Here is a 71,394-nt window from a genome sequence, read left to right on the forward strand (position 1 = left end):
TGTGTTTGTGTATAGCATGTACATGTTCATGATGGGAAGGTGTGGGGTATGGAGGCCAGAGGTCAATGTTGGGTGCTCTTCTCCACCTTATGTTTTTTTTTTTGTTTTGTTTTGTTTTGTTTTTGTTTTTTGTTTTATTATTTTTTTTTTTTTTGGTTTTTCGAGACAGGGTTTCTCTGTGTAGCTTTGAGCTTTTCCTGGATCTCGCACTGTAGACCAGGCTGGCCTCGAACTCACAGAGATCCGCCTGCCTCTGCCTCCCGAGTGCTGGGATTAAAGGCGTGCGCCACCACTGCTCGGCCCACCTTATGTTTTTAAGATTGATTTATTTTATTAGTTTATAAGTGTTTTGCCTGTATGTATGTCTGTGTGCCACCTGTGTATCTGATGCCTTCAAAGGTCAGAATAGGGACCTTTCACATCACCTGGGACTCAAGTTACAGATGGTTGTGAGCCTCCATGGCGCTGTTGGGAACTGAACCTGGGTCCCCTGAAAGAACAGAGTTCTCTTAACCACAGATCCAACTCTCCAGCCCCCACTTTTTGAGTCACAGTTTCTTCTTTTTTTTTTAATTAAGAAAATTTTTCCACTCATTTTACACACCAATCAAAGATCCCCTTCTTCCCTCCTCCAGCCCCCCTAGCCTTCCCTCCCAACGCATCCCCCACTCTCCCCCACAAGAAGGCAAGGCCTCCCATGGGGAGGTACATCCAGTGTCTTAGTGAACCTGGAGTTAGCCAGCTGCCTATACTGGCAGTGTCTTGTCCCAGACCTCCCTCCATCTCCCCTCCCTCCCTCCCTCCCTCCCTCCCTCCCTCCCTCCTTCCCTCTCTCCCCGTCAATGCTGGGAACACCGACACCTATGGCTCCTAGCTGTGTGTGTGGAATCCACATTCAGGTTCTCATGACTGTAAGTGACAGGAGCCATCTCCCCAGCCCCCACCTACAAACACACAATTTTTGGAATGAATTTACATAGATTTTTTTTTAAATTAAAATGCTACTGGCAGGTGACTGGGGGTCTATGTCAGATTTACAGTGTGTGCTTAGCACACAGACTTCAAAGTCCTCAGTTCTAGCCCCAGAATGAGAACAAAAAAAATCATTAAAAAATTAAAAGTAAATCAAATGATATTAACACCCATTTAATCCGTTTATCTCAGCACTGTGTCTTAGGACCTGGCCAGACTCTAAGCATAAATGTGGAATACACCGAAGTAATGGATTAAAATGGCGGGCAGCGATAATCAGAAGCAGTTTTGAAAATTGTGAGTCTTCAGCCACAGCCATTGCAGCACTGAGAACGTGCCTTCCCAGGCTTGAATGTGCCAGGTATTGCTCTGTTACCATGGTGACAACTTTTGAACCAATCAATTTAGCATAGACATGCACTTAGCAACAAGATAATTAAGTTTATAAAAAGAGCTAGGCAGTGTGAAGTAAAATGCAGAAGTAAATAACAAAACACTCAAAAGCCGTTTCCTGTTGTTCACATTTAAGCACGTCGGGGCTGGAGCTCAGCGATCGAGCGCATATGTGGGAGGCCTTGGGTTCTTCACACAGCACAGAAAAAAAAATCTAACTTAAGGGCAGGCGTGAACTTCACTGATAACACTGGCTGCACGCCTCTGCATTGTAGGAGAGGCGTTTTCCCTCCACGCATGTCAGTGTCTGGCCCAGAGGTTACGGGAAAAGCAGACAGAAGCACACCTGACGTGCCGTGCAGTGCCCAGAGGTACTGTCGGGAGCGACTAACGGAGAAGTCGAGCCTTCACATCCTAGGAAAGTGATGGCACGTTGGACAAAAGCTCCGTCGCAGGGCGGGAAACATGGGCAGCCGCACACACGAGATCTAGTGGTGGGAGGGGCTGGCGAGTACAGTTTGACCCCTCAGTACCTCCCAGGCTGCATAGGTGGCTACTGGCTTTCCTTTTGCCTGGCATGGAGAGAAGTAGATCCCTTTGTAAATGCACATCCTTGCAGGCAGGCAGGCAGACAGGCAGGCAGAAGGCAGAGAGCGTTTTAAAAATACATACCTGCTTCTACTGAATTGCCTTTAGCTCAAAATAGCCCTTATGCCAAAGTGGGTCTTGTGGGGGGTGGCATTTGAGGGGATCAGAAGGTGTGGCATACTCCGGTTACCACATCTTTGAACAGGTAGTAAGAACGTAATAAAAAAGCCCTCTTCTTGTTCTGCTGCACACTGCCCCCTGGTGGTGATGGGTATGAACTGGTCTAGGGAAGGCCCACTTGTCTTTCATTCCACATTTCCCTTATTCAGCTTTTACTTCTGTGGCTGAAAGGTTCTCCACTAAGTTCATGTGTTAAAAGTGAACCCCAAGGTCCTTCAGGAGGAGGCTAGGAAGAGAGAGACTCGGGAGGGGCCCCGTGATGGCATTAGTGTCTTTGTGAGAAATAAGGCCTGGGCTAGCACACTGGCTAGTACACTGCCTGTCAGCGCCTCACGGGAAGCCACACCTTGACAACCTCTTGCCAATCTCCCGAAACCCTGTTCTTTGTAAATTACTCAGTTACAGCCACAGAAGACAAAGTCGGATAACTACATCCCATAATATTGGAAGAGAGAAAGATACCATGGCAAGAGCAGGGGTCCAGATTAGTTCATCTTGGCTGTGTGTGATGGGTAAACCACTTATGTCTCCTAGGTTCCAGATCTTCTCTAGGGCATGAAGCTAGTAAGAAAACAAAAACATGCAATCTGCTCACAGCATCACGAGATTTTCAAATGAAATGGAGCTGTATGCTCAAACAATGAATAATTTTTAATAGTTTATTGTCTCTGTTTCAGACATTGAATGCTATTTACCAATAACAAAACACACATCTCTATGCATACACATATATATGCTGGACTCTGTTCCCAAATGGGAAACAGAGGCACAGAGGCTAGGTAACTTGCTATAGTCAATACAACTCGACAGCGTGTTGAAACGCATTCAACGTGGCCACAAAGCCCACGCTAAACTTTAACCACTATCCACAACCTAGCAGCAAATCTTTGTGCAGATAATGAACTGAGCAATTTCAGTACACTCTGATGAATATTCTAACAGAGGAAGAGTGGAGGCCACCTCTTTCCCCAGCAGGCTGCATCACCTACACAATCTGTAAACATTTATGGAGGCTCACAGGCCACAGAGAACATGGTTCTCTACCTGCCTGATCCTCCCCAGACCTTTCTACTGAGAAAGTGCTAGTACTCCTGTGTTCAGACTGAAAGACGATCTTGCTTTCAGACACATTCTTGGTAGTAAAGAAACAACATATTCTGGTCTGAGAGAATTCAAGTGGAAGCTGAGAAGGCACTTTCCCCTGCTTGATCCCGATTGTTCTTATAGTTACATATGGCTTTTTCAATATGTTGAGTTGTTTTAAAGACAAGTCTTATGTATTCCAGATTGGCCTCAGATCTGTATGTAACCGAAGATAAGATTGATCTCCAATTCTCCTAATCTCCACCAGATGACAGGACGGCACCACAAAGCTTAGCCTTACACTGGCTAGTTTTAGTTGTTAACTTGACTGGGCCATGGGCATCCAGTCTGTGAGGCCATTTAAATTTTGGTAGCCTAAGTAGAGCATAGTGCTTTCTCTAATTGGGTGACACTTTCTCACCTTAAAATTTGTTTTCTTACATTTGAGGGAAGATTTTATTTTTATTTTTATTTTATGTGTATGGACATTTTGCCTGCATGTATGTATGTATATCACATGTGTGCAGTACCTGTGGTGGCCAGAAGAGGGCATTGGACCCTCTGGAACTGGTAGTCAGTTGCCATGTGGGTTCTGAAAATCGAACACAGATCCTCTGGGAAAGCAGATAGTACTCTTAACACCAAGCCATCTTTCCAGTCCTTATTTTAATTTTTTTTTGGGGGGGGGTTGAGACAGGGTTTCTCTGTGTAGTTTGGGTGCCTGTCCTGGATCTCGCTCTGTAGACCAGGCTGGCCTCGAACTCACAGAGATCCGCCTGGCTCTGCCTCCTGAGTGCTGGGATTAAAGGCGTGCGCCACCACTGCCCGGCTTAATTTTAATTTTTTTAAAGATTTATTTTTGTCTCTCTCTCTGTGTGTATATCAGTCAGTGGGTGTGAGCATACTTTTAGGCACCCAAGTAGGCCAGAGGTATCAGATCCTTTGAAACTGGAGTTAGAGGCATTTATGAGCTGCCCAGTGTGGGTGCTGGGAGCCAAACTTGGGTCCTCTGCAAGAGTAGTACTCACTCTTAATTGTTGAGCTGTCTCTCCAACCTCTAATTTTTTTTAAAGGACTTATTCTCGCCCATAAGAGGGTCTTTCCTGCTTCTGGCCTTTACACTGGGGTATGGGGCGGGGGGGGCGGGGAGAGGGGTGCTCCAGGCTCAGATTCAAACACCTTCCCAGGGTGCTGAGCCCACTGGCTCAGTGACAGTTTTCCTAGGTCTCCAGCTTCCAACTCACCCTGCAGACCCCAGCACTTGTGCAGGGGTGTGTGTGTGTGTGTACATACACGGGCATCTTGCTACTCCCCTATACAGAGTAACCTGCCTTTGGGTCCTGACTCTGCACTCTGGCTAGTTCCTTCTGTCTGGAGTGCCCTTTCTTCCTCACTCACCGGCAGCCGCCCAGCACAACAGCTGTTCAGCATCACCTCCTCGGGGAAGCCATCTGGCTTTGGCAGCTCAGCCTGCCAAAACAAAATACCACAGACCTGTGTGTACAACAACAGAAACTGATCTTAGTATTCTGGAGGAAGTTCAAGATGGTCCGTCAGCCTCTTCAGTTCCTGCTAAAAAGCCCTTTTTGTGGATTTCGGTGTTGGGAGAGTTCGGGACATTGGCCCACTGATTATGACCTCACCCAACCTTTACAAGTCTGTGCAGGTCCCATCTTCAAATGTAATCACACTGGATACAGGTTACTTATGGTTTCAGAGTCTTGAGGCCCCCTAGTCTCCTGCCCTCTAGCTGCACTTTCTCCTGTCCTCCCCACAAGGGCTCACTCCAAGGCGTCACACTGCTGTAAAGGTTGTTATCGGAGTTCCAGGACTGATGGCTGCCGGGCTGTGGGAAACAGCCACTCCAAGCCACTTAATTTAGAGTGTAGAACGAAGAAGGCACTCGGTTTAAAAGTGCTGATTAAACGCATTTCGAACCTTCCTGAGTATCCAAACCTAGACATCAGATGATGCTTCAAGTCCTTTGTTCTCCAAACTAGCACGTCATTATCTGCTTCGGACCAGCTCCTCCCTGAGTCCTCCTTCCTTCTGCCAACCACACCGATGTTGCTTTCACTACTCACGGGCCACACAGACAGGGTTCTTCCTTGCCCAGAGCACTCTCCTCTTCATCTTTCCTTAGCTTGAAGTTTGTACACTCCAGGGACACCTCTTAGTTTGTCCAGATCTATTAACCCCATTTTTTTTTTCATGTGCCCAAATTGTAATCAGATGCCAGCATGGAAGTACTCTGTGAAAAGGATCTGTATCAGCTCAGGACCCCAGGAACAAGTCTCAACACAAAGATTTAGTTATCCCAGAGGGACAGAGGACAGAGGTAAGGGGCAAAGACAGGAGATAGATGACAGGGAAGCTGGGAAGGGAAAGAGGGCAGGGTATTTGTCCCAGAGGGACAAAGGAGTGCCTCTGGATAGACAGGAGACAGGCCCATAGGAAGATGGTAGTTTAAAACGTAAAAGGAAAAACCTGGTGTTAGGATGAGGCGTTTCATTTTAATTGGGCATGTTAATTAGGTGAACCAAAGGGAGTTTTGATTTCTGGACTTCAATACTTTGATAGCTGCACGTTAGTAGTAAACCTCAGGAGGAGGAAATGGCCAAGTAAGGGTACAGACCTTGGTGGCTAACTTTAGGAATGTAATCTAACGGTTTTTAGCAAGGCAGAGGAACGCGAAAGAAGGGCACAGCCTGCCAGAACCATGCTCGCCATGCTCAAGCCGGTCAGAGTCCCTTCATTTTGCCCCCTCTTACCCATGTCCTTCTAACCTCTAACTGTTTTCCTTAAGGCCAGTTTTTAAAACTAACCTCTCAATGATTCCTTCCTCGGAAGATGCAGGAAAACAAAACAAAACAACTCTCTCCCATAAACTGAAAAGCTACATTGGAGGGGTTTAACTTTATACTTATGTAACTCTGCATTCATAATGCACAGGCCACCTGCATGGTTGGGAATGAATCCAAATTATTACCGACCGGTGCCCAATCTCTGTGAACTTCCAAGCCAACGCTGTTCAAGCTTCCCATCCACACCGAAGCATGGCCGATTGCTCTTCCAAAAGAACTCACCAGAGCCAAAGGTACCAGAGACAGCACACCCTGCCGCCCGGCAAAACGGACTTATGAGCGTGTGCACGCTCACAGAGACAAAACGCAGAACCCCTACACGCTGTTCACTCTTAGGTGAAGCGTCCCAGGCAGGCCCCGCCCCGCAGTTTGCCCCGCCCACCAGGAGTCTCCGCCCCGCCCCGAGGCTCGCCTCGGTCCTCCCATCCAGAGCCCTTGCTCCACCACCGCCCTCGAAGTTAGAAGTTTGGGCCAGTAGGGTTAGCCTCAGTGGACTCTTTCCTCTCGCCGGAACAGGGAAATTAAGTACAATTTAATGACGCTTCTAATAAAAGTCCGTTACTATGCCACAGGGGGCGTCGCCAAAATCAGGCCCCGCCCCGCGCCCGTGGTGCCGCCCATAGACGGCCCCTGGAGCCGGAGGCCCCGCCTTCAATAGGCCCCGCCCCTGGCGTCATGAAACCCGGAGGCCTCGCCCCCTACCTCACGATGCCTGGAGGCTCCGCCCACTAGGTCTTGCCCCCCGCGGCGTGAGGGGCGGGGTTGCGACTGCGCGCGCGCGCGCGCGCCCTGCGGCTTCCGCGCCCGCCGTTGGCCGTTCGCGCGGCTTGGGTGGTTGTCTTGGAGAACCAAGATGGCGGCGGCGACGGCGGCGGCCTCGGCGGCCTCGGCGGCCTCGGCGGTGGTGGCCGAGGAGGACACGGAGCTGCGGGACCTGCTGGTGCAGACGCTGGAGAACAGCGGCGTCCTGAACCGTATCAAGGTGCGGCGCGAGGGCCGGGCTTCGGCCAGGCCGGGGAGGCTTGCCCGGGGCCTCGCGGCTTCCCCGGGCGCGGGGGGCTACCGCGGGGCGGGGCGCCGGGGGCGGCTTGGGCGGGCCGCGCGGCCGTGGGGCCTGGGCCCGGGCCCGGGATCGTGGGCCTGGTGTGGGGCCGAGCGCCCGCCGAGCGGCCCGTGACCGCCCCACGCTGCACCTGCGGGCGGGCGGGCGGGCGGCGGGCAGCCTCGTGCCGGCCCCTGTCATTCAGACGGCAGGTCCGTGCGGAACTGACCTGAAGTAATTGTGTGTGTGTGTGTGTGTGTGTGTGTGTGTGTGTGTGGTGTTGTTGTTGTTGTTGTTGTGTGTGTGTGTTTCTTTTGCAGGCTGAACTCAGAGCGGCTGTGTTTTTAGCGCTCGAAGAACAGGAAAAGGTAGAGGTAAGAGATTCCCCCCCTACCCCGCCCCAGACCTTGATAGGACCGTCCTTCTTAACGCCTAATTTCTAATAGATTTCAAGCCCTTTCGAAATCGTTGGATGACAAACTGGGATTCTGAACGGCTACGGGTTGTATCTCTGTACCATGGCTCGTTTTCTATATCATTTTTGCACGTTGGAGAGCGGCCTTAAAGTACCACCGTAATTCTGACAGACTCCCAGACGTAGCCAGATCTCAGTCGCAGGGGTTGCCTGAAACAGTTACAGTGAGTTAGTTACCTGCAGGGTTACTCCGAACTTTCTGTAAGCCAGTACGCTCTGAATGTCTTGGTGGTAAGGAATGTAGAATACACCCTTTCCTCCAGATTCTGACTGGTGGGTTAAAAATCTGATCAATTATTTAAAAGCATCTCTGAACTTATTCTCCAAAAAAAAAAAAAAAAATATCCAGGAAACCCCGTGTGTTTAAATGGTAACTTGGCTTTTGTGTTTACCCCAAGACCCAGCAACCGTCCTGAGTCCCTCCCATCCTTTCACGTTTGTGGACCTGCGAATCTACTCTTTAACTTCCTCAGCCTCCTGCTTCTTTATCTTGGTCTCTGCATCATCTTTTCTGTGTGTCCTCAGCTAGGCTAGATCCCATTGTCCACACCTCAGAAACCCTATTTCTTTGCTCTCTAGTTAACGGTGGTGATCATTTGATCCCAGCAAACTATCTCCTTCTACCATTTCTGCCTAAGCATTGCCAAAGAAAAGTCACTTAACCCCGTGACCCCCAAAGCCACAGAGTGGTGGATACTAACTTGAGCGGGGACGTGGTGCGCCCATCTGGTCACCTTCACTTAGCTTTCTTATCTGTCCTTCCTCTGGGAAGAATAGAAGTGACTAGGTCCTAACTGTCCTTGGCTGCTATCCCCAACCTGTCAGTTTAGGGAAAGGTGACCCGTGTCTGTACATGAACCCGTCTGTCCTGCTCTAGGAGAAAAGGCTCTGTCTTGCCAAATATATTGTCTGATTTAGTCCTCCATGTATTCTCATCTCCTTAGTTAATCACTGGGTCTTTGACTTCTTTTGTCCTGGCTCTTTTGAGTATAAAAATGTTTAATTGCTCTTAAAATAGTTCTCTTTTACTTGTTTTTTTTTCCTACTTCTTTTAACATATTCTTTGGAAGAATATGTCTCATGTTGTTTTTTATCGCCAGGTATCCCTTACTCCATTAAAAATGTAAGTATACTACTGCTGTACCCAAGGAGTTTCTCTTGCTGTAGTCCAGAAGGCTCCTCCAGTTGAGTGTACGTTAGTTCTCACCCTTACTTGATCATTGCAGCATCTGACATTGATTTCTCTTTCCTTTTTGGAAATCTTTGGCATTTGGGAGCCTTTTCCGAGTCTGTCTTTCTTTTGTCCACTCAGTTTCTTTGGTGAGACCTCATTCCTGCTCATCCTCCTTCAGGGTTGGTGTGCTGTCTCTGTACAGTACTTACTCTGCAGCCTCCCCACAGTAGCCCTGACTCCACTGGTAACTTCGTCCTGGTTTCCTTGCATAGCTCCCTTCCCTCCTGAGCGTCAGACGAGTGTGCCTAGGAGACTGACATTCCCAGTTCTCCGGACCTGCCCCATCCTCACCCATTGTCTCCTGGCCGTGGGAGGGTCCTCTGCTGAGGGTCCTCTGCTGCCTGCCTTACTTGGGCTTGCTTACGGCTTTCCAGGGTGGCACTTACACTCTTCACTCTTTGTTCGTGCCCCTCATCATTTCAAGTCTCTCTTCACTGTTCCTGGGTTGCCCATTGGTAGTACATACCTGATTTTGTTCTTCCATTTTCTTTGACTAGTCCAGTTAATAAGTGTCATAAATTCTCTAGACCATGTACTTCTGTGGTTTTTCTCCCTCTTTCATTTTAACAGGTGTAATTGTTTCTGTAAACTCCACTTTAAGATGTCAGGTTTGATAAACTTAGCATTTGCAGGATGTGAACTGCACAGCCAAGAAGAGACTATACCTAAGTCCTTCCAATTTTCCTTATTTCTGTGTGAGCTGCCTTCCTCAACATCATAATCATTTTCAAAACCACGTAATGGAAACGTAGAACACACATGGGATCTGAGAGCTTTTATTCAGCATAATACAGTAGTGTGTGTTATACTCCTGTATTTAATCCTGGTTTCAGGAATTCTGGGTCATTCCACTAGTCACTGAGTGGATATTCATAATTTGCTTAATCATCTACCCTTTGATGCCATCTTTGGGTTGTTCCTGCTTTTCACTTGTAGATGAGGCTGCTGTGAATGGTCATGTCCAGATCTTCACTGGGATCTGGGGTTTATCTTGAGAAAATACTTGAGAACAGAACGACTAGCTCACATGCTGAGGACAATGTTAACCTTAAAACAAACAGCCTCAAACTCTTTTCCCAAGTGTTTGTACTGCCATCAGCAAGATGTGAGTCATGTGTTACCTACATTAGCCTCACTCTGAATAGTCACCTCAGGCTCGATTTGTAAAAAGTGTTTTTTACTACGTTTGTTCAGATCTGTAATCCAAAAAAGAAGTTGGCCTATGGCCACACAAAGTCATGTCATATACTACTGATTAATTTGGAATTACAAATGTATATGTTGCAAATGGTAGATAGCTAAGATGATAAATTTCAAATTGCATGTACTTGAAATATAGAGTTAAAGTAATGCCACACAAATATTTGTAGATAAACAATTTCAACAGCACTTAAATTATAAAATGTTGAAGGGCTGGTGGTCTAGCCAAGTGTAGAGTGCTTGCCTGTCATGTGCAAGGTCTTGAGTCCAATCCCCAGCAGTGTAAAAAAATGGTTTAAAAAGTTGAAGATAAATGTCTCCAAGTATAGTTTGGTTTCAGTAACTTGAAAAGTTATTAAATAGCACAAAGCAAGTCCTATGCTAAGTAAACAGTTGTGAAATGGAGTTCATAAAACCATGATTTTTATGAATGGCAATGTATATATTCTTTATAGCTTTGCCAAAATAAATAAATGTAGCTGCTGCACTCGGCTTGGCCTGTCTGCTCTCCACTCTGAATGGCGTACTTTCCACTTTTAATTTGCTCACTCGCTAATAATCAACTCTGGCTATGGGAACAAGAGAGCTTTAATGTGTGCTTTTTAGTTGTTTTAGGATAAACATTTAACACGTAAAATATTTCTTCTATTTTTTTAACAGAACAAAACTCCTTTGGTCAATGAGAGCTTGAAAAAATTTTTAAATACAAAAGATGGTAAGATGTTATTCTTGTGTTTATCTGCCTCTGAATTTTAAAATCCTGTCAATATTTGGGAGAGTAGTCTCCCTCTGTGGCCCATGCTGGCCTCTGACCCTCAGTGATCTTCCTGCCTAAGGCTGACTTTACATAGGAGTATACCACCATGTCTGGCCTAGTCTAGAAAGTGAAACACTGAAATCTGTTTTTGAAATACTATGTTGTCTTACACTTGCAGATTGATGATTCTAAAGGAAAAAAAAAAAGTGGGAAGATTGGGATTTTTGTACTTAAGTGATTTATTCAGAGAAGAAATATGTGATTTTAAAGAACTTAGAAACTTCATTCTTCCCCTAGAATGCTTCAGGTCACTAGGAAAATTAAGGTTCTTCAGGCTTTGCTCACAAGTCTTTTTCTTGGTCTTTACAGGTCGTTTAGTGGCTAGTCTCGTGGCAGAATTTCTTCAGTTTTTTAACCTTGATTTCACCTTGGCTGTTTTCCATCCTGAAACTAGCACAGTAAGAAACATGGTTTTACATCTATCTGTGAAGTCTCTGAAAATTAATGACATCTCACAGTTTCCGGTTGCTCACACTTAGTTGTTTTTTTGTTTTTGGCAACACAGAGCCATCTGAGTTGCTTGTGTAACTTGAAGCTGCTAAGAGGGAATGCTACTGTAGAGTTGATCCTGCTAAGAGGGAGTGCTACTGTAGAGTTGATCCTGCTAAGATGCTGCCCTGCATCTGTCAGGAGAGGCCGTACACATAGATGTTCTTTATAAAACAGCCAGAAGTCATTCACTACACAGTTAGCCTCTGAATGTAGAGATGCTTTAAGGTCCTCGAATACTCCCTTTCGTGTCTGACTGCTGCTATATTTTCTGCACCTAAATCTTACTTCTTTTCTAGTTTCAAGGTCTTGAAGGTCGGGAGAACTTAGCCCGAGATTTAGGTATCATTGAAGCAGAAGGTACTGTGGGTGGACCCTTATTATTAGAAGTGATTAGACGCTGTCAACAGAAAGAAAAAGGACCTCCCAGTGGGGAGGTGAGTATCTTGTGCTACCCTTCTCTAGCTTGTGTAGTAATTGGCTGCTTAGTCAAGTCGTGGAGATTAGTACATGCGTAATGAATTGAGGTTTGCATAGAAAGAAGCTGCTCCTTAAATGAACTGAACTGAGATGGCGTGTCAGTATTTCAGTGAGAATTACAGTGTGCAGGTATACTTGTGCACCTGTGTTGCTGTTGGTCCTCAGAATGTTCCGTTCAGGACAGACTGGAACAAATGATCACGTCTCACTGACCGGCTGTTGACGGTGTTGCTTCACCTCTCCACTGCCTCGTTTATGAAATGAGGCAGTGGGAAGGTAGGAACGGCGCTGAGCGTGGGCAGCACCACACGGCTAGTTGTTGTTACTGTGAACTCGGTGTGGAAGGCTGGTCTGCACGTGGGTCAGAGGACTCCTCACCGTCCCGGGGTTGCTTCTCATGAGTAATTGGACTTTTTTGGTTTGACATAAAATAAAACAGGGAGGCAAACCCAAGAAGGGAAGGAGAAATCAACCTTTGAGAATCACAGAGTCATTAATGTGAATTGAGAGAGGAGGGGAGATGGGTCTCCAGGAGTCATGATGGAAAGATGGACTGGGCCCCACACTGCAGATTGGGTGGCCAGTTCAAGGTGGCTACGGGAAATAATTTGCAGGTAACTTGAATCTGGGTGGGATATGTGTATTCAAATTAAAGGAAAATCTAGTACAGGTGTTTGTGAAGAAATGTCAACATAGTATTCTTAAATGCTAAAATAATTTTGAAGCATCATTGGCATAATCATGTTTTAGTTTCAGTTTAAACTGTAATTTTTAGGGTGCTTTGGATCTATCAGATGGACATCCTCCGTCAAAGTCCCCTGAAGGAAAAGCAAGTGGGAACTCCACCCCAAGTAAGGTGAGTCTGCGCTGGACAGAGAAGCAGGCGCTGTGGCAGACACTTGGGGCCCTGTTCTTTGTTCTTACCTGTTACCTGTGAATGTTCTTTTGTGACAAGTCATTTCAAAGTTTCTTAAAGGTCATTACCCTCTTGATTAAGTAGGTGATTTTTTTTTTAAAAAGTTGCTTCTTTTGTGTCATTGGTAATGTCTTGAATTTTGTATCTCAGAGGACATTGATACTTGGAATATTTTTATGTTGCATTAATAAGAAGGCTTTCCTTACTTTGCATAAGCTCTGAGCTGGAGAGCATGGGCTCTCAGAATATAAAAGGTTATAGTTGAGTTTTGTAGACTTTTGGGTGACCAGATTTGGATTCATGGTGGTATTTAAATATTAGTGAACTGTTTTGACAAGATTTATAGGAAAGTGTACTATGGGGTGTGTGTGTGTGTGTGTGTGTGTGTGTGTGTGTGTGTGTGTGTGTGTTAAAGATAAGACCTGATTTCAGGAATACTATATGAAGAAGAAAAATGTGGAGTTGAACACTTGAATATTTTTCATAATAGAAGATTTAATGAAAAAGTGATGGTCTCCGTGGCTGGATAGAGTACATCCTGATTGGTTCTAGTTGGCCCTGTGAAATAATGGTTTGGGGTCCTATCGTAGTCCACCCAGGTTGCTGTCATAGAGTACCACAGACTGTATGGCTTATGAACAGCAGATACTGATTTCTCACAGATTGAGGCACTGGCAGGCCTGGTGTGTGGTGTGGGCCCAGGTCCTGGTACCTTCTCCATATCCTTATGTAGTGGGATGGGGAAGGGGAGCTCAATAAACTATACACAGGTGTTCCACTCTCTTGATTAATTACTCCCCAAAGGCCCCACTTAATACTATCATTACCTTAGGAGTTGGGATTTAAACATAACCAGTTTTTTAGGAGGGTGGGTAGGCGTAGCTCTGTAGGTCATCAAAGGTCAGCATTGCACTCTGTGACTCTTCCACAGGGACAGGAAGATGGTGTGGAGTCCATCCAAGCACAGGGTTTCATGTGGGTTCAGGGTGGGACATGGATTTCATAGATCAGACTGGTATCTTAGCTCAGGTGACCTTTGGAGCCTGTGTTTATACTGCCAGGTACTTCATTGCTAAGGGTCTAGGCACAGGGCACTGCTGTTACTTATGGCTTGTTTGATTATTTGTTCATTTGTAAACTTCAAAAGCCGAAGACATTTCATATTTCAAGCCAGCGAGGTTATTCTGCTAATGTGGCTCCCCCTGAGAGGGCCAGACCTTTTCAGATAAGGAGTATTTAAAGAGGTTTGTCTTTTCCTGGTGCTTATGAGAAGCTATAACCCTGATGACGGAGCAAGTCATGAGTCAGTTTTACAAATTTCTTTAAATGATGAAAAAAGAGCCTGTGGAAGAAACGTATTTTCCATGATAATGTCTGATGTTAGAAAAAGAAACTAGGCCGGGCGGTGGTGGCGCACGCCTTTAATCCCAGCACTCGGGAGGCAGAGCCAGGCGGATCTCTGTGAGTTCGAGGCCAGCCTGGGCTACCAAGTGAGTCCCAGGAAAGGCGCAAAGCTACACAGAGAAACCCTGTCTCGAAAAACCAAAAAAAAAAAAAAAAAGAAAAAGAAACTAATATTCCGAAAATACTTATCAATACTTGAGGCATTGAGCTGCTTGGAAATCCACTTCCTCATAAAGTATTTTTAGAAGTGGTACTGACATTCCATGTAAAGTATATCCTCAAGAAAAACCGTAATAAAATCTGTTACTGCATGCTCTGGAGTTGTGATGATCCTCCTGAGTGTTTTAAGTCTTAAGGAATGTTGTGTAAATTCTTGCAGAACAGTCTCATAGGCTAGTGTAGAGGGAGGCTTGTGTCTCTCCTGGACTAGGGACATCACATGTCTGCCACCTTTCATTTCTTTCTCATGCAGTCTTCTGTGTGAGCTGGGGTTGGAGTAGCCCCTTAGGAAATACCTAAGATCCTTGCTAGCTGGCCGGGGCTGGGGTCTGTTTAAAATACACTCTTTCTTTGTCACTTAGAATACAACTCCATTATATACCTAAAGTTCTCCCCCTCTCCTTGCCAGCCCCTCATGAACCCTCATCCGCCTGTGAGCCCACAGAGTGAAAGTGTAAGTGTGAGGGACACTGGAAAGTTGTAGCCAAGGGTTAGAGTCAGCATTTAGGAACCAGTGTTGTATGCTCCTGAGGAAGGTCAAATCAAGCTAGACAAGCCCTCAGCAAGCTGCTTAGGATTCACTCCAGGCCAGTGTAGAGCGGAACCCACGTGCGGTGTGAAAGGACCGGACTGCACACACAGTAGGAAGCTGACAGGTGATAGATAGCCAGTGCCTGTAGCTGACCAGGAACCTGTTGGAAACTGGTTAAAACTCGAGACATGCCAGGAAGTTATGAAGGCTTTCCAAAGCAGCAGGTGTGGGAGAGGAATATGTTAGATTGTCCATTCACAGATACTGTCTAATAGGAATCTCTATTAGTTTGGTAATGAGTTAGTTTATTTTTAGAGATTTATATTTTATGGTAAAATGTCATTTTATTCTCATGCTCAGATACCAAGGTATAAAGGACAAGGTAAGAAGAAGACAAGCGGGCGGAAGTCTGGTGACCAGGTAACATGCATGAGAGCAGAAGAGAACAGCCGCCTGTGCTGAGCCAGCCTCAGACTCCTGGGGGCCTCCTGCTGGCCTGGGTTCTAAGCTTTCTTTTTAAGCATTACTGTCATCTGTTAGCCGACCATGAGAGCCAGACCTAGTGGCACAGGCCTGTCACCTAAGCTACTTGAGAGGGTGAAGGAGGACTGCAGTTCAAGGCAGCCTGGGCAGTTGAGTGCAGTCTTGTCTAAAACTAGTCAGTGAATAGCCTGGGGTACCAATGAGTGGTCGAGTGCTGGACCAGCACGCACTGAGTTTCGTCCTCAGTCATGAGAACAGGAAACAAGGTGCAGGAGTGTGGGAAGCACACTGGCATAAAGTAACGTGCCAGTCTCAGCTAGGTAAGACATGTGCCTTTAGAATATGGCACCGTGAGTCATTGTCAGGTCTCTGAGGGAGTCTGATGCACAGACATTTTCCTAAGTTAAAAACTTCTAAAACAGAGGCTTTAAAACAAAAACAACTTAGATTTCTCTGTTGACTGGCTTTTTAGTTGTGGTGATTTCAGAGGCAGAGCTTTCTTTCTGTTCACTGTCTTCATGCAGCATTCAGTGAAAAGATGTCCCATTGTCCAGTAAGTGCTTGGGAACATTTGCATAGTGAAAGTGACTTTGTTGGAACTCACAGTCTAACTGGAGAGGTGGGACACCTTGAGACTATATAAGTGTGTTAACCTGTGGTTTGTGTTGTTAAGATTCATTGACTTGGTCTTTTGGAATTTTTAAGTTAAATGCATGTTTCATAGTATTGAGTTTCTATAACCTTACTAGTTCTTAGGTCTCTAACTTAAAGCATTTTGAGTAAATTAGTATATAAAACCAGCGCATACTAAGAGACATGGTTTCACTCTGTGTATGTGTGACATGGCTGTGGTGGGGCCAGACTTCAGCCTTCAAGTGCTCTCTGACTTGAGGGGAATTGAGAATCTGATGGGCCCATGCCTCATAACAGAGACTAGTCTAGTTCCTTCTGTTTCATTATTGTTATATATTCGTATCTTGAGTCCAGAATGTCTTCCTCAGTCACTTGGAAATCCTTTTTCCCTTTTCTTCTCCGATCTTATTTCTGAATTGCTTTTGTAGCCAGTGTGGATCTCAGTGTTGCCTCTTTCCAGCCTTAGATAGCTAAGCCCTTCACTCCCCTTCCTCTGCCTCTCTGCTTTGCCCTCTGCATGCAGTTAAGTTTTCAATTTCCAGAACATTCTTAACAGCATAATCAAGATACCTAGTTGCATGTAGTGGTTGGGGTTACGCCTACCAGAATGCCAGTGGAAGCCATTGCTGTGGCAGGTGAGTGCCATTTCCCAAGTCGTGTGCAACTGCAGGAGCCTCATCCATGTGATCCACAGACATGAAGTGTGCATGCTGTGTGTGTGTTTCAGGGGTCTTGAGCAAAAACAAGGAAGTCCACGGTACTTCCCATTGAGCTCTGGAACTCTGAGACAGGCTGTGGGCAACTGTTGATTGAGAGGCCCAAAGCCCTTGTTAATCCTGGGAGTACACTTCTGAATTCTCCATGTATAATCTCAGTGTGGCCATGCACTCTGTAATCTCAGCATTCTGGAGACAGAAGCCAATGATTGCTGCAAGTCTGAGGCCAGCTAGGGCTACAGTATATATAATTATCTGTATATAATCTCAGTGTGGCCATGCACTTCCATAATCTCAGCACTCTGGAGACAGAAGCCTATGATTGCTACAAGTCTGAGGCCAGCCAGGGCTACAGTACTGAAACCTGTCTCAAACCAACAAATTGTGTGCTTGTGTGTGTGCATGCGTAACTGATGTGTGTAAGGTTTCCAAGCAATAACTTCAGTAAAAAGGTTTTGGTTTTGTTGTTAAGAAACAATAGAATGCTGGGCGGTGGTGGCGCACGCCTTTAATCCCAGCACTCGGGAGGCAGAGGCAGTGGGATCTCTGTGAGTTCGAGGCCAGCCTGATCTCTAAAGTGAGTTCCAGGAAAGGCACAAAGCTACACAGAGAAACCCTGTCTCGAAAAAAATAAAAAATAAAAAAAGAAAGAAAGAAAGAAACAACAGAATGAATAAATTCAGAATACAGAGGATAAAAAATTAATGAGAAGGAGTTCTTCAATGAACTGGTGTAGCTGGAGTTTTCTCCAGTCCCACTCAGACCCGCAGCCACTCAGACCCAAATAAACACACAGAGGCTTATATTATTTAAACTGTGAGGCCTAATGGCTCAGGCTTCTTGCTATCTAGTTCTTATATCTTAAATTAACCCATTTCTATTAATCTATAAGTTGCCACATGGCTTGTGGCTTACTGGTACCTTACATCTTGCTTCTCAGGGCAGCAGCAGCTGGCAGGTCTCCTGACTCAACCTTCCACTTCCTAGAATTCTCCTCTCTCCTTGTCCCACCTCTACTTCCTGCCTGGCTATTGGCCAATCAGCACTTTATCAATCAATCACCCACAGCAAACTAGATTTTTTTTTTTTGCATTTAACTATATGATGTGTGTTTGTGTCGTTGAACGTGTACCACAGTACACATGAGGTCAGAGAACAGTTTAAGATGGGCACTTCCATCACGTGGGTCCTGGGCATGGAGCTCGAGATGCCAGGCTTGGGTCAGGTGCTTGCCTGCTGAGACATCTCACTGGGCATAAAGGGGGAGCCTTCGAGCCCTCTGCTCACATCTTCAAAGTAGCGCCTGTGATTGTATCTTTGTTGTTTTGCCAAATCATATCTCAGTTGTCTGAGAGATTAAGATGAGGAATCTTTACTCCCAAGACTAGTTAGACAACATAGACTGGACTGGATGCAGGCGGTGGGGGAGAAGGAAACTCATTTGGATGGGAGGGGGTGAATGTGTTCAAAATACATTATATGAAATTCTCAAAAGAATTAACAAAAAAAAAGTCCCTTAAAAAATAATGTAAAAAACTAGAACAGCTTGGTGTAGTGGTGTGTGCCTGTTTCCCAGCACTTGAAAGCAGAGGCAGGAGAATTGATGATCCAAAGCCAGTCTGGGCTTATGTGGTGAGTTCTGTGTTAGTGTGGACTATATAGTGAGACCCTGTCTCAGAAACTCAGCCGATAATTATTAATAACTAATTAATAATTACAGCTGACTTCTGCAGAAGCTTTGCTCCCTGGGTCTTTATCATCTGCTTGTAAATGCAAACCAAGATCAACGGTTTTGTTTACTTTCTGGCAGCACCGGGGAGGGGTCGGTCGGACTTGAAGGCCTCAGGTTTGCTGAATAGTCACTTTCCTGCGGAAGCACCTCCAGTTCTTGAATGAAGTACCTTGTATCGTGCCACTAATGTTATATGAGAAGGTATCCTTCATTAGTTTCCAGGCTAATGAATAGTGAGGTGCTTCGCTTTCCATCCTTAATAAGTCGTTATTTTCAGAATTCTTGAATATATTCAACTTTATGTCGATTTTGGACATTGGTCACAATCATTGTATGTGTCTTTCAGGCTATGTTTGTTTGAGTCTGTGGCTGTCACTCAGGATCTTCTATATTGAGTGTTATCTTTCTCCTTATTCATTCCCCAACATGATGCTGGGTGAATGGTAGGTCGGTAGTTGGAAACTGGCACTTACTTACCCAGCCCAGTGATCCCTATCTCTTGAGCTTCTGGGAGCTGCTAGGGACATGAGGCCTGAGGGAAGAAGGTTGACACCCATGCAGGGGCCAGCCACCTGTCTTGTGACAGCTTCAAGGCCATGGTTCTGCTGGGTGTGTGGAAGACTTAGATGGCTGCTGGCTGTTGGTGCGGAGAGTGCTTCTCTAGGAATACTAGAGGTTTAAAGATTGGTTGTGGTGTTCTAGAGTTCTACAGTCTTAAGGGGAGCAAATTAAACTTTGTAAGGATAGTGCCCATTTTAATAGTAAAATTTTTTTAATATTTAGGAGTAGTAAATAAAATAAATAAATAAGTGCTAAACGTAAACTTCTTAAGTAAGTCATGAATCAAAAGCTGCCTTTGACAGAGTAGAGGAGGAGGTGGAGAGTGATAGAGGCCTGGGTGGGGCAAAGAGATATTGCAGGCAAATGTTTGAAGATGTTTGTAAAACTGGACTATTTTGTCTTTTTATGAACAGTGCACATTAAGCTTTTATTTTGGAAACACAAATTATATTATCCTTTTTCTCCCTCAGTGCTGAGAATTGAGGCCTTTGTGCTGACAAGTCCTGTTAATTTGAGCCACACTTAAGCTCCTTTTCAGTTCATAAAGACATTGTAGCAATAATTCAATTTTTGGCTACTAGACAAATAGTATTTTTCATTGTGAAACCTTTCTCTGATGCTCATTTTCTATTATTTTTTTTAAATGATTGAAGTTTTAATTATGTGTTTTATTGGAAAAATTTATACTAAAATTTTGAAAAATTTTTTATCATAATTTACCATACAGTTTGTTAATCCTGAGCTCCATCGCAGGGAATGGCTGATGCAGTGCTGTTCAGTAAGTCCCTTCATTTTTATAAAATGACAAAGGCTAAGTGTTATACTATAAACAGCTGTAGTTTTCTCAGCTTCTATACCGTGGTATGTACTGGGAGCTTGAGACATGGCCTGTCCCTAGTCTGAAGGTAGAGCGGAAGGAAAGGTGTCTTCTTGGCCTCCTTTGGTGGGAGGCAAACCTGGGGATGGCCTCTGCCTCCCAGATGGATCACTCTTGTAGTCTCTGCCTCCTTACTCACACAGGCTCTGGCATTATTTGTTTGTCTCTGTTGACGCACTTCTGTGTGGTTTAGGAATTGATTTTGAGCACAGTTGCAGAGCTATTTTGAAAGTTTGTTTTCACTTCATAGATAGAACTGATGTTTAGAATAAAACAAATATTGTTATTTTAAAAATGTGCTATGTCATACCATGTCCTTCTCCATGAAACTCACCTTCCTAAAACTGTGCCTTGCATCACTAGTAAGAATGTCAGTAAAACAGTAATCACGGACAAGCATTAATCACCAAGCTCTTCAGTGTCCTGTCATCTGTGTGTGGACTGGAGCTGGTGATGTGAACTCCAGGAGGAGAGCATGTCCCGCAGTCGCTGACCTGTGATGTTACTTTGTGTCTGACTCACTCTGCCTCGGCCCTGTTTACCTTTCTAAGGCGAGAGTGAATGTGTCTAAATATCATAAGACTAGGGAATTTATTTACAGGGCCTTTGAAAAACTCAGTTATTAAAACATTTTCAAATCAGAAATTGAAACTGATGTGACTCTAATTTAGGTGTATTTAAATATATTATACTTCTGTATTTCACAGTACCAGGAAAACTTGAAGAAAGTTATAAGGGAATTTTTTATGTACTTCCTTGAGAGTTTCCTATATTGTTCAAAAGGATAGCTTAGATAATTTATTTTCCAGATATCTCTTCATGATCATTAGTTTATCACTATTGATAGCCCATAGACTGTGTAGCCCCATCTAAGTTCCTAAAACTTACATAATATATGCCTTGCCTCTGGCAACTAACCAAGGCCTCAAGTCTAAAAACCTAAGTGTGCATCCTAAGACATGCTATGCTCTCTGCGTGTGGGAAAATAGAGCAGCCCCTGCTCAGTGCCTTGTGTGTTAGTCTGCTCCACTTCTGTGTGGCCCAGCTCCTTGCCTTGCTGCTAATGAGCTCTGTCCCAGCCTGTTTGTAACTGACCTCATTTAGTTCTTGACAAAATTCATGTCTGAAAACATTTAAGATCACACAGTTAATGACCCGGGACAGGCACTTTCCAGATTTCTTATTTCAGGTGAGTGCTTTTTCTGGAACATCACAGGGGTCTATTGCGGTATTACACGATAGCGTATAAGGCCAGCCCTTTGGAAACTGTCCTTTCAGCCCACACTAAATACAGTTTCGTGTGACTCAACCTCATGGTACAACCTGAGTAGTAAGAGCTGACCTCAGCTGGGTGTGGTTAATCCCAGCCATTGGGAGGCAAGAGGCAAGAAGATCAGGTTCAAGGTCATCCTCAGCTATACAGAGACTTCAGGGCCACTTGTGCTACATGAGACCTTGTCTCAAAAAGGGAGGAAAAGGGGGAGCTAATCTGATGTTCATTTTATTATTTAACTACCCCAGGGTCTTAACAAGTTACATAAATTGCCTTTGTGTTCTTCTTTAGAATCCATACAGATAACACATCCTACATGCATGGCCTAAAGATTGAGTGAGGCATAACACTTGAAGCATTTGAGTATTCTCCATAATTGTTAGCCACGGCTGTTGCTACTGGCATTATATTTGTTATTAAAATAGATAAAGCCAGGCGGTGGTGACACACATCTTTAACCCCAGCACTTGGGAGGCAGAGGCAGGTGGATCTCTGAGTTTGAGAACAGCCTGGTATGCAGAGTGAGTTCTAAGACAGTTTACACAGAGGAAAAAAAGGGGGCAGGGGGGCCAGGTATAGACTAGAATTGTGCTGTGGTGTCAGAGTAACCCAAACACTGTGATAGTTCACGCTAACCTTACTATGTGCCAGTGGAGTGGGAATAGAAGTTCTTCCTCAGGAGGAGTTCTCAGCCTTGGTTTAAGATACATAAAGGATTTATGTGCCTCCTCGTGAACATGAGGTGCAGGTTAGTAAATAGCCCAGCAAGCCTGAATTCAGGTAATTGTTTTGTCCAGCATCTGCTTGTTGGAAATGTGAGCATTCGAAGGCCATGTCTTTCACCCTTCATTGGTGCTGGGTAGAAAGCTGCTCTCTCTTCTGATGAATAGTGTAATTTAGTTCATTTTAGTGACATAGTCTATTTAACTTAATGCTCTCTCCTGGTTTCCAATAGAAAATGTATAAAGATATTTTATGCAACAGTGACATACACATAGGATGACAAGGGAAAGCTATTTATAAATGAAAAACTTGCTAAGTGGGATAGGCATGGTAAAGACATTTTCATTTAGAAAAGAAGGAAGGAAATGGTGTAATGATCTTCTTTAACATTTTGCCATTTGAAAGTTGCCCATGTCAGGAAGCCTGGGGATAAAGTGGGAAAGCATAGGATTACACTGCAGTTCCTGCTGTTGAAAGGCCCGACACAGGCATGTACACACAGACGCAGACACACACAGACACAGACACACCCCTGTGTTGACTGTTGTTTAAAATACCTTAGAAGTTTTATCACCACGGAGACTTCTTCCTCCCTCTTTCTTAGAAGACCAGCAATGAGACCAGTGAGAGCGAGCCCAGTGTTTCCTTGTCAGAGCCAGAGAGCAAGAGCAGCCTGCACCCCCCGGCCCGTGAGACAAGGATTGCATCCTTCTTGAGCAGCAGCACTTTAGATGCCAAAGACAAAAGTGCTCTCTGTCCAGACGAAGACGATGCAGAAGGAGATTCTTTCTTTGATGATCCCATTCCTAAGCCAGAAAAAACTTACGGTTGGTAAGTAGACTTCTTTGGATCATCTGACTTATGATTTAAAGACAAAATTCCTAAATGCTTTCATTTTATATTTTAAACCTAATTGTGGTTGATATATTGTGCAGCCCAATAAACTTATCTGGGGGTAATGGCCATAATATTAAACACAGAGGTTAGGCAGTGGTAGCAGACGCCTTTAATCCTAGCATTCCGGAGGCAGAGGTCCATGTGGATCTCTGTGAGTTTAAAGCCACACTGGAAACAGCCAGGCATGGTGACTCACGCCTTTAATCCCAGGAAGTGAGCCTTTAATCCCAGGAAGTGATGGCAGAAAGCAGAAAGGTATATAAGGCGTGAAAACCAGGAACTAGGTCTGGTTAAGCTTTCAGGCTTTCGAGAAGCAGTTCAACTGAGATCCGTTTGGATGAGGACTCAGAAGCTTCTAGTCTGAGGAAACAGGATCAGCTGAGGAATTGGTGATGTGAAGTGGCTGTGGCTTGTTCTGCTTCTCTGATCTTCCAATGTTCACCCCAATACCTGACCCTGGGTTTGTTTTTATTAATATGACCTGTTAAGATTTGTGTTACACCTAATGATCTGCTAACAACTATATAATTATTGAATCCATAAATCTGATTTTGTACCAGTAAAACCTAATATGTTTTAAAATAATGCCAGGATTATTGAAGGTACCGGGTATAAGCCATTTTTACCAGATAAGCCTATATCAGGTACTCACCATGTGACAGGAGCTGCATGTTAGCATCAGGGCACACCTGGGTTAGAATGAGGTAACAGCATTCCTGAAGTGCTGCCCTGTGGTGGACTCCAGGGAGGAGTTGTCAGCAGAATGGAGAGGATGGCCAGTGTAGGCCCTGATGGCAGTGTCTGGGAAGTTAGGAGCCAGCTGACTGGAATGGTGAAGCTGTGACTAACAGTCCCTCCAGGGTAGAGGGAGGGGCTCTGCAGCTTCCGGAACAACGTGTGCATTTGAGAGGTAGTGTTTATTTGTTGATTCATGTACTGTCTTTTGTGTTTCGGGGAGATGGAGGAGGCTTCTGAAGAAGTCCTCGGTAGTACAGGTGTTGAAAGTCAACTTGGCTTGAGAGATAGCAAACGGCTGTAAATTTAGGGAGCTGGTGCTTCGCTGACAAACTCACTCGTGCATTTGTAACTAGATAGATCTGCAGTCTGCACTGCCCTGTAGGTATGCTTTGTGATTTTCAATCTGTAAAATCTTGTTCATTCCCAACCATTAGATGCACATAAAACTTCTCTAAATTGCTTTTTTATATTTACAGAATAAAAGACTATAGTGACAAGGTCTGAAATTAACATTTCATTGTCATTTGCTTCCTGTTAGGAGAAGTGAGCCTAGGAAGCAAGTGGGAAGTCTGGCCTCAGTCTCTGACAGACCCCCCTTAAGGAGTGGCCTCAGCTCCCTGGCAGGAGCCCCTTCCTTAACAGATACTGAGAGTAAGTACTTGAATACTCCAGGGTTTTGTTGTGTTTTGTTTCTAAGTAAGCGTGTCCATTGCTGTGATAAGATACCATCACCCAAAGTAAGTGAAGGAAGAAAGGATTATTTCAGCTGACAATTGTAGTTCTTCTTGAAGGGAATCAGGGCAGGAACTGAAACAGAGGCCATGGTGGAACATTGCTTACTGGCTTACTCCCCAAGTTACTCAGCTTGCTCTTTGATAGGACCTTGGCCCACCTGCCCAGGTGTGGCACCGCTCACAGTGACCTGGGCCCTGCTACATCAATCATTAATGAAGAAAATGCCCTACAGGGCTTACGATACAGGCCCATCTGACAGAGGCAGCTCCTCAGTTGATTGTTTAGTCTTCCTAGATGACTAGTTTGTGTTAGGTTGGAAAAAAAAAAAACCCGAAAATATGTGATATGATTACTATGGGTTTTTTTGTTTTTTTTTTTTTTTTAGAAAATCCTAATTTTAATAAGGTAGACAATATTTTGCTATTCTTTTCATTTCTTAATGTCACTGTTCTCCACCATTTTGTGAGCCTTTGCTAGGCTATCAAAGTTTTTTAGGAAGCTGACTTTTTAGCTGGTTTGGACTATTGATAGGTATACATACACATTTTTTAAATTTTATACAGAAGTGATACACAATACTTCAAATTTTAGATTTGATTTTTCTCTGTCTGCACTATGCATGTCCCTCTGTGTTTTATCAACATGCTGGGATAGCCACCTGATCACTAAGGAAGGTAACTAATGCTCTGCAGCATACTGCTGGTCTGGGATGGCTAGTAGGTTAGGCAGCCCCAGTGGAGTTTTGATTGTAGTATTGTCAACCTAGGATGAGTGTTAGGTGCTGTCCCATTCCAAGAAGAGAACATTGTTCACTTGTAGTCATGTCTCGTGGTTTCTTGGCATAACTTGATTTTTTAAAGAAGTTCTGGGATAGAGTGATCACATAGTCACTCTGCCATCCAAGGCTTTCATCTGATGTGGCACAGAGGAGAGGTTGCTAGCAAACTGGGTGATAGCCAGCTTCCTACACTATGCCATCCCACCCCATCTCATCCTACCCCACCCCGGGACAACATTGCTAAGGCTTTCAAGAGTGTGTTTGGACATCACCCTCTCACAGTCAGCCAGTATTTAACCAGCAGTCTCAGAAGTAGATCCACTTGGAGTTCACAGTACTGGGTTTTGTATATGTTTTATTTTGGTGATTATGTTCTAATAAAGAATAGTATAATTGGTTTCTCTCTGTAACACATGAATCCTTTGCTTTTTGCCAATAAAAATATACCCAGAGAATGGTAGTACATGATTCTAGCCTCTGTTGATTACAATTTATAAGTTTACTCTAGGGTTTTATACTCCTAGGGCTGTAGATACCCCACCTGAGAGAAAGCTTGACGTGGCTTAGAGAATAGTACTATGAAGGCCTTTCATGCAAGTACTCTTTCCTGTCTACAGGTAAAAGAGGAAGCACAGTCCTGAAGGATCTGAAATTGGTCGGTGAAAAAATCGGATCACTTGGACTAGGTGACTAGATTTCAGTTCTAGTGCGATTGTTGAAGTCATCCTCCAGATTAAAGTCTACGTGGAAAGCCTTCCTGCTGTCATTCAGCAGGCGTTGGGGAGTCGACGTGCGTCCAGAGTTCACCCCTGTGCCGGGGGATGGCTGTAGCAACAAGCTGGTCCGTCCTTATGTCTTTTGTGTTCAGACTGTAGTAAGGGAATGCTCTGGCCTGGGCTTTTGTGGAAGACCTCCAGAGGAGGCTGTGGCAAGACCTGGTGATCAAGTCAGAGCTGTGTAACAAAGAGGGTTTCAGTGAGAGTGGGTGAAGTTGGCGCAGCGACAGACCCAGGGAGTCAGTCTGGTGCAAGGCTTAGACCTGTGAGAGGACAGCCGTGAGCTGTTGTGGTATTTGGAGCAGATGCAGTTCAGCAGGTTCCTATGGGGTAAGAGAGTCGGTGTGAACACAGCTGAGTTCTGGGCACACTGCAGACAGGTGCCACAGGAGGACCTGGAGACCCTTCCTCTCACTGACACAAAGGAAGTGGTGCGGCTGGGGCTCTCGGCCATCTCCTGCCCTCTTTATGGATGCGATGTGATGCTAATTACTCTGTTCTGAGAGCGCTGCTTCTCAGGCAGGCTGGGAAGAAAGTACCATATTCCCTGTGCACTTTGTGAACTAGGGCATGTCCTGGGACAGTGTAGAGACTATCCTCTCGTTTCTAACCAGACACCCTAGGTATAATACACAGGACCCAGGTGAAAAATGGATAGGTTTACATGAAGAGCCCAGCTGTGGCCCTGACCTGGCATAAACTGTGCTTTTCTTCTCTGTTATGGGGTCCAGTAACATGAACCTCACTTGGAAGACTAACTAGGATTTAAACATGTCGACATACTGTAAGGGGTGCCTCAAATGCTAGTTTCCTTTTTGTGTCACTTTCTTCCCCATTAGCCGAAGAGATGTTCCCTGAGCTGCCTGGATTCTTGTTCCATGTCCTGGAATCCTGGTAACTGCTGAGTTGCCAGTAGTCCGGCCCTTTGTGTCTCCTGGTTGCTGGCTGGCTGGCTAGGTGGTCCTACTCTTCTTCCTTCCCTGCTTCTTCCCCATTAGGTGTGATCACACCTGCAGGGGGGGCTCTTTATCCTTGCACCTCGGGATTTTTGCCCCCTTCTTGACCATGACACCTCAGGTTCTGCTCTGCCCCCTTCATTCTGACATTGTTTCACTTTGTGGTGGTTCACCTGGTGCCAACCCTTTGGGCTTCCCCTTTTCATTGCTCTTGTTCTCTGATCAAAGTGTGGGTTCCCTGCTCTGCTGACAAGGTGAAATTGCAGAGAATTCCCCTTTGGGGAAGACAGTTCTGACTGCAAGCTGTTGGAGAGAACAAAGGGCAGATCACTGCTTCATTTCACCCTCTGCTGACATGTGGGCACACCGTAAGTTGAAATTTGGATAGTTGTACAGGGTGGGTATTGGACTTCACCAGATTCAATAGAAATGAGTAGTCTTGTTCAGTGGCACAACACAGTCATTTGAGCTTTGTTTTTACTGTAATGTGTGTGGCAAGAGTGTCGGTATTCTGAGGAATACAGATGTTGATGGTACTAGGACATGCCCATGGAAGGGCACCAAGGACCCCTTCCGGGTGATGGGCCCACATGCTCTGTCGCCTCTTCACACCTTCTGATTGTTGTTGAATTTTTGAACAAGCTGTTGAGTTGAAAGTCATGGAAGTTGATGGTGCCTTGCTGTTGTGTGTCACTTTTTCTATTTTTGTGTTGATGAGGATAGAGCCCGGGTCCATGAATATGCTAAGCAAATACTTGGCCATTGCGCTGCATCCCCAGCTGTGCTTCATTAGGTCACAGGGCACATCATGGTGAGTTGCCCTGATTAAGCCACCTTCCTGAACCTAGAGCACAAACAAGGTATTCACTTTTTAGCATGTGGTATAATCACTTGAATAGTTTTTATTCTTTGCCTTCATTTTATGTGGTAAAACTACTCCAGAGATGGCTCTGTGGTTAAGAGTATGTGTTGCTATTGCAGACGAACCAAGTTCATTTTACAGTGCCCACATGGTAGTTCACCACCATCCGTGACTCTTCTCCCTGGGCACCAGGCACACGTGGTACACATACATACTATACATGTAGGTCAAATATTTGTGCATATAAAAATAAGTAAGTCTAAAAGAATTTTAAATACTGTTTTGGTCCTTATGTTTTTATGAAATAATATCATTCAATAATGTTTTGTTTTGGCAGGAGACACACTTATTTAAAACAAGTATTTTTCTGTAAGTGTGTAACATATTTCTTTTCTTAAACTGATTACCAGGAACTGGAGAAGATGAAGACTATGTTGATGATTTTAATAGGTAAGAAAAACCTTGAGGTGAATATGTAAATCTTTTAAATACTTTCTGAATACAGGTATGGCAAAATTACATTAGAGTTTACTTTGTACTTGAGTCTCCTGTTCATGTTCACCCAAAATTATGTTTCGGAGTGACGACTTCTTACATTAGAATATAGATGAATATGTATGTTGTATTGGGAGAGTTGGAAAGAATAAGATAAAGAAATGATATCAGAGGTTGACCTGTCATGAAACCAAGTCAGTAGTTTATCCTGATTTTTCTCATGTCCTTTGTCTTTGTGGTTTTGACCTTTCAAAAACTGCCTTCTTCGATGTGGTATTACTTAACATTTTGTTGGAGGTAACTTGTATGAATTGCCTACTGATGAAAATAATATTTGTTATAGATATGATTAGAAAATTTAATTTTAAATACCTGAGAATTTTGACAGTTTCCTTCTGATTAGAATTTCTGTCTGTTTATTACAATAATTTATTATACCGTGTTTTGGAGTTAAGAATAGCATGTAGGGCCGGGCGGTGGTGGCGCACGCCTTTAATCCCAGCACTCGGGAGGCAGAGCCAGGCGGATCTCTGTGAGTTCGAGGCCAGCCTGGGCTACCAAGTGAGTTCCAGGAAAAGGCGCAAAGCTACACAGAGAAACCCTGTCTCGAAAAACCAAAAAAAAAAAAGAATAGCATGTGGCGAGTGACATTTGAGAAATGCAGGTTTTCTGTGTGATTGCCACTATTGCCTTATAAGTTTTCTTAGATGATATATATGAAATTATGTTTAATGGTATATGTTACTTGTGGGATTAAAATCTCTGAAAATTTGAACAGTGGTAGTTATTCTTCAGACTTCTTTTTCATTTTTCCCCTCTCATAATTAGTGCTAGCCATCGCTCAGAAAAAAGTGAGTTAAGTATCGGTGAAGAAATCGAAGAAGACCTTTCCATGGGAGTAGATGATGTCAACACCAGTGATAAAGTAAGGTGCTAGCACGTTCTGTGGGTGCATCTGTCCATTTGTTGATTTGCTATGAGGCTTAGTAAATTTATGACTAGTAAAAAAAAAAATGATTGAAAATTGCAAAAAGTTCATGCCAGTTACCTATTCTAAGTCTGGAGAAAACTAAGGATATGTGAGACTCACAGCTGTCATTTATTTGGTATTTACACTCTTGACAGGCCTGGGTTAAGGGTGACCATGGGGATCAGGACTAGAGTCAAAATTGTCTTTCTTAGGGTTAAAAGTGAAGTGGTATCTATGGGGTATTGGTCATCTCAGGCTAGCCAAGCAAGGCTGAGACAGAATTGTGGGAGGCAGCACAGCAGAAAGCTTTGGTTTGAGGTTCAAAGCCAGAAATCCATCAAAGTCCACCTTGCAGCTGTTTACACAGTAGAGGAGAGATGAGCTGTGGCATCTCTCTTGTTCACAGCCAGGGTGGGTCTGCCTTTCATTCTGTGAGCATAGCTAGAAGATGGCTGCTGCCTTCCAAGTGAGGTGGATGTAGGCTGGCTTCAGATTATCACATGAGGAAGCAGCTCTCAAGAGAGGTTGTATTTTAAAGTGTGGAAGCAAAATTTGGGTTGTGTCATTTTTAATGTGTTAGGTTTCTTTGTTTTCTGGCTTTGATTTTTTGAGATAGGGTCCTGGTTTAAGTCCCAGGCTGGTCTTGAACTCAGTATGTAGCCCTCCGCTTTTCAGATGCTAGTTGTCTTAGGTAAACATGAGTCTGTCATCCCAGTTGCTTTTTGTGGGTGTTTTTGTTGGTGTTTGTTTGTTTTTTAAGAGAGGGTCTCTGGCTGTCCTGGAACTCACTCTGGAGACCAGGCTGGCTTCAAACTCAGAGACTGCCTGCCTCTGCCTCCCGAGTACTGGGACTAAAGATGTGTGCCACTATGCCCAGCTTCATCTCTGTTTCTTTTAAGGTGAAAGTGTTATTACTTAAGTGACAGTACTCTCTGATTACTGCCCAGTGTATAAGCAAATATTCGGCCTTTCTCCCACCTTTTCACTGTTTGTCATCCATAAGAGGCAGACAGAGCTCTTATGAAAAACTGCTGAGGATTGTTCGTTTAGCATTTGTGATGGAATTCATGTTGGAGGTCAGCTGCTAACTCAGCTTCTTGGTAATCACAGATTTCAAAACAGATAAGGGGTTGCTCATCAGTGAGCACTTGTAGTACTTGTAGGTAGCACTAGCCGAGAGGGGGGAAGGGAGAGTGAGAATTCTGAAGAGCATCTACCACTTTTCAACTTCTCACAGTCTTCAACACTTTCAGTGCTTTGATTTAACACAGTGCAGGAGATCCTAGCCAAAACAATCAGGCAAGAGAAAGGAAGCATCCAAATGAGAAGGGAGAAATCAAATTGATATTGTTTGCAGCCAGCGTGATCAAAATACATATGAAATACAAAGGAATCGATTAACTGATCATAGGTACAAACCATACAAAACCCAGCAGCATTGCTATACACCAGTAGCACAGTGTAAAATAGAAACAACAACACAACCCCATTTGCTGTGGTCTTTCTTGCTTTAAATCAAAACTGAAAACCCCTCAGCTAACTGCTCTCTACTGTAGATTCTGAAAGATCATTTTTTATCCATAGTTTTTCCTCACTCTTGTCTCTAGTCTAAACTCAGCGTTAATACAGCATTCAGTTGTTTTGCAAATAAAATGCATACTTTAATGAGTTCATTATTTAATAATGATGAGAGTAAAAAATGCAGATCCAAAGTATCAGTCTTACCTATTGTCTCAGTGTTTGGGCTTTTCTGAGTTTCTTCTTTTAAAATGTAATGACTTGGGCAGGGCAGTGGTGACGCATGCCTTTAATCCCAGCACTCAGGAGGCAGAGGCAGGTGGATCTTAATCCCAGCACTCAGGAAGCAGAGACAGTTGGATCTCTGAGGGTTCGAGGCCAGCCTGGTCTACAGAGTGAGTTCCAGAACAGCCAGGGCTACACAGAGAAACCCTGTCTCAAAAAACCAAACCAAAAAAAAAAAAACAAACAAACAAAGGGAACAAAACCAACTTAAGGAAAAAAAAAAAACAAAAAAACAAAACAAAACAAAAAAAAAAGCTTACCCCCAGCAAAAAAAGAAATGTAATGACTTTAATTAAGGTTCCCAGTAATTGTCTTAGTACAGATAGTTGTATACCAAGACTACTACTGTTTGACCAAGAGGGAGGGGATGAGGGTATCTATTTAAAATGATTTTATCTCTAATATTTCCTTGTATTCAAAGAATGGCAAAATGAGACGGTGTAAAGGGCCAACTGAACAGATCTAAGAGAGTGAGGGCCACAAAGTCTGGAGAGGAACCTTGTTCTCACTCGGTGTCCCCGTTCTCCTGTTAGCCAGCTCTAATCCAGGGTTACAGAAGATAAATGAATTATAACAATATACTTTTACAGATGGATTCAGACTTTGTTTATACTGATTCTTTTCTTTCTTTTGGACAACAAAGCTCGATGACCTCACACAAGACCTGACTGTTTCCCAGCTCAGTGATGTTGCCGATTATCTGGAAGACGTTGCATAGACAGGAAAAGGAAGTATTCTGATCAACAGAAGAGAAAGGACTTGTCGGCTCCATGGTCCCAGTCAGTCATTCTTGCTGGAATGTATGCTCCTGCTGGTGCCTTGCATTTCAAAAAGACTGCAGATATTTTTTAAAGTTAACTTTTCAGTTTAGTAAACAAAATACTTCCTATATGAGCTCATGTCTAGGAGGTTAATATTCTTAATTTGGTTTGCTGTATATCGCCAAGGAAATTGTCTGAATTCCAACTCATTATAGCAAGGGAACTCCTGAAATGTCAGTGTTACAGAGCATGACGAGGGATCAGTACAGCCGTAGTGTGTGTCACTGTATGTCTCTGGTTGCTGCAGAGATCTGTGAAACCTTAGCGTTAGCCACCGAAAGCTTACTCACTTGGTGTCTATTAGGTGGGTTAGCCCAGAGTTGGTGAGCTGACCTGATATATCTGTGATGCTAAAGTGTATCAGTACAAGTTAAATTGGATGTCTGAACTTTATTTTGTATTTCCTTCCATTTGGAAGGTTTGTTAGACCATTAAGGTTATATTAAAGTACTCTGTGCTATTAGTTTTGCTTGTTTTAAACTAGAAGTGATCAGGACTCTTCATTCATAGACTTGTCGATAACAGTTAACATTTAAGTCACATTTATCCTGCTGTCTGTCAGCAGCTGTAGACACAGATTACTTCATTACAGTCTTAATTTATTTATTTCTAGAGATGCCTTGAAACATTCAATACCAAAATGCATCTGAAACCATTAAGCAGTGCTTTTATTTCAGATCTGTAAGTTGATTATATTTAAATCCAAATTGGAATGAAATAGTAGTAATGGCCTAAGACCATGTATATTCAGTTTGACAAACTTTGTATACTGTACATAATTGCATTGTAGTCCTTTAAAATAGAGCCAATAATAGAATTTCTGGCAGATTTAATTTATGCTGTTGTATGTAGTACTGCAGGGATATAGGCCACTGGCGTTTGTAGTGCTAAAATAGTTTAAATGTGCAAGTAGGAAACTCAGCCCTGTGCATGCACAGTCATACCACTAAGTCACATTTAGGAGTTGTGAAACTTTGGTACATTTTATTTCCATTATGACTGTTAAAAGTTACCTTTATTAATAAAAAGAGAAATTAGAAATCATCCATCCATGTTGAGTGAGTGAGCAGAAGCTGTGGTTTGTATCAGTGCCACTTTCCATTCCATAATTGCTAATAGAACAATGACATCAGGCAGTAAGTGCAGAGGAAGTGAAATGTAGAAAAGATTCAGGCTCTGACAGCAGAGCCTGGCTTTTGAAAACCTAAGTGAAACTGAACTGCAGACATGAAGAGGAAGGAGGACAGAAAGGGGCCGGGCGGCCTGGAAGCCCCTGTGTATTTCTGTCCTCAGTCTGCCCTGACATGGCGCGGTCTGTTTTCCCCCGCTTTCCTCTTAGAAGACGACGATGACACTGTCTGCCAGTTAGAAACTCCATTACCCTGTGCCCTCTCTTCAGTCCTGGAAAGCGCTGGAGCTGGTGGGCCTCTGGAGTCTGGATCACAAGTGTGCTTTTAACATTGGGTGGGCGACTCCAAGAGAGTGAACTGATCTGAGTGTGGCAGGATGTGGCTTTTTGTATTTGAGGAAGACTTTCTAACAGTCAAGTGTGAAATCTGTCACTTTCTATCACCCAGTGACTGGCCTTTTGGTAATTCTTGAGAGGGTGGAGAGAAAAAGCCGAAGTGCAGCTTTGTGGCCAGCACTCCATAAAGGTATTGAATGAGTCTGACTAATGTGAAATTTAACAAGGAGGAAGTTGTTTCCAAGTGTTCCTTGTTTAGGTATTGTTAGCCTGTTAAACATGTGAAATGACAGGTTCTGCGTATAGTAAGGTTTCTTTTTAGAATGAATTAAAATGCTGGCCAATGGTAACCCGTATTTACCGTGGACTTTGTGCTTTGATGCTAATAGGACTTTGTAAAAGTGCTGGACCGTTGTGTCTTGATGAGCAGCTCTCTCGCCCTCGTGTGGCAGCGGCGGTGGTGGCTCACGGTGCAGATGTTCTCCTGGCTCCTGCCTCCCTCTCTCCTCTGCCCACCTCAGCAATGCAGGCTGTGCAGCCTGTCACCCCTGCTCAGGCTGCTTGTAGTCACCTCCTGTCTGAAACGGCTTCTGCAGAGCCACACAAGGCTGATTTCAGAGGACACCAGACGAAGGGGCCCCCTCTGTGTGGATTTTGATCCTTGTGTTTTATTTCTCTCTCATTGTTATGGGAGATGTGAACAATGTCATTTACCCTAGCTGGGATACCAACAACAGACCAAAGAAGCTATCCAGTCTACTCCGGTGAACTAAGGAGTTTAATGGGGCTATTGACAGGAGCTCACACCAACACTCATGACTGCTTTTTCCAGCATCCTTGGAGCTTCCTAATCAACTTGGAGCAGCTCTGCTGCAGAGTCTCCCTGGCAACTGTGTCCACGTGTCTAACCTTGGGGAGGGGAGTTGCACCAGCCTTGTAGCTTTCTAAACTTCCTGCGTCTACAAGTCTCCTGGTCCTCCTTAGCCTTCTCCCTATAGAAGGGAGTGTTTGGATTAGGAGGGAGCCACCTAGCACTCACACTCTGTAGTGGTCCATGTCCTTGTGTGTTGTCCGAAAGCTCCAGAAGAGCAGGAACTTCTCTAAAAACTAGTTTACCTAAAATAGCATTTGAACCCTAATATATACTTCATAAACAGATTTTTAAAAAAGGATTTATCTAGGTACTGCAGAAGGCAGGGGACTGTTTAGTGGCCAGGCAGCTCCTCCTAAGCTCCATGCTACAGTTTGGGATACTGTCCTGCCAGCTTAGAATCTCCAGGTGGGGTCTAGGTACTGCAGAAGGCAGGGGACTGTTTAGTGGCCAGGCAGCTCCTCCTAAGCTCCATGCTACAGTTTGGGATACTGTCCTGCCAGCTTAGAATCTCCAGGTGGGGTTGTTAGGTGCAGGTCTGACTCTAAAAGCTCAGAGTTCTTTGGACTGAAGCCCAGGTGGGTCATTGCCCTCACATTGAGATGCCCTCTCTTGTAGCCCTGGTCCCCCTGCTGGCACAAGGGAGAAGCAGAGCATCTCCAGGAGGGAGGTGCCCAGCCCCAGCTTTGGGTACGGGACTAGGAAGTGGTCCCCATGGTTCTCTGCCTGTGCACATTAATAGGCCATGCTGCTAGGCCCCTGTTCTAGGGAGGTAGAAGTGGAGAGATAAGTCAAATCTATCAAGCTAGTTAGATTTGAGATGACTTTTTTTTCTACCTAAAACACGTTGTTAAAGAAGATGAATTAAATTTTTTTTATTTTTATTTTATGCATATGGGTATTTTGCCTGCATATATGTCTGTGTACCAGATGTATATAGTGCCCACAGAAGCCAGAAGATGGCCTTGGATCCCCTGGGTCAGAGTTAAAGATGGTTATGAGCCACCATGTAGATACTGGGATTTGAACCCAGGTCCTCAGGAAGAGCTCTTAACTGCTGAGCCATCCTGCCATAGCTGTGGGGGTTTTGTTTTGTTTGTTTATTTTCTTTCGCATGGGCTCAAACCGTCCTCCCATTCATTCTCTAAGTGTTTGGGGCTGCAGATGTCTACCATTGGGGCTGACTCTCAAGTGAGTTTGGATTTTAAATCATTGGGCTAGGATTGAGAGCTGGAAGGTGGATTGACAAGACATCATGACTTACTTGTGAACTTACAGATGAATTCAAACAGTTTTATTTACAAAAAGGCCAAGATGACAAGAATAGTTGAGAAACTTGGCCAGAGAACCACCTGTAACTGGTCAACACTGAGGTAGTGATGTGGAAAACTTGCTAGGTGGAGAACAGAATGTCCCTGGGTAGGATCCCGCAGAGGAGGCAATGGTTCCCAGGAAGATGGCTTGTGGGTATAGCTTAGAGCTTAGAAATTCTTGCTACCAGAACTACATGAATCTGGGCCCGTGAGGTTGAGAGCGTCAAATCAACACATCAACAGAAGTTAGACTGTAGTCCTGCAGGGCAGATGTACTTCCAAAGATGACAGCTTCTAGAAGGTTGTGCTGTCCGTGTCTGCCTGCTTTCATGGCGGCTGTGTGGACTGAGGTTTATTCCTGTAGACCTGCTCCGCTTCCTAAGAAACAGGACCCAGGAAGGGGAAGGTCCTTGTAGCTGACTGAGTCCATGCTGGTACGAATGTAAGTGGATAGGATACCCAAGATAATCTTAGTTTCTGGCATTTCAGTTGGGAGCTTGGTTTGGCCTCTTACACACTCAACGAGTTTCCTGTTTAATTTTTCAGTGCCTCAGAGAAGCATCTGTGTTATGTTGCCGGGTCCTATGGTTCCCTCGGGATGGGGTGAGAAGGCGCTGCGTCAAAGTAAGAGAAACTCTCCCGAGTGGGAGGGCTTTCCAGGAGGAAAAAGCCATTAACGTCCTTGTCCGGGGGCTTTTATAGGACCATGGCAGAAACTGGACAAAAGCTGAGGTAATAACTGTGAGACTGGTTACTCTGGGTCATTTTGGACCAAGCTAGTGGAGGTCCAGCATGCTCTGTGTATGTCCCTCTGGCCCAGCAGAGCCATGATCATGTCCTGTTTGTGCACTGCCCACCCAGCTGGGGTGGCTGAAGTCCCTTTCTCCGTCTTCGCTTTGTGCCTTGTTAACTGCGGACCTCAGCTGGCTGCTGCTATCAGCCCTTGCCAGCTTTGCCATCATCCACCTTGCAGGCATTAGTTAAGACTGGTCTCCTTGTTGGCACGTTTGCGAGGCCTGCCTATAGCTTGATGCACAGCTCCAGGCTGTAGCTGCAACCTTCCTGGATTGCCCCACGTTTAGCTCCTTGTCTATGAGGTATTCTCCGAGGCGACAGTCTCGCTGTTCGTTCCATTACTTGGTTGCTTCAGAAATAAGGACTTACGGTTAGCTCAACCTCACCGGCCCAGAAATATGGTTATCTCATACCTGGCTACAGGCAACCATGTCCATCTTCCTTAGTGCCCTAGACTTTGCCATTTTAACCCTTACTTTCTCTCTGCCCCCAGCCTCTGTTCTCACTGCAGCATATCTAGGCAACTTGCAATTTCCTTTACCACGTACAGCTCCTGCTCACCATGCCGTTGGAGATGAAGATCGCTGGCAAGTATTTCCCCTCTTCCCCTTTTCCTTCTTCCCTCTACTGTGGTCTTTCTGGCATAGGTTCTGAGCTTTGATAGGACAGCTCCTGCCTCCCCATCCAGCTGCACTGGTTCCTGGACCTTGCGTGCCGTTGAGGTGCTGTGGCATTGCCTGGGCTGGCTACACTGCCGTATTCTGTCTGCAGGACCCTACCCATCTCATGTTCACCTTGGCACTGCCAGCCTTCCCCCACTACAAGGCTCAGGTTGGAGCCAGTTTTCTGCCATGAGCTTGCCAAATTCTAATGGCCGTGTCACCCAAGAGTGGGCTCGCCCTGGATGGTACCCATCCAACCACCTGTATGTTCAGGTGTGAAGGCAGTCACCAGCCTCCATCAGACGCTCTCTGTGAGCCCTGAAGACCTGGCACCCCTGCCCACCCCAGTTCCCTTCGGGCCTTCACCCTACACCCTGTGCCTGAAACTCAGCTTCCCAGTTAACTCCGTCTGCAGCGGAGTGATGATGACTGAGAAATTGGTGTAGACCAGTGCTGCCTGCTACACCCTATGAAGAAGCTTGGCTGAGAAGATGGTGGGAAGCTGTGCGTGGAGACAGGCTAGAAAGAAGCCACCAGAAAGCTGCTCTTGGATTATGTGATCTATGATTGACATGCAGAGGGCCACTACAGGGAAAATGTCCCTAGTGAGGAGTATGGGGGTCAGCGGAGACACAAAAAGTAGGGCAACAGAGACAAAGCATGACACTAAGTACTGCAGAGCGTCCTTGTGCGTGACCCACTGACAATGTTATTGGGCAAGTCATTCAGTCCAGCGTACCCAGTGTCCCGTCTGTCAAGCAGTTTTTAAAACCTGGGATTCACAGTGTAGACCAGGCTGGCCTCATATTTATGGTCCACAAGTCAGTGCCACCCTGCCTGACTAGTTACTTTGTTTAAAGTCCATCTTGTCTGGTGACAGTGCAGCCATTCTTGTCCTGTGCCTTCTGGCATGGGGTATCATTTCCTTTCAACCTCGATATGTCTTTGAATTTTAGACCATCTCCTGTAGATGCCATGGATTGGTTCATTTGGTGTGGTTATTCTTAGTGTTTTGGATGGAATGGTTATAGTTGAATTTATGTGTGCAACTTGAATGTCTTTTTTTATAAGGCTCAGATCTGTTTCTTTGTTTTTATTTGTACTTGGCGAATATTTTCTTACTTTCCAATGTAATTCCCCAAATCATTTTCTTTATCTTTGAAAGTTACCTCCTCAGTGGCTGCTCCAGGGCCTACAGCCCACGTCTCAGTTTTCCAGTCCTCTTAGTCTGACCTCTAGCAGATGTCTCTGCCCCTGCCTTTGTGCTGCCCGCCCTATAACTAGGCCAGCATCTGCTGGACTGCTGCTTTCTATAACGGTTTAAAGTGCCTGAGATTAAGAAGTGAGCCAGGGCAGCTCGGAGGGAGGGAGAGATAGGAAGGTAGGAAGATCAAATGGAGTGAAGAGGACTCCTTGGCTAGCCTCTGGGATCTGAGCTCCCACAGTGCACCTCTGTGGAGGAGGAGACCCCCCCTCCTGATTTTGCTAGCCAACCCTGTTTCTGGGGAGACATCCCTCCCTTACAGTGCCAGGCTCCCCTCTCTCCAGAGCATGTGTCCCATGTCATGCCACTTAGTGTGGTTTCTCACAAATGGCCTGAGTTTGTTCAGTTAGATTTAAACGATTTAGGGAAGAAAACTTGGATAGCTGTCTGTGAGCATTTAAGGAACCATGCTCCCTTCACCATGACAGTATACAGGAAGCAGATTCTGAGGATGGCTGGCATGTTCTGCACAGCACAGCAGCGGCAGGAGAGAGGAGGCAGCCAGAGGTGGTCCCCAGCCTCCACCTCCAGTGCATCCATTAGCCCACTGATGGCTAGTGACTGTCGGGATGGAATTCTTTCAAAGCTTGAGGAACATTGTTTCCTTCTGTTATCTATGGAGGAGAGTCTGTTAGGTAATAAAGATGAGTAACAGCAAAAGAATGTTCAAATGGTTTCACTGACCCTCCCATTACCTCAAAACCACTGCTTTTGTAATTGTCTTTGTATGCACATGCATGTTCATGTGTGAGTGCTGGTGTAGCATGCCAGGGCACAAGTGTAGAGGTCAGAGGTCATCCTCAGATACCGATCTTCACCTTCCACCTTGCTTGAGACAGTCTCTTGTTCACTATCGTTTGTAATGGGGTAGGTGACTGACCCTCACGTCCCTGTGTAACCTGTCTCCACTTCAGACCTCACTCTAGGAACACTGGGATGACAGATGGGCACTGGGGATCTGAACTCAGGTCCTCACACTTGCATGACAAGCACTTTCTCCACTGAGCCCTCTCTGCAGCCATTCTTTAGAAAGTCAGTAATGCGGATCTGCTAAGCTGTGGTGGAATGTTTAACTAGGCAAAGATTGTTTATCCCGCAATTGTTTAACTATGTAAAGATGTGTTGCATTTGCATTAAGTAAAATTAGCCTGGGCTCAGAGAGGCGGGGTTAGCAACTAGTTGGCAGGAAGTAGTGGGGAGGAGCATAACACGGGTTTTTTTTTACTTGGGGCAGCATGGAAGGAGAGGAACTTCAGGATGCCAGCAGAGAGAGAAAGTTAGCCAGTTGCTACTCTAACTTGCTGAGCTCACAGATTTTCACCCTAGCCTTTGAATCTCAAGTTTTATTAGAATGTTAGAGATTTAGTTAAAGCTGCCTGTAGCAACAGCAACAGAGCCATTGTGTGTGTGTGTGGGGGGGGCAGAATTCCCCCAGGCTAAGGCCTGAGCAGCTAGGCTGCTAAGTGCACTACGCTTTACTTTTTTATTTTTTTATTTACTGGGGTGCATTGCCATGGTAAACATGCGGAAGTTAGTCCTCTCCTTCCACCACAGGTCCTGGGAATCAAAATCGGGTTGTCAGGTTATAGAACAAGCACTTTATCTCGTGAGCCATCTTTCCAGCCCATTTTTTTTTAAAATAAATGTTTTTCATACAATATATTCTGATCACTGTTCCCCACCCTCATCTCCATCCATATCCTTCTCAGCCATCTCCAACAACCACCACCAACCCATCCAATACCACACCATCTTTCTTTCTCTTTAGAAAACAGGCAAAAAAGTAAAAAATAAAAGCATGAGAAACACAGACACACACACATACAACCCCATGAAAACAATATATAAGCATATGAAACCATGCCATATAAACAAAATATCAGTAAGGCTGAAAAAAAAAGAAAGCTTTAACAAAGCAATGAGACAAAAAAAGTACAAAAACACCATTGAGTTCATTTTGTGTTGGCCATCTGCTGCCAGGCATGGGGCCTGCCCTTAGTGTGGTGTGTATACTCAGTGAGACGCCATTGTAGAAATTAACTTTTCCTTTGCAAGCAGTGGTCAGTTGGAGACAGCTTCTGAGTTAGGGATGGGAGCTCGTGTCCACATCCCCGCTCAGCACTGGACCACATCTGGCTTGAACCTGTGCAGGCCCTGTGCATGCTGCCAGTCTCTGAGTTTTTTTTTTGTTTGTTTGTTTTTTGTTTTTTTTTTTTTTTGGATTTTTCGAGACAGGGTTTCTCTGTGTAGCTTTGCGCCTTTCCTGGAACTCACTTGGTAGTCCAGGCTGGCCTCGAACTCATAGAGATCCTCCTGGCTCTGCCTCCCGAGTGCTGGGATTAAAGGCGTGTGCCACCACCGCCCGGCCAGTCTCTGAGTTTATATGTGTCGGTCCTGCTGTGTGTGGAAGACACTGTTTCCTTGGTGTCTTCCATCCCCTCTGGGTCTTAGGATCTGTCTCCTCTTCTGAGAGTTCCCTGTACCCTGAGAGGAGGGATTTGATGAAGACATCCCATTTAGGACTGAGCATCCCAAGGTCTATCACTCTGCACATTGTCCAGCTGTTGGTCTCTGTATAGTTCTCATCTACTGCAGGAGGGAGCTTCTCTGATGATGGCTGAGTGGGGGACACTGATCTCTAGGTAGAGCGGCATGTCATTAGGAGTCATTTTGTTGCTCTGTTCCTTTAGTAGAACTACAGTATTTGGTTTTCCCCTAGGTCCGTGGCTTATCTGGTCTCAGTTTCTGGTTACCCAAGCAGTGCCAGGCATGGATTCCACCTCCTAGAAGGGCCTTACATCCAGTTAGAGAGTGGGTGGTTACTCCCACAGTGTTGTCACACTACTGAACTGGCACATCCAAGCAGCTCACCACTGAAGATCGAAGGGTTTATAGTTTGGGTTGGTGTTTAACCTTTCTCCTCTGGTGGCTTACAGAGAACCTTCCAGTACTGTGAGTACTAGTTGGTAGGGGTGAAGGCTCTAGTTAGGCACCAGCTCGACTTCTCTGTGCTCAGTGAGAATATTGTCTTCACTAGGGCCTCAGCATCAGTTTGTGGAGGACAACCGATAGCCTCGGCTGTTTGGGGATTTCCGTGGGGCTCTTCTGGCCAGAACTTCAACTAGAAGTAACCCATTCCCGGCACTGGGAGTTTCACTTGGTAGCAGAAGTTGGGGCTTTGTCCCCACTGTTATTTGGCGACTCCATTTCGATTTCTTTAACATGTGTACATTTAAGAAGCTTCTACTCTAGTTGATTTTCATATGACCCTCAACGGGCCCTTGGTGTTAGCTGTCCCCTGAATTCCCTTTCTTACTCCCTTTTCCCTCCCCCTCTCAAATTAATCCTCCCAGTCTCCCCAACCCCTGTCTCTAGCTGTATGTTCTGTTTCTCCTTCCTTGGGAGAGCTCCCCAACCCCTGTCTCTAACTTATATTCTGTTTCATTCTGTTTCTCCTTCCTTGTGAGATCTCCCTTGTTCTATACCCTTGCTCTAACCTCTTTGGTATATGGATTGTAGCATGCCCATTGTAGGCTTAAAAGCTAACATGTATAAGAGAAGACATACCATCTTTTGGGGTCTTTTTTCCCCTACTCAGTATGATTTTTTTTGTAGCTCCATTTACTTACCTGAGAATTACATGATTTATAACAGCTGAATATTTCATTGTGTAAATGCAGCACATTTTCATTACATATTCATCTGTTGATGAACATCTAGGCTGTTTCCAGCTTCTAACCTTTATAAATGGAGCAGCAGTGAACATGGATGATGAGCAAGTGTCTCTGTAGTAGGATGTAGAGCCCTTTGAGTATATACATGCCCATAGTGGTACAGCTGGCTCTTGAGGTAGATCTATTCCCAGCTTCCTGAAGAACCGCCACACTGATTTCCATAATGGTTAACAAGTTTTCACTCCCACCATTAATGGATGAGTGTTCTTCTTTTGCCACATCCTTGCCAGCATGAGCTATCATTTGTTTTATTGATCTTGGTCATTCTGACTGGTGTAAGATGAAATCTCAAAGCGGTTTTGATTTGCCTTTCTTTGATGACTAAGGATGTTGAACACTTCTTAAGTGCTTCTCAGGCATTTGTGTTTCACCTTTTGAGAACTCTCTGTTTAGTTTTATATCCCTGTTTTTTAATTTGGTTATTTGTTTTCTTGATGACCAGCTTTTTTATCTTTAGTTTTGTATGTATTTTAAGTATTAACCCTCTATCGGATATGTAATTGGTAAAGGTCTTTTCCTATTTTGTAGCGGGCCACTTTGTCTGAATGGTGGTGTCCTTGGGCATGCAGAAGCTTTTCAGTTTCATGAAGTCCCATGTATTCATTGTTTTGCTATCAGTGTCCTGTTGAGAAAGTCCTGTGCCAGTGAGTTCACGACTGTTCCCCCTGTTCCCCACCTCCTTATCACATTCATGTATCGGTCTCCAATTTCATCTGAAACCTTAAATATTAATCAAAATAGATGTTAAAGTGAGGCTTGGGTCAAATAATTAATCAGACTCTGTGTGTGTGTGTGTGTGTGTCCCCTGAGTGAAACCGCTAATACAGATGTCAAATGAATGCTTACTCAGGGAGATTAGAACGGACCACTTCTACAGTCAGACAGTGTCAGGGTCCTACTGTGCCCTCCACAGCCTGTGGCTGGTAGGGCGAGACCCCAGCCCTTCCTCAGAGCTGTTGCAGCCCTAGCTCTTGGGGTCCCACAGACTGTGAAACCAGGAAAGTGGCACTTTCCCCCACGACGTGATGACTTCTCCCTGAATGACTGCTGAACTCCTAGGGCTTCGGAAATGACTAGCTGGTGCTGTGCAGTCAGCTCTCAGCCTCAACTGGGGCCATGGGCAGCATGATGCCAGGTCAGGCAATGCTTGGTGAAGGACAGTGAGACTTCACACAGAAACCAATGGATCTTAGAATTCGCCAAGGGAACAAGCCAGAGAAGCCGTCGATCCCTGGTGCTTAGGATGCGATAAGAAATCAGGCTGGCCTCCGAGATCTGGGAAAACTGTGTTCAAAGTCAGTGAAAAGAACTAGATGTCCTCAAAGCTCACCTTCAAAGAGCGTTCAAAAACAGCTTCATGGTTTTGTTTGTTCTGTGGTGTCTAAGCAAGATCACCGACATAAGATCCCGAACTAGGTCAGCCACCCTGCGCACACTTTCAAATCAGGCTGCCGGGGCCCTGGGGGCGGCTTATCAAAAGGGATTTTTCACTTCTTTGAAAAAGAAAAACAAAAATCACCATGGGTTTACAAAAATATTTGGCAGTGAGCCCTAAGAAACACTAGCTTCTTTTAAAAAAATTTTTTCCACTGAATGCAAACTGAGGACTCTGAAAGATTGAAGAAATTAATTTGTTTAGGCTATGGCTATAGTTTAGTGGTAAAACATTTGCCTGGCTAGGTCCTGGGTTCGAGCCCTAGTCCACCAAAATAAATAGGCAAATGAAAAGAAAGACCTACAGATGAAAATTGTATTTAATGGAGCAGTTTTGAATAACCAAGTAAATGTTCATCTGGCTCACTGTACTGCCTATGGATGAAGAGGGAAAAGGGAGGGCTGTGGATATGGACCTGGGGAGAGACTGCTGGAGCAAGAGCAGGTGGGAGAGGAGGCTGGGGGGGGTGCAGGGGGACAAGCATGGAATTGGATTCTCAGTGTGGCAGTGAGCATCTGTAACACCAGTACCAGGGAGGCAGAGACAGTGTCCTATGAGCTTCCTGATTGGTCTAGTCTGCCCCCAAAAGGGCAGATTCCAGATTTAATGGGAGCTTCTGTCTCAAAAAGTGACCTGGAGAGTGGGTGAGAGGGGCTGAGCAGGTAAAAGCTTGATGACCTCAGTTTGGTCCCTAGAGCCCATTGTGGAAGAGAGAACCAAAAGCTGCCTCTGACCTCCACCTGTGTACCACAGCATGCATGTGCCCTCCCACACATACACAATCACACACGCATACGTGGGTACACACAGAGAGAAAGAAATATAGGCCACGTTAGATTGGTGCCCAAATAGGAAGGCGAGCAGAAGATTATCTTGCTGTTATTCTCCAGATCAGCCAAATTTTCCACTGTGGTTTGACCTGTGTGGTTTTAGAAGTAATGTACCTGCTGAGAGTGAGTCCTGTCACACAACAGCGGTGTGCTGAGTGAGTCCTCATTCCCCAGTCCTGACTTGACCCATAGCCTTGCCTAATAGGGCCACTCAAAGATGGATGCACTTATCAACTCAATTTCCTCTTTAAATGGAAGATTTGCCAACTTTAATATTGACAATATGCTCAGGATGCAATTCAATTGTTTAATAAATTGTTCCATAATAATTTATCTTCTTTTGTGAATTCAAGGCCACCCTCTACAATGTCAGTCATCAATTAATACTTTAGGTGGTAATGGAAACCACTAAGTTTCAAAGGCTGCCATCTGTCAGTGACTACTTAGCTTATGGCCTTTGAGTTACCTCAAGGCTCTACAGCCTGGTATAGCCACAGTGGGAAAGCACTCAGGTCTTGAAACTGTGGAGCAAATTCCCTCACTTGAAAACTGACTCACTGATCTGTTTTGATCTGAGAGAAACAGTTCTCGTGTGCTCAATTCCTGAATTTTTTACTTATATTTCAGCTTCCATAATGTTTCATTTTATCAGAAAGAGAATGTCAGGCTTCATGTGGACCAGGACATTCTTTGAATCAGTTTCTTTAGCCATTTCTTTATGCCTTTGGTACTGGAAAGGCTCCATCTGGGCATCTTCTAGAAACATGTTTTCTGTGCAGTCCTAACTGCAAACAACAACCAGGAAAGTTAGCCATTGACAGAAGTGCTGAGAGAACTGTGTCTGGTTCACTCCTCACATGGCTCTCGGGGCAGTGGAAGTTCATGCTTCCAACAGCGTCTGTAAGCCATATGAGTGCCAAGATAACTGTTGTGTAGGCAGAGTTTTCCTGTGCCAGCAGCCACTCACAATCTCTCAGAAACTTAATGTAAATGCTCAGCCAATAGCTCAGCCTTGTTACTAACTCTTACCTTTAAATTAACCCATATTTCTTATCTATGCTTTGCCATGTGGCTTGGTACCTTTTCTCATGCCCATCTTGCTTCTCTCTGCATCTGCTCGTGACCCTCAGACTCCACGCTTCTTCCTCCCAGTATTCTCTCTGTCCCAAAAATTCTATCAGCCAATCAGATTTTTATTAAGCCAATTCGAGCAACAAATCTTTACAGTGTACAAAAGGATTGGCATCTTAAGTGTCTTCCAGCAGCTCATGTATTACAGGCGTGTTTTTGCAGCTGATGGCGGCGCTGAGAGGGAGCAGAAACGTTAGAAGATGGGGCCTGTTGGGGGGAAGTTGGGTCATTGAGGGTGTGTTCTTCAAGGGGCTACTGAGACACTAGCCCTTTGCTGTCTTTCATTGTTGATTCCTGCCCTCCAAATGTGAGTAGCTTCACCCTATGACACACTCACCACCATGATGATCAACCTCACTTTTAAGCCTGTAAGCCCAAATAACCCTTTCTTCCCCTCAAGTTGTTACAGCTGGTATTCTGTCACAGGGAAGAAAAGCTGATAAACAGAATGATGCATCAAAGTTTATGGAGAATGCTCCATGTTAGGTGGATTTGGTTTTCTGAGTTCCTTGAGTGGGTAACACACTGTAGGAGAATAAAATCGTAAGCATGAATATGTGCGGATGTGGGGGTCGCCATCACCAAAAATGACATTTTCCAGCTCTTCCTATTTTGGCAAAAGTTCTTGTTTGCCAAAATACAATAACTATGCTAGGAATCTAACATTTCTTTTGCTATTAAAAGAATTAATGGACTCTTTATTATATGATCCAGGCCAGTGGTGCAGGGAAAACGCCCCATAAGTGGCATACTCAGTGGACAGCACTGGGAATTCTCTATCACATAGAATTACTTTTGCCTAGAGAAACAGGAAGTATGTGATGAAACGAAATTTTATTAAACTAAGTTTTGAAATCTCTTCTACCAAATTAGTTCATTACTTTTGAATTCAGCCTCACTGAGATTGCCATGGTAAGACATGCCGGACTGTGACACAGTTGACCCCCCACCCCCACCCTGTCCCAGTGGACTCCTGTTCCCCTCTGAAGCCCCAGGAGCCCACTCTTCACTTCTACATTGTTCTTTCAGTCTGGCCTTTCAGGGTCACACCAGATGGCCCAGCATGCTCTGCTCACAGCATTTTAGGGCTTCCCTAGCTCCAGCTTCCACACACTCCCAAGTTCTTCTCACAAGCCAGTTCCAAAGACCTAAGACCATGTGATCAGATTTAGTCATAGCCTTCACTTCCTGAGTTTTAAATCTCCCATAATGCAATGTAAATTAAAAAATAGTGGCACTGACACAAAGAGAGAAATACAGATCAAAGTGGAATTAGGAGCAGAGAAGTAGATCAAGACATCCACAGCCAGATGGATTTTGTTAGTGTGCCAAGGCCATGTATTGCAGAAAGGAGAGTCTTGTCATATCATGATGCCAGATCAGTGGTTCTCAACCTTCCTAAAGCTGCAGCCCTTTAAAACAGTTCCTCAGATTGTGGTGACCCCAACCATAAAATTATTTTTGTTGCTACTTCATAACTCTAATTTTGCTACTATTACAAATTGTAACAAATATCTGATATGTAGGATATCTGATATGTGACCCCTGCAGGTTTAGAACCACTGATTTAGATTAAATGAGTAGACACCTGGAAAAGAATTACATTCAGCTCACATTTTATACAAAAAATTAACTTAAAATGGATTAGGAATGGCAAGATGCTTTGGCGGGAAAGACAGCTGCTACCAGGACTGAAAACTTAGTTCCGCCCCCAGAAGCCACAGAGTAGGAACTGCCTCAATAATGATAAAAATAATAGCAAGATATCCTAATTATGAGTAAAGATCTGAATAGGTTTAACCACAGAAAATAGACAAATGGCCAATAGGTGCATGAGGAGATGAATGGATATCATGAGTCACCAGGGAATGTAAGTACAAACCACAGTGAGATATTTCCCATTCCCTGGGGTGGCCAGAGTGGGAAAGTCAGGTAAGTGCTGGTAAGAATATGGACACCAGACTCCTTAGACACTGTTGGTGGGAACTGGCTGAATCCTTCCTTCCTTGGGTGACTAAACCAGGAGTGACTGTAAGAGCAGACAAACCTGTCATTGCATTCTCATGCCAAATGGAAACACAATTTGACCAGGAATGTTTATAGTCCAGGTGGCAGCAGCCTGGATGGATGGATGAATCTGTCATAGTCTACAACTTGAAGCTTAGAAACACTAAGTGAAGAAGTCATTCACAAATTCCACATATTCCATGATTTCTACAGTGGTAGAAGCAGGCCCAGGCCCGAGGAAGGAGGGGCAGAAGGTGAGCATGAAGACAATGAAAAGATTCTAAAATGCTTTCTTGAATGTCCTAAAAGCCACCAAATCACATGAATGAATTATATGACATACAAGTTATAACTGATGTTTACAAAGAAAAAGAGATGGAGAAAGCGTGCCAGGAAAACATTACCCAGAAGGTAAGATTGGGGTATTATTTAAAAATCTCTCAGCATCTGAGAATTAAACAGTGCACCTCCACAGTCCATTCTGAAAAGAGGAAGTCTCAAGACAGCTTAGAAATATTCTGAGAGCCGAACGTGATGGTTCACAACATCTAATCCCAGCACTCAAAAGGCAGAAGCAGACAGATCTCTGTGAGCTTGAGGCCAGCTAGTCTACAGAGCGAGTTCCAGGACAGGCAGAGATACATAGTGAGACCCTGTCACAAAGAAAATAAAATCTGAACTGAAAAGAAAATGAAAATATATCAAAATATGTAGCGGTGCTTGAAGAAAATTTATGGCATTCAGTGCTTGTTCAAAAAAAATTAAGCAAGAGTGCTAGGGAAGAATTGGGAGCAGTAAAGGGAGGGGAAACCATAATCAGTATATTTCAAAAAATATTTTCAATAAAAATTTTAATTAAAAAAATCTAAGCTTCTGCTTTAAGAAACTATAAAAAGGAAACAGTTCATGAGCCCCCAAAATCAGTGAAACTAGAACAAAACATAGACTCAATGACACCAAAACCCATTCTAAAAGATAGTAAAATCAGTGTGTTCTAACATCAAAGGAAAAGGAACAAGAGTGCAGCACACTGTCTCCATGTGGACCCACAGAGTTCCGCTCTGCACACATTTGATCAGAGACAGCGTTCCACTGTAGGTCCAAGGCTTGAACTCGGGGTCAGATCTGCTTAGCAAACGCCTTTAGCCACTGACCCCATAGGTCAGAGAAATTCACCACCCCATAGGTCAGAGAAATTTTCTTTTGAGACTCTGAAGGCAGAAGGCAAGAGGAAATGAGAGTTCCCATAACTTGTCTTGGGGAGGGCTTCATGAGCCTAGATCCATGGACAAAATCCATAGCAGATATCATCTATCACAACCACAGACCAGCTCTGATGTTGTGTAAATAATGATATTGAAATGTCAGATGGGCAATACCTTTGGTTTCCAGAAAATTCAAAACAATGTTCATCACCTGTAGCCTAATTTAAAGTGACATTTGGGAATAGCTTTTTCTATTCCTAAAAAAAAAAAAAAAAAAAAAAAAAAAAAAAAAAAAAAAAAAAAACAAAGATAGGCTTGGGGAAATGCTGAAGAGATGGCTCAGTGGTTAAGAGTGCATACAGCTCTTGCAGAGGACCTAAGTTCAATTCCCAGCACCCATGTCACGGTGGCTCACAGCCACCCATTACTCCAGCTCCACAGGGATCCAATGCCTCTGACCTCTGCAGGCGCCTACAAGCATATGCACATACCCATGTATAGACAATCATAATTAAGAGCAATAAAATAAATCTTTAAAAAATGGAGAGATGGCTCAGTGGTTAAGAGCACTTACTCCTCTTCCAGAGGTCCTGGGCTTGGTTCTCTTTGAAACAATTATAACTCCAGTTCAAGGGAATTTGATGCCCTCTTTCAGCCTCTGATGGCACCAACACTCTTTGTAGACATAAGTACATGCACACAAGTAATAAACCTTTTTAAAAAGATCAGGTGCTGTGAACTTGAAGGAAAACTCTTCCCGGTAGAGGAACCTGTGTGTGATGGCCCTGGCAGCAAGAGTTTTGTGCATTGTATTTGCTGCAGAAATGCTGGTACAGAACCTGAAAGGGAAGAACAACAGAATCCTGTGGACCATATTCCCACAATGCCACCATGAGGACTTCGAGTGGACCTGTGTTTAAGACTGCATGAGTCCTCCTGTACTAGGGCATGGTCCTTCCAAGATTTCTCCAGGATGTAGCAGGTTCCCAGGCACATGCCTTCTGAGAAAGTCTCAGGTGTCTCAGGTGCTGCAGATGAATTGGGCCCATGAAGGGGACTGAACTTATCTAGGGGTTCATACACAAGAAAGACCCTAGTGGCCCAGGCATAATGGGAATGACCAGGGTCAGCCAAGTAGCTGGCAGGGTAAATTCAAACAATTGGGACTAGAGAGATGGCCCTGTGGTTAAGAGTCCTGGCTGTTCTTCCAGAGGACCTGGGTTCCATTCCCAGCACCCACACAGCAGCTCACAATTGTCTGTAACTCTAGTTCCAGGGGATCTGACACCTTCATGCAGATATACATGCAGGCAAAAACATCAATGCACAAATAATTAATTTTTTAAGATTCCAATCATCAGGGGAGGGCTAGAAAATGTATACTGAATGGAAGCAACACTGTGAGGCTGGACATTTAACCTTCTGCATGTTCATTGGAGAGCAAGTGACAGTTTGGGGCTGTGGCACTAGCAATGCTCAACTCCTCCTGGCTCCGATTGGAGCCTGATGTATACTGTGCTTGTCCCATGCTCTGAACATGCTACTTCTGCCTCTGGGAAAGCCCCACTCATTCCAGTGGGCCCCTTACAGGTGTCTCAGTTTCGGGTCCCCAGGCTGAGTGACCTTTAGGGGAGTCTCTGTGTGCTACCTGAGAGCAGTGTGGCTTCCTGATCTAGCCTGACGTGGGAGGGAATGTGGCCTTTATTGTCTCTCCACTTTGATTCTCATGACCCCAGCTAAAGTTCCCCATGGGTAAGAAGATAGCTCAATGCCACCCTGCACTGAAGGCTTTGCCAGGGGGGCTGGGCACAGAGTCCTAGTGTCCCAAACTTCCTGGGACACACATAAAGCTCTGCCCCATTCAAACCAGGTCCTCTGGTCCTTGTGCCCTAAGAACATGCCTCCAGCTCCCAGCTCCCCAAGGACACACCTGGACTCAATGTCTCTGCCCTCCCTGTGATCTTAGCATCTACAGGGCGTTCCCTGTTCTCCGGACTCCTTTTCAGTGTTTCCTGTTCTCAGACCTCCCCCATGTGCCCACTCTGTCCACCCTACAGCCTGTGCTGGCTCCCTTAAACTTTAGCATGGTCAGTCATCGCTTCCACCCTCTTGGTGATCTTGCCACCTCAAGTGAGGGAAAAGAGACAGACCCTCAGGATGGAAGTAGTTTACATGAAGGGCCACATTTGTGTTTGTTACAAAACCTGGAAGCCCACACATGCTCAGCATTAACTATAAACCCAGGCTTCTGCTTTCTCTTACGCTGTAGGAAGTAGCAAAACAGCCTTGCTCCTTCTAACAAGAAAGGGGTGGGCTGCAACCCTATAACTTCTCCTGCACCACCCCCTCCAGAGCATGGGATGGGAGAAAGCAAAGACGTCAGAATCTTAGAATACCAGAGGAACCACGGGGTGTTGGGGCGGGAGAGGAGAGCCTGGCGTGGGGCTGGGATGTCTAACTGGTTCCAGATTTGACAACACCAAGGAGAGCGGATACCTGCTGAACATGGATGGGAACACAGCAACCAAGACATGAATGTAGATTTTTCTGTCCCACCTGCCAGCTCCCAAGTAACCACACAAAGATATTTTTATTTATTATGAAAGCTTGGCTGATAGCTTAGGCTTGTTTCTAACTAGTTCTTATAACTTAAATGAGCCCATGTCTTTTAATCTACACTCTTTTATGTGGCTCCATTACCTTTACTTTGTAAAGCTGTTTGCTCTGCATCCATGGCAGACAACTCTGCCTTTCTTCTTCCCAGCATCCTCTGTGCATGGAAATCCTGCCTAGCTATTGGCCTTTCAGCTCTTTATTAAACCAAAATGAGTGACAAATCTTCACAGTGTACAAAAAGATTATTCCACAACATGCAAAGGCTTGTTAGAAGCCAAACGTGGGTTGCCTCTGCTCCCAGTGTGGGGACTCGGGCACAGAGCAACTCTCACTGACACTGTTTTCCAAGAATGGTCCCCAGGGGCTGCAAGAGAGTTTGAGGAGGTGCAAGAACCTAGAACTAGGCTTCTTCAGCTGCACAGGCTTGTTTGTGGGTGGTGACCAGTGGCCCCAGGGGACATCTATAAATGTTGCCCTTTGCTGAGAGAAGAGGAATTCGGACTCTGCTGCTGACAGACAGCTTCGGAAGGACACTTTCTCCCACCCAAGATGGGCACAGGAAGGAGACGTGAGCATGCCATAGAAGAGCCCTCCAAGGTTTGTGAAAGATGTGGGAATAACAGAAATAGCTCCTTCCAATGCCATGAGCTTGTCAGGGAGTAACAGGGCAAGCAGCAGGAGCCAGGTCCGGGAAAGTGCAGAACCAGTAGAGAGCTGCTGTCTGGTACAGGTGAACCTAGAACAGCAGAGGGAAGAAGGCAGCGTGGGTAGGAGGGGAACCACTGCAGTTCAGTTCTGCATGAACTGAAGCAGTCTCTCCCCAGGGGGGACTAGAAAGACTGGTGCGTGGAAGGCGTGATTGACAACCCCAGATCTAACTCCACTCCTGACAGCCACTTAGCTCTCCATTCATCCACACATCATAAACTGTAAGATGTGAAGGTACTTGTCTAAGGCTGTGGTTTGGACCTGAAATAATCTCCAAAGGCCCATGAGATTGGCCCCTGAGTGGCACCAACGGGAGCTGGTGGGACCTTTAGGAGCTGAGACATGGTGGAATACTCTTAGGTCACTGTGGGGGCTTCAATCTCTCTTCTCCTCTCTCCCTCTTGCTTTCCCCTGCCCTACACTCCCACCACATAGAACTGGTTCACTACAGGCCTAAGGCATTACATCCAATCAGCCCTGAACGGAAGCTGCCAAAACCACAGGCCAAATCAAAGCTTTTCTCATTGAAGGTTGATTTGCCCTGGGTATTTTTATTATGGCTAACAAATACATTTTGCATATAATTTCTAACAGTTACCTTAAAAAATGATAGTGAAGAAAGCAAAGCCAAGTCAATCAGAAACAAATTTATTGTAAAAGGGTTCGAGTTTCCTTCTGTTGCTGTGCCTAACACCAAAAGCAAGTTAGGGGAGGGAAGGGCTTATCTGGCTTGTGCTTCCAGGTCACACTCCCTCACTGAAGAAAGCCAGAGCATAAAGCCATCCCCAGAATCAGACTTAGATTTGCCCCAAATGTTGGAACTATATGATAGAGTTTAAAGTAACCTATAATATATACTAATTATATGTGATACACATTCTAATGTGTATAACATTTATTCTATATGTTAAAATATCTAGGAAAAATGTTGATAGCATACATGAACAGATTGGAAATTAAGGCAGAGATAGAGATATTACACCACAAATAGGAATGTATATTAAAATATGATGCTAGAGAAAAGGAATTTGATTTCCTTTTAGGTGATAGACATGATTTATGAAAAGGGATATAAAGCCAATTGCCTTTCTAATTCTATTGGGGAATTTTGGTGTTGGTGGTGAATAAGTACATAAAATATATTCAGTACTGAAAATTTAATATTCCTGTTCTGAATGTCATTTCTAACTGTATAGAAGTTCATTGAGTTGTGCAGATTTTGAGTCTGGTTAATTTTGGTTTGTGATGTTTTTATTTATTTGCAATGGTTTTTCATAATAAAGTTTATAAAAATTGAAAAATAGATACAAAGAATTCCTTGGCACATTCACCAGTGGACACTTCTTCCGTGAAGAAAGATGAACTTGAAGGCCGGTCAACAGAAGCCATATAAAGTGACACATGAAGTAAATGAGAATGAAGGAACCTTCACACAGTAGAGAAAGGGCTGGAGAGACAGCCCAGGGTTAAAAGCACTGGCTGCCCTTCCACAGGCCCTGAGTTCAATTCCCAGCACTCACATGGTGGCTCACACAGTAGAGGATCCAAGGACTGCTGTGGTGGTATTTTACTTGTACTGAAATGTGATTTTAATTGTATGTTAATAAATAAAACTGCCCGGGGGTCAGAGCTATTAGAGCCATAGCAAGAGCATGGCGGTGGTGGTGCACGCCTTTAACCCCAGCACTTGGCAGACAGAGCTAAGTAGATCTCTGTGTGTTCAAGGATACAGCCAGCATTGGAGACACACACCTTTAATCTCAATACCAACCATAGAAGACCTGGAAGTCTCTACAGACAGGCAGTGACGAGGGCAGTCATGTGTTTGGGTTTACAACCAATGAGAAGGCAGAACAGAAAGACTATAAAGACAAACACACAGGAAGTAGCTCCTTTTCGGAGAGCTCTCTTGGCTGAAGCAGGAAGGGTAAGGCTCTTAGTTCTGACCTCTTGGCTTTCTTCTCTGAATCGGCTCTGTGTTTCTTATTTAATAAGACGGTTGGTTACATCTACAGGCTACAGCAAGGATCAAATATACTCACAGTCAGAGCCCCAGAGGAGGAGAAAGAACAGAATGGAAGAAATGTTGAGAGAGCAACTAAGACAGTTACAGTGGAAGTCAAGACAGCAAGATCAGCAAGATGTGTACAACCCGGACAAAACCACCACACCAGAAAAACTAGACACATCATAAAACTCAAAGATAAAGAGAAAACACAGGACGCATCAGAGATGGAAAACAGATGACAAACACCCAGGAAGACAAGCATTTCAAATACTTGTCTTCAAGCACAGGAAGAAGGGCTAGAGGCATGGCTCAGCAGCTAAGAACCTTTATGTCCTTGAAAAGGACTGGAGTTCCGTTCCCAGGACTCTTACAAGGGACACTCACACCTGCCTGTAACCTCAGTTCCTGAGGACCCAAGCTCCCCTACTGAACTCTAAGGACACCTGGACTTACATGTACACAATCACATATAGGTGTACACACACATCTTTCAAATAATAAATTATAGAAAGAAAAAATTAAACTGTTCATCCAGAGTTGTGTATCTACTCCAAGTATATTTTCAAAGTGGAAAGTGAAACAACACTTTTTCAGATCATTCTTTCAGACAAACAGAAAACAGAACAAAATACAGTGTAACTCACTGCTGGCAGACACACTGCAAGGAGTGTGAAGTTCTTTTCTTTAGACTTCAGGAAAATCACACCAGATGAAGATTTAGATGTACAAAAAATATGAAAAGCTTTGGAAATAGTAAAAACAAAATGCATACCAAAATTGTTTTTTCTTATGATTAATTCTTTAAAAATAATTGCTTGAAGTTAAAATCTTAATGAAGTTTATAGCTTACAGAAGTAAACATAAAAATAATTGCACAGAAGTTGTGAAGGAGGAGGTCTGAAAAAAGCCATGGGAGGGAAGAACTGGAAAATGAGAACTACTAGGGGTGTGATCTATGCTTTTAGGCAGTAAGTGGTTGCTTTAGATCTGTTGGAGATATCGGTGAGCTTCCAGCATCTTAAATATAGTAACATTAATTATATATAAGTAGGCCAATGGTCAAACTGAGACTTAAATTTTAAGGAGGAAAAAAAAAAAACCCTTAAATTGAGCTAACATCAGAATCATGTGGTAAAGCTTGTTTAAAAATTAAGTATCCTGAACTTTCTGGGTCCCGCTCTCACTGGTGGAAGGTCTAAGGTGTGGACTTCCAGGTGAGGCCCCTGTTTGAAAGAGCAGCCTCCACTGTCGAGGGCTTTGCTAATAGGAGGTGGTTGACCTCCACTTAAATGACTGCTGGAGAATAAAAAAGAGGAGATTCATGGCCCCACACTTGTGATTGCTGCCTTCTCCAAATAAGAGACACCACTTTCACTGGGTACAAGGCTGAGGTGCCTCTGACAGGCCAGATTCAAGAAGTAGATGGGCTGGTTAGGCCTTGAGACAGTGCACCTTAGCTGAAACCTAGGACCCCCCTTCCTGTTAAACTGTTTTATAGGGGTGGTCCTTATGAAGAAGCAGGGGTTTCTGGGAACTCTAGTGTCCTGGGGCCACACCAGCCTTTAGAGTGGTCTTCAGTAAGTGGAATATGAACTCTAGGGTCCTCTGTGGACAGAATGGGAGCTGTAGAGTTCCCGTGGGTACAATGGGAGTGTAGGGTCCTCTGTGGACAGAACGGGAGCTGTAGGGTCCCTTTTGGGTTATAGTGAGAAAGTCTCATTGGTCAGTGTAAGACCCTCCATTCTCTTTTCAGTCACAGATCAGCAATCTTTCGAGGAACCCAGGCTGGACCTTCGCCCACATGTCTTACATTCTCCATTTTGTCATACTGAGTAGAAAGTGGCCCTCAGCTGCAGCGGTGGTCTGGAGGCAATTCTTGCATCAGACAAGGAAGGCTCTGGTGTTAATCTTGTTCATTGAATACACAGAAGACGCTGGGGGTAGGGGAGTGTGGAGTCTCTGTGTAGATGCCGCAGTAGGTACTGGCTCCCTGGAGAAACTCAGATGAAGGCAACAAATGGATCCATCTCCTTCCCCCCACCCAGCAATGCCACATAACCAAACCAGAACTCTGAGGTCTGCTCTCTTGGCCTCTTTGCCTCTTGGAGCTCTTCTGCTCTTTCCTTCCTTTTCTGGGTCCCCCATACCCACATCTTCTACTTAGGGGATTCTTTGTGTCGGGCATAGTGTAAAGTTCATGGAGACATACCTACACACCTTATGCCTGAATTTCACATTTTTTTCCCCATCAACTTTCTGAAGAGATGGCTCCCAGAAAATGCTATCACGTTAACAGTACAGTCTGGAATGGCCAGAACTGTAGCTGTTTAGTGGGATCATTTAGCAATATTTCTGACAAGTTAGATCCATAAAAACTCTGGTCTGTGGTATCAATACTTTAATATGACTTAGACATGAGTTGTCCTGCTTCTCCTCTGATTTTTTTTTTGTTTTGTTTTTTGAGACAGGGTTTCTCTGTGTAGCTTTGCGCCTTTTCCTGGTTCTCGCTCTGTAGACCAGGCTGGCCTCAAACTCACAAAGATCCACCTGCCTCTGCCTCCTGAGTGCTGGGATTAAAGGCATGCGCCACCACCGCCCGGCGCTGATTCTTTTTTTAAAAATAATTTATTTAACTTTATTTTATGTGCATTGGTGTGAAGGTGTCAGATCTCCTGGAAATGGAGTTACAGATAGTTGTGAGCTGCCATGTGTGTGCTGGGAATCGAACCCAGGTCCTCTGGAAGAGCAACCAGTGCTCCTAACCCCTGAGCCATCTCTCCAGCCCCTCCTCTGATTCTTTTTATCTGGTATGTGTCTAATTTTTAAAGTAGGCACATCATACACATCCCAGAAGAGAAAAACAGAGGCTCAAAGTCAATACATTATAGAGATAAGAGTCCCATGCTGGTCTATGCCCTCAATGTTAGAGCTCTCTCCTTTCATTCCAGTGAACACCCCGTGGATCTTGTGTCCCTCACCCAAAAAATCCCCCAACCCCTGCATCTCATCTCTTAGGCCTCCATTTCGCATCTGCTTCTGCTTCTTAAGTTTGTGCCCATGATGGCTCATCTTGACTGCATTTGGACTTGCCTAGGAGAGACACTGCTGGGTGTGTTTGTGAAGCTGTTTCCAGAAGAATTTAGCTGAGGAGAGAAGACTCATTCCAAATGTCAGTGACTCTATCCACGAGCTGGGGTTAGAGGCCAAATAAAAAGGGAAACATGAGACAGCAAAGCAAACAGGGTTTGCCACTCTCTGCTTCCAGATTTGAGATGTGAACAAAGTCACCCTGCCACAGCTGTGGGCCACACCTGTCGTTAGATCTTCCCCTCTACGATGAACCTTCAATCCGTCACTCCAAATAAGCCCTTCTTTCAAGTGGCTTCTTATCAAGTTGCTCGTGTTTAGTCACAGAAATGAGAAAAGTGACTAATTCTGTAGCACATAAGAGTGGGAGAAAGAGAAAGAGAGAGAGAGAGAGAGAGAGAGAGAGAGAGAGAGAGAGAGAGAGAGAGAGAGAGAGAGAGATCCACTTTCAAAGGAATTGTAAAGTGATACATGACCCACTAGGACATGACCCACGAATATCTAAGGGCTGGAATGGCCTTGTGGATTTTGCCAAGCTTGGAAGCTGTGTTTTACAAGATACTTGTTGTGTCTACAGGGTCCTTAGTATGGTGGCAAATGAGCTGGGTCTCCAGCAAGGAGAGGTTAGGAAGGAAGTTGCCTCCACTTGGAAACTCTACTGCTTATGCATAAAGACCGTCTATGGCCGGGCGGCCGTGGTGCACACCTTTAATCCCAGCACTCAGGAGGCAGAACCAGGCAGATCTCTGTGAGTTCGAGGCCAGCCTGGTCTCCAACAGAGCGAGATCCAGGACAGGCACGAAAACTACCCAGAGAAACCCTGTCTCGAAAAAACAAAAAACAAACAAACAAAAAGACCATCTATGGCATTTCTTTTTCAAGTCAAAACCTCTTTCCCTTGGAGGATGACAAATCACACAGTTTGTTTGCCCCAGGCTGATGGTGCCTTCCCTATCTCTGCATCGACTCAAGATTGACACAAGATCGGGTCTACAGATTGCTGCAGAAATGAGATAAGCGTCATGAAAACCCACACTCTAGTTTTTCACGTCAACCACGGCTTCCCTCGTTCTTTCAATCTGAACGGATCCAACAGTGCCTGTGACTTGCTTGGCCCAGCCCTAAACAAGAGAGAGACACCGGGGAACAGGCCCTGGTCCTTCTGGGTTGGACCTCACTCATTCAGACAGATCTAAGGTGGAACAAAACACAGGCTCTCGCCAGAAGGGCAATCAGAAATGGCCAAGGGAAGGGAGGAGCCAGCTGCATGTCTGGAGGGGCTAAGCACACCCAAGGCATAGATAGCATGGATGGCCAGGACGACGGGTAAAAACAACAGGGAGGGAAGAAACTTCGGGGACGTGGAGCTATGAGCATGGCCATTCCCCTGTGAACACTATGAATCCTGGTGATCCTGCAGGGTTCCATTCTGAGGCATCTGGGTGGCCCCAAGGCAAAACATACACATGATCCAAATACCACTAGACCACTCATCTCCCTTCTCTGAGAAGTATAGACTGACTATGGAGGATAGGGGCTGGAGCAGAGTGTGCCCTTGGCAGGCGAGGACCATGTCTAGATGGTTGGTGTAGAAGGGAGAGAGAAGGTACTGGGCTCATGGAGGGTTTGCGTTAAAATCTTGAGTGGAAGCTTGGAGGATCTGCTGCTGCAACTGATGTAAAGACTTCAAGGATGACTCTGAGGTGTCTTTCTAGACAGTCAAGAGTCACCTACTGCTGAGCCAGGCACACCTCACCTTTCAGGAACTCACTTGGGGCAGGAGCAGCGAGTCTGGTTTCAGGCATTGGGAATTCTTTTGAGTTCTCACAGTGGGTCGTGGGTATATGGAGTACCAGAGAAGATCTAGACTGTACATGCAGCTGGGAGTGCCGTTAGATGGTGATGTCTCCCCATAATGCATGGCCACCTGGACCCTCAGAAATAACTTTTGGGAAGTGTAGTTAGCTATGGATTCAAGCTGACGCCACCTTGGATGCATGGAGCCTTTTAGAATATGCAGCGACAGCCGAGGTTGGAGTGATGCTTTCACGGGTACTGCAAATGCAGAGTTGGCATCTTAATCCTCTGATTTCCAACATCTGCCCTCCTTCGCTGTGAGAGATTCCTCCTGTGTGTGAGCCCCAGGTATGGGCACTTTTTTTGAGGGAATCCAACAGGTTCTCATGCTTTTCTGACAAAGAGCTGCCAGCCTGGGCCCTAAGTGGTGGTATTTAGAGCTGGAAGGTAAGAAGACAGTGGAGCCACTTGGCCAGACTCCTCTCTCTCATGAGAGGATGCAGGGCAGACTTCCAGCTGTTCTGTCACCTCTGCAGCCTTCCTGATGGAGGCCTCACAGCAGATCTATAGTCAAAAGCTCTCACCCCTCCCCAGCCTCAGAACCAAACTCAGCCTCATTGTCTTCACTGGCAAGGCTTGGGAGAGGGGAGTCTTACATTTTAATATCAGATTTCCAGACATAATTTACATACAGCTAAATGCATTCACTTCAGGACCATTTCAGTGAGTTTTAACGAGTCCTTACCAACAGAACCAAAACAATGAAGACCTAGAGTATCTGTATCCTGGCCCCGCCCCCAACTTACCATCCTCAAAGACCCCTGCACCTTCCTGTCCCCATGTCCTACCACCTCACAGACCCTGAACCTTCCTGTCCCCATGTCCTACCACCTCACAGACCCTACACCTCTCTCCCACTCGAAGTAACAGCTGGTCTATTTGCAATTACTGTCTGATCTTGTCACTGATCTTGTCCGAGAATCTCATGTCAGTGGCATACTAAAGAGCATGCTCTCTGAACATGGATTCTTCCACACACGGGTCTTCAGTCTCTATACTGTGGTCTTGAATCTAGCCATCAGATGATGAGTCTCCTCACAGTGATGTTGTGCTGAGTGCCCGAGATTGTCCTTAATAGGGTACTTACCCTATAGATAGGCAGGGACTGTTGCTCAGTGCTCTTTTCTCCTGAAGAACCAGTGAGTTTAACATTTAGTCCACCCTGGTGTACCTTCTCACTCAGAGTGATTTCCTGGTTGGTCTTCTGCCCAGACTGGCAGATGGTCACTGTTTCCTGCCCTGCCCACGCCCACTCTCCCACGCTCCCCCAGATCCCTGGGACTGTGACCCGGGGGCCTGTCCTGCCAACAGAGGCATAGATATGGAGACATGGAGACGCCAGTCCATCCCCCGGCTTGACTGTGTGGACAGGAGGTAGGGATGGAAGTCAGGCTATTTTACATTGTCTGCTCTGTGTCACAGAGAACAGGCACCATAGAGGAACCACTAGTGGTACCTAGAGGGGCTTTCCACAGGCATCTTCTACCCCAGCTTTTTCAGCTGTACTCGATAGGCATGCACGCTTACCATTAGACCACACTCCCAAGGGACTCCTGCCGGTGACAGGAGTTCCTGACCAGTCTCTGGGGGACACCTGAAGCTCACCTAACTTCCACAAGGCCCCTGGGTCCTGGGACCTCTCCACTCCCTCTTGCTCATGCCCTAGTTCCTCAGTGGGCTTCAGGAACTAATAAAGGACCCTCAAGAAGTAACCCAGCATTGGGGCAGGATTTCCTGCCTCTCCCCAAGTGATGAAGATTTTTGCAAACTCAAAGTCAGGCAGAATGCAGCTCTGGGGGCAGCTGGCTTCCCACACTGGCCTCTGCTGATCGGTCTGACACCACTCAGCATCTAAGGATGCCTTCTTTCTTGGGGTGCCCTGCTGTGTGCTATCAGTCCATCATGCTAAGTCCAGGGAATTCCTGGAGTTTGGTGGGTATCTTGATGTGCGAGGAAATAGGCGTAATTCAGTGCTGGTCTTTCCACACAAAGCCCGACATCTTGTGGGCTGACTGGTAATCCTGGTTCTCTTAATGGTTTGTCTTACGGTAAAGGAAACACTTAGCGGCACACGCACACTTAGGGGCACACACACAGTGGGTCTGCTGGAACCGAGGGCACACTGCAGTCTCGTAGACTTGTGGCCAGACAGCAAGGAGGACTCTGTGACCTGCATGGAGTAGCGTCCCACGGACTGTTTCACTTCCAGTCTGCATCAGCGTCTCATGTGATCTCGGGCTATTTAGACACTGTGTACTTTTCCATACGGAAACAAAACAGGACACTTTGCAAAGCACCTAGAAACTTGAGGTTGGTGTTTAGATATGCTGCTGTGTCTCTGACTAGATGTGTGTGTGTGGTGCTGGGAATGGAACCCAAGGCCTGGCACATGCTGGTCAAACACTGCGTGATACCCCTCCAGGGACATACCTCTCATTAAAGCTCTCTGTAACTCATGTCTATGAACATGAAGTTATGCGTCCCACAGAGTGATCATGGGGGCCCCCGGGTGGGGCAGGCGGAGGAGAACTGGGGGACCCTCGTCCTTGTGTCCTGCCTAAGCACTTTCAGTTTTAGCTCTCCCATGTCAGCTGGATTTGAGACACTGGTGACCAGATCCATTTGCTGGACCACGCTCCCTTGCATAAAGCCATTCCACTAAAGAACTGCCCTTCTTCCGCTGGGTTTGCCCCAGGCTCAGCTTGGTTCCTGGTATGCAACCCTTAGACACACAAGGGGAAGTGAGAGCAGGCTGTTTTCTTCACCACAACAGCTCTGTACAACCTCAACACAGCGACCACGATGCCCCCACCTTTCTAGTTTGGAGACTGAGTGTACTCATTTCAGACCAACCTCTGAGGCAACATACATCTGTGCTAGTCCATGGGCTGGGTCTGGCAGAAAGGGCCAGTTTATTGTCTGACCAGGAAAGAAATTGGAGCCGGGCGGTGGTGATGCACGCCTTTAATCCCAGTACTCAGGAGGCAGAGGCAGGCGGATCTCCACGAGTTCAAGGCTAGCCTGGTCTAGAGAGCGAGATCCAGGACAGACTCCAAAGCTACACAGAGAGACCCTGTCTCGAAAAACCAAAATGTGTGTGTGTGTGTGTGTGTGTGTGTGTGTGTGTGTGTGTGTGTGTGTGAGAGAGAGAGAGAGAGAGAGAGAGAGAGAGAGAGAGAGAGAGAGAGAGAGAGAGAGAGAGAGAGAGAAATTGGTGGGACTCTTGCTCCCCACATCTACTGCCCTCCCCAGTGGGTGGATGGCACTGGTGGAAGATGTAAAGGTTCCAGATCCCTGTGTTTTGTGAATGTGGCTTCACAGCTCTTCCTATCACAGGCCACACGAGTCCAGTTTGGCCTGACATGTGCTCCGATTGAGCTCTAGGCTCCCAGCCTCCCCCACCCCCCAAGCATGAGCAAGATGTGAGTGAGAGCTTCCAACCAGCACAAACCAATTCAGACAGCAAAGACTCTCCCTAATGAGAGCTACCATTCTGCCCAGGAAGCGTGCGTGCGTGCGTGCGTGTGTGTGTGTGTGCATGTGTGTGCACACACGCGTTGAGGCCAGAGGTGGATGTCCAGTGCCTTCCTCAGTTGCTCCACCTTATATTTTGAGACAGTCTCTCACTGAACCTGTAACTTATCAATCATCTTGGCTGGTTGGCCTCTGAGCTCCCAGGATTCATCTGACTCTGTGCTCGCTCCAACCCCCAGTGCTGGGGTTACAGAAGCAAGCCGCTACACACAGCTTTAATGTGACTGTTCCTTAAATGGGCGTCAGGGACCCAAACTCAGGTACTAATGCTTACCTGGGAGGCTCTTTACTGACTACAACGCCTCCCTCGACCCGCTCCACCCAGAGGGTTTTAAGAGAATCTGAAGTGATCCACCAAAATCAAGACGTGCTCGTGGCAACCGCGCTCTATGTTGACCCCATTGCCTCAGCTGCACCCAGGCTTGGAGCCACCCAGGAAGGAAGCAGGTTGCTCGGTGACTCACTAAGGTGAGTCCCTACCTTTTCTGTGAGCCCACAGAGTCTGCAGCATGAAAAAAAAAAAAAAAAAAAAAACCTTTCCAGGCACTGAGTCAGACCCACCCATGCATTTCCTCATCCTGTTCTGTTTGGAACCTGGGACCTTTGGGTCCAACTCCAAGTCCCTCCGGTCCCCCAGTTGTCCTGTGGGAACCTGGGCCCTGTGTGTGGGAGCTATTCATGACACTCACCCACATGAGGAGTGACTAGGAAGTCCTCAAGGACACGTGTGGTCCAGGCAACTCCATAGAGCCGTTCTGATCCTGAAACAGCTGTGAAGCCACACTTCTGGAAGCCTCTTGGTTATTCATTTAAAAAAAAAAAAATTCTGAGCTGGGTGTCATGTGGGAGCCCATTTTCAGGTTCCTCGTGGCTTCACCCAGCAGGTCCGCATAGAGGATGATTAGGACCACGGGCCTGAGTGCAGGTGTCTGAGATGGTCTGCACTTGGCTGTGCTGGGGCAGGAGGTCTTTTGCTCCACCCCTTGGCGTCTCTATAAAAACCCTGGGGCAGAGACAGTCGGGGCCCGTTGGAGTAGGTTCCAGGCCCTCTCGAGGCTATCCTGTATTTTCTGTTTATCTCCACACTCTAAATCCTTCTATCTAATATTTCCTGCTGCTCCCACTCAAGAAAACTCTGGGGAGCTGTGGGGTTGGCGGGTAAACGCCCCGCAGTGTCACATGTCTATACTCTGAACACTTAGGACAAGGCAGGAGGATCACAAGTTCAAGATCATCCTCAGGTACATAGTAAGTTAGACTACACAAGACCCCATCTCTAAATAAAAAAATTAAAATAAAAACAAATAAAGGAAAGAAGAAAAAAAAAGGGAAGGATTCCAGGGGAGGAAGTTCACTGCAGCTTGGTACCCCTGTACTTTTCTTTTTTTTTTTCCTTTGAGCCTCATCCAGAAGGCTGACCTTCCTGCTGGCTTGGCTAGACCTACGGGAATCTCAACATCTGTTGCTTTGATGATGACCATCGACCCCATCCAGGTGCCCCTCCCTCGGGGTCCTGTGATTCCCTCCCAAGCCTTTTCAAGGATCGTCCTCTCTTAGTTAGGGTTTTTACGGGGGAGGACAGGGTTTTTTCGGTTTGCACTTCCATATGGCTGTTCATCACCAAAGGAAGTCAGGACGGGAACTCAAACAGAGCAGGAACATGGAGGCAGGAGCTGATGCAGAGGTGATGGAGGGGTGCTGCTTACTGGCTGGCTCCTCATGGCTTGATCAGCCTGCCTTCTTATAGAACCCAGAAAGACCAGCCCAGATGGCACCACCTGCCATGGGCTGGGCCCTCCCCCATTGATCACTAATTGAGAAAATGCCTTAGAGCTGGATCTTATGGAGGCATTTCCTCAGCTGAGGCTCCTTCCTCTCTGACTACTCTGACTTGTGTCAAGTTGACACACAAAGCCAGCCAGTACAGTGCTTGGTTCCTTTGGGTTTGGAGTGTTCTGTCCACGGCCTTTGAAGTACGTTCTTGCTCCCCCTTAGTGCTAAGCTCACACAGGGCTCTCAGGAGCTTCTTGGAGACGAGCCCTGGCCCCAGGAACCCTTGATCCTCCAGACTTTCTGAAGCTGTGAACCCCCTCTCTGTGTAGCATGAATCTTAGAGAGTCTTATTAATAAAACAAACCCGGAGCCAAGTATTGGGGTGAAGCTGGAAGATCAGAGAGACAGAACAAGCCACAACTAACCTCACCTGGCCAACTTCTCAGCTGGTCTTGTTTCCTCAGATTGGAAGCCTCTGTGTCCTCATCCCAATGACTCTCAGCTGAACTGCTGCTCGAAAGCCTGAAGCTTAACCAGCCAAATGCTTCTAGTTTCTGGTCTTCACACCTTATATACCTTTCTGCTTTCTACCACCACTCCCTGGGATTAAAGGCTGCTTTCTGGGATTAAAGGCGTGATGAGTCACTATGCCTGTCTGTATCCTTGAACACATGGATTTCTGCCTCTGGGATGCTAGGATTAAAGGTGTATGCTACCACTGCCTATCCTTTATGTTTAATATTGTGGCTGCTCTGTCTCTGACCCCAGATAAGTTTATTAGCATGCACAATATTTGGGGGAATACAATACCACCTCACTCTCTGTGTCGTTTTTCTCTCCATTGTCCAGATTCCTTGGGCAGGCTGTGCGCTGTCAGTTCCCAGCTCCCAGAACACCCATGGCACCTGGTGAGCATGACTGGAGTGGCAGAGACCAAGGCCTGCTGAGGTCCTGGCCACTGCAGTTCGCAGTCCAGTTTTCAGCCTGCTAGCCCCCAGCTCAGGCATTTCTCCCACATTTGAGGTTGGCTTCTTCCATCTATGACGAGACCCTCCAGACCTCTATGCCTGCAGACCTTTCTCCTGGCTCTGCTGACCTCTGCCATCAAAGACAGGCGTCACTGCAGCATGACAGCTCAGGCTGCCCTGTCCCAGCCTTCTGGCTCCTGGAGTCCCCAGGGTCTGATGGCAATGACATCTTCATTGTTATGTATCAGGATATTGAAAGATGTATTTTCACATTCTCTCTATCTGGCCATATGATCTGAGAACATTCTGACACAGCAAATGTCTACAGAAATTTCATCTTTCAAAACATATCCCTGGGGTGGAGAGAAGGTTCAATGGTTAAGAGCACGAACTGCCTTTCCTGAGAACTCGGGTTCAATTCCTAGCCCCTGCATGGTGGCTCACAACTGTCTGTAACTATAGTTCCAAGGGATTAGACACCTTATTCTGGCTTCCCAGGGCACCAGGCAGGCACATAGTACATGTGGGTAAAACACACATACAATTAAAAAAAAATTTAAAAAATAAAAATAGCAGGGTGGTGGTGGCTAATGGCTTTAATCCCAGCATTTGTGGGGCAAAGGAGGTGGATCTCTGTAGTTAGGGGCCAACCTGGTCTACAGAGAGCTAGTTCCAGGACAGTCAGAGCTACACAAAGAAATTCTGTCTTGAAAAACCAAAATCAACAAATAAAAATTTAAATAAAAAATAAATAAATACAAATAAGCAGGCCAGGCATGGTAGCACATGCCTTTAATCCAGCACTCAGAGGCAGAAACAGGCAGATCTCTAAGTTTGAGGACAGCTTGGTCTACATAGTGAGTTCCAGGCCAGCCACAGCTACACAGTGAGTCTCTGTCTCAAAAATAAACAAACAAACAAATAACTATGCCCTGTAACTCGTCCCTCTTTCCCCTCCTACTACTCCAAAGCTAGTCTGGTTCAGGCAAAAAATGAGGAACAAGGAAGTCAGAGCATTTCACAGTCTTCATGTTTCTTGATGTGGTGGTATATGCTGTCCCCTTTGGTAAAGCACCTACTTTAAAAAGCCCATGTCTGCAAATAATTAATAAAAATGAAAATTTTAAAGCCCAAGTCAGAGTCAGCAAGCTGGCTCAGTGAGTAGGGTGCTTGCTGTGTGCAAACATCACATCGGGACTGGAGTTTGGTCCCTAGAATTTAAGCAATTGTAGAAGGAAAGAACAACTTCCAAAGTTGTCCACACATGTTCAAAGGCAGGCACACACCCATGTACCATGCTTGCCCCCCGACACACATACACACTAATAATTGAATGTTCTGATCACTAAGATTCTCTAACCCACCATTAGCTTTGCCCAAGATTGACCTCAAGGTGAGCTTAAGCCATCCTTAGCCTTTTGTACCTGTGTCTGTTTGCACTGAGTGTCCCACAAATGACAAGGTTTAAAGTGATTAAACCAGGGTCAGTGAGCCCCTCTGAAAGGTGGGAGAAGACAGTGTCTGATGCAGATTGCAGAGCTCCCACGTGGAAAGCTGGGGAGGGGAGACCCACTGTGTGCAGCTGGCAAGATCGGGAGTCTGCAGGGGTCTCTATGGCCTTAATGGGCTGCAGAGAGATATGCTATGGGAAGCAAGAAGGCAGTTCAGCTCAATGCAACTCAGTAGCCAGTGCTGGTTCAAACTTTGGGAGTCTTAACTCCACATGGTTTAGTTTAGGCATATTTAAGCCAATTCGGTGAAAACTATTCTGGTGATAATTAATTCAATTCTGCGTGTACAACAAAACATACATAAATCTCCTTGAAGACAAAGTAAATTAAATACAGATCAGACGTGACTACATGGATGCTCTTTTTTAAAGTCCGTAAATATGGATTCTATAGATTGACTGAGGAAAACAAATTTATGATAAGGGTCTGGTGCTAAAAAAAAGTCCCTGGCCACACAGATAGCGCAAAGGTCACCAGGCTAGAAAACACATCTGCTCCAGCCTTCTGGGTGGATAACAAGTACTGTATTCTTCCCTTGAAGGAACAGCTCTTTGCTCAACACTCCAGGTTTCCCTAGTGCCTATCTGTGAGCACAAAAACCTCTATGCCTCCAACAGGAACTCAAGAACTATCCAAGTGCACCTGAAACCGCACGGGGAAGTTTGAGGAGGAAGAGACAGTCTCACCATGTCAACATTTTTCTCTATAAAACACTTATTGTCGCTGTGAAGAATGGCAGACCCCGAACGTTTATCACATGATCACATTCAACACAAGCCAGGGTGCATCACCTGACAGAAGCAAGGAGGGGAGCGACGCCCCCTGAAGAAGTGAAGATTGTGTGTGAAACCTGTTGTGAAATATTAGTTTAAAATGTGTTACATTCTTTGGGCTGTGGAACATTTGTTTAATGATGCAAAGATGTGTTGCATTCTTTTATGCTGCATTTGTTTAACTCTGTGCAGCTGTATTACTGTGCCTGTCTAAAACACCTGATGATCTAATAAAGAACTGAATGGCCAATAGGTAGGCAGGAGAAAGGAGAGGCGGGGCTGGCAGGCAGAGAGAATAAATAAGAGGAGAAATCCGGGAAGAGGGAGGAGCCACAAAAGAAGGAGGTCCCAAGTTATGCACCCAAATCTTTCACATGTAGTGAACCTTTCCAGTCTCCACAATTTGATGTCGTCAGTAAATAATGGTTCTTAGCAAAAATTAATCCAGTCCTACAATTCCATTTCTTCTGGCACTAGAAGGAGAACCTGGAACCACTCTGTTCCTTCCAAATCTATGCATTTCCCTAGCATGCGGGAAGGAATTAGACTCCCAAGTGCCACTCATTCCAGAAAATCAAAGCAAACTTTAATTGCAAATCCTTCTTGTATGCATTTTTAAACGTGTGTATCCAAACAATAAAAAGGCATGGTTGCTCCAGGATGAAACAATGTTCACAGGTCTCCTGAGTTTTGTCTTGATTAGAGGTTGCCTAGAAGCAGCTCCTGGCAATGGAGAGCAAGAGCCTTACTGGGAAGAGATGCAGGGATGCAGGGATGCAGGCAGCCATGGAAGGGAATCAGCGAAGTTTAACTCTACATAAGAGTGCGGTCCAGCAAGGCTCACTGGCTAGTCCAGGGAAGCTCAGCCACGTTTTGGAACTGGAAAGGGAGAGAGAGTGGGGATTTATGCCAATGCCTAGGGGGTACCCAGAGGGGCTGCTCTGTAGAGTGTGATCTTCAGCACAGACCGCCATAGCACTTGGCAGCATACTCCTGTGCCATAGTCCTAGGAATGTGGGACAGGATGGGCTGAGGTTGGAAGGCAAGCTGCCTGGATGGATGAGCATCTCAGTGGCTTAGGGGGAGTGAGGGGACCATTTTCAGCATCTGCTTGAAAATTCACTCTCCTACGTAGAAATAGTACCAGTGAACTGAAGAGGGCAATAAGACCTTTCACTAAGTTCCTCCCTGCCACTGAGCAGTGAAGGACACCCAATGGGAATATAGTATCTCTCCTTCCTCTATGCCAGAACTGTCGATGAATTCCGGGCTGTGGGTCTTTTTGGCTCCTTCGAATATCCAAACCAGTAGCAAGCTTTCTCAGAAGCTGCTAAAAGAAGCATTTAACCTATAAGCTTATGACAATGAATAAAACACTTTTATATTTCCCCAGAAGGAGGATTTATGTGTGCAAATTCTAACGGGGGAGGTGGGTTTCAAGGACAAACAGTTCATTTTTTTTGAGTTCGCTGTTTTCTCATTAATCAAATGTGAATTGCAATGCCATGTCCCCACCTTGTTGTGACGTGTGGGTGGGGCAGGTTCCCTTCCCGTTTGTCCCCAAAGGCTCCACCTCTAAATATATTAGCATAAGTCTATGGGTTTTAATTTTCTGACACACGGATGATTACAGAACACATTCAAACTGTAGGCGCTACACTGTCCTCATCCATGTCATGGATTTTCCACACCATCCACTAATGTCAGTGTGTGAAAGTATTCAAGGGACAAGGGTTTGGAATGGATAATGTCCCCTCTAAAGGGACTGCAGGTGTTGGGAAGGGAGGACCTGAGGACAGTCTGTGCAGATGGTGATGGCACCATATTGCCTGGATTGTGTGACAGTGGGGTGGCCTTGGGAGGTGTGAGCATAGAGCTTCGGGTACCAGTGAACTGAAGAAGGCAATAAGACCTTTCACTAAGTTCCTCCCTGCCACTGAGCAGTGAAGAAGCTTATAGGTTAAATGCTTCTTTTAGCAGCTTCTGAGAAAGCTTGCTACTGGTTTGGATATTCGAAGGAGCCAAAAAGACCCACAGCCCGGAATTCATCGACAGTTCTGGCATAGAGGAAGGAGAGATACTATATTCCCATTGGGTGTCCTTCACTGCTCAGTGGCAGGGAGGAACTTAGTGAAAGGTCTTATTGCCTTCTTCAGTTCACTGGTACCCGAAGCTCTATGCTCACACCTCCCAAGGCCACCCCACTGTCACACAATCCAGCATAGGGTTGCTCAAGTCTTAGCTGCTCCCGTTGCCTTTCTCCTCCTCTGTCCCAAGTTATCCCTACAGCAAAGGACGGCGGCCCCTGTCAGTTTTTTGATGGGCAGCAGTGCCTGGGCAACTGGCACACACTTAGGGTGCTGGCTCCAAGCCAGGAAGGGCAGGGTGTCACTACAGTTCTGTAGTCACCGACCAGTTTCTGTTCCTCTGGCCCTCGGTCAGCCTCTTGGGGAGGAGGTAGGTCAGGGGATTTTTGCCTGTTGGGAAGCTAAACCTTGACTCTCATGCCCTTTGAGACCGGTTGCACAAATGTTACCCTTTTAACGTTTGTGCCCCTCAAACTTGAGTATTGAAGTCCTCGCCTCCAAGGCTTAGGAAGTGATTCACAGGGGGTGGTCAGAAGAGGGGAGCCCCATGAATGGGGTGAGTTTCTTTCAAAGGGGCTCAGAGAGCTCCTTCTAACCTTGTGCTGTGTAAGGACACAGCAACACGGCACCATCTTTTTTGTTGGTTTTTTAATTTATATGTGTGGGTGTTTTACCCGAATGTATGTCTGTGCACTGTGTGCATACCTGCTACCTGTGGAGGCCGGGAGAAGACATCTGATCCCTTGGAACTGGAGTTACAGATGGTTGTGAGACAGTATGTGGATGCTGGGAATTGAACCCAGGTCCTCTGAAAGAACAGCCAGTGTTCTTAATGACGGAACACCTGTCCAGCCACCACCTCCTCTTTGTTTTCTTCCTTTAACATTTATTTACGGGGTAGGAGGGACACCCATACCTGGGCATATTGTAGCAATCAGAAAACTTGTAGGAGTCAATTCTTTCTTTGTGGAAAAAAACCATTGGGGTTCTGAGTATCAAATCAGATTGTCAAGTTTGTCAAGCAACTGCCTTTATCCAATGAAACATTTCACTGCCCTTACTGTCTTTTTCTTACAGGGACGCCAGTCACACTGGATCAGGACCAATACTGATGACTTTATCTCAATTTAATCTCTAAAATGACCCTATTCATCAGGTGTCAGCCAAACTAATAAGGTTGAAAATATCTCCCCATTGCAGTGCCTCGGGCTGTCACCAAGCTTCTCCTCACACTCCCCACAGTTCTGATTGTGGAGAAGTCAGTCTCTGCCTTCACAAGCAAAGAGCCATTCCTGCAGCCCACAGTTATCCTGCTTTGCCTGTGTGTGAGTAGGGTGGGGTGTTGTGGAATATTATTTTATGGTGTGTTACTTATGTTTATGTTGCATTTGTTTAACTCTGTGAAGCTGTGTTACTGAGCCTGTCTAAAACACCCGATGGTCTAATAAAGAACAGAACGGCCAATAGCAAGGCAGGAGAAAGGACAGGTAGGGCTGGCAGGCAGAGAGAATAGATAGAAGGAGAAATCTGGGAAGAAAAAAGAAGTAGCCAGAGAAGGAGAAGGACATCAGGGGCCAGTCAGCTATGCAGCCAGCTATGGAGTAAGAGTGAAAGTAAGATTACAGAAGTAAGAAAAGGAAAAAGCCCAGAAAAAGCTAAAGGTAGCCAGGATAATTTAAGAAAACCTTGCTAGAAACAAGCCAAGCTAAGGCCAGGCATTTATAACTAAGAATAAACCTGTGTGTGTCATTTATTTGGGAGCTGGGTGGCGGCCCCCCTAAAGAGTAAAAAAAAATCACAACAGTTGGGTGCCTCCATGAGCCCCTCAGATAGAAGTTGATGTTTCCAACTAGTGAAACCACTGCCTGTCCCAACCCTCTCTGAGCCCTAGCTGTAGCAACTGACTGGCTCAGTGTGGTGTGGAATAAGACTGATGAATCCCACTGTGCTGGGCACTGCTCTTTTCAGTGAGCTGGGTTTTTCATTAAGCGAGATATGTTCAAGGTGGTGGAACTCTGGATGAGAGTAACATGGATAAAGAAG

At 45.4% G+C, this 71,394-nt stretch overlaps 1 protein-coding gene across 3 annotated transcripts; it reads left to right on the forward strand.

The window, feature by feature from the left end:
* Positions 1–6,858: 6,858 nt before the first annotated feature.
* Cep43 (centrosomal protein 43) lies at positions 6,859–32,761 on the forward strand. Of its 3 annotated transcripts, XM_052750797.1 has the most exons (13): positions 6,859–7,062; positions 7,443–7,496; positions 10,692–10,746; positions 11,158–11,246; positions 11,637–11,774; positions 12,593–12,673; positions 15,249–15,308; positions 22,491–22,717; positions 24,060–24,172; positions 25,652–25,720; positions 28,039–28,078; positions 28,952–29,048; positions 31,540–32,761. In XM_052750797.1, the coding sequence occupies exons 1-13, from the start codon at positions 6,934–6,936 to the stop codon at positions 31,612–31,614; spliced, it is 1,227 nt and encodes a 408-aa protein (XP_052606757.1). In that variant the 5' UTR covers positions 6,859–6,933; the 3' UTR covers positions 31,615–32,761. The 3 variants fall into 3 exon arrangements, with proteins under 3 accessions (XP_052606757.1, XP_052606759.1, XP_052606758.1); XM_052750799.1 differs by lacking the exon at positions 15,249–15,308 and having other exon boundaries at positions 6,860–7,062; positions 22,494–22,717; XM_052750798.1 differs by lacking the exon at positions 15,249–15,308 and having other exon boundaries at positions 6,861–7,062.
* The last annotated feature ends 38,633 nt before the right edge of the window (positions 32,762–71,394 follow it).

The sequence above is a fragment of the Peromyscus californicus genome, unplaced genomic scaffold, assembly GCF_007827085.1.
Source record: "Peromyscus californicus insignis strain IS unplaced genomic scaffold, ASM782708v3 Scaffold_22__1_contigs__length_63687245, whole genome shotgun sequence".
NCBI lineage: Eukaryota > Metazoa > Chordata > Mammalia > Rodentia > Cricetidae > Peromyscus > Peromyscus californicus.

Coding starts and splice junctions, on each gene's coding strand:
- Cep43 (XM_052750797.1), top strand. CDS start 6,934: ATGGCGGCGGCGACGGCGGCGGCCTCGGCGGCCTCGGCGGCCTCGGCG. Junction 10,747..11,157: donor ATTTTTAAATACAAAAGATG/GTAAGATGTTAT, acceptor TGGTCTTTACAG/GTCGTTTAGTGGCTAGTCTC. Junction 11,775..12,592: donor AAGGACCTCCCAGTGGGGAG/GTGAGTATCTTG, acceptor TGTAATTTTTAG/GGTGCTTTGGATCTATCAGA.